Source organism: Triplophysa dalaica, chromosome 25, assembly GCF_015846415.1.
Source record: "Triplophysa dalaica isolate WHDGS20190420 chromosome 25, ASM1584641v1, whole genome shotgun sequence".
NCBI classification, from domain to species: domain Eukaryota; kingdom Metazoa; phylum Chordata; class Actinopteri; order Cypriniformes; family Nemacheilidae; genus Triplophysa; species Triplophysa dalaica.
The window spans coordinates 11909329-11981417 of NC_079566.1; the positions used below are offsets into that span (position 1 = coordinate 11909329).

The 72089-nt window shown below is 37.5% G+C and overlaps 2 protein-coding genes across 2 annotated transcripts; both read right to left on the bottom strand.

The window, feature by feature from the left end:
- Window positions 1-3966: 3966 nt before the first annotated feature.
- LOC130415855 (mRNA export factor GLE1-like) lies at window positions 3967-6983 on the bottom strand. Its single transcript, XM_056741831.1, has 3 exons — window positions 6896-6983; window positions 6715-6784; window positions 3967-6288 (listed from the first exon to the last, which is right to left on the bottom strand). The coding sequence occupies exon 3, from the start codon at window positions 6201-6203 to the stop codon at window positions 5109-5111; it is 1095 nt and encodes a 364-aa protein (XP_056597809.1). The 5' UTR covers window positions 6204-6288; window positions 6715-6784; window positions 6896-6983; the 3' UTR covers window positions 3967-5108.
- Window positions 6984-26764: 19781 nt separating this feature from the next.
- LOC130415857 (golgin subfamily A member 6-like protein 24) lies at window positions 26765-29632 on the bottom strand. Its single transcript, XM_056741833.1, has 2 exons — window positions 29537-29632; window positions 26765-29086 (listed from the first exon to the last, which is right to left on the bottom strand). The coding sequence occupies exon 2, from the start codon at window positions 28999-29001 to the stop codon at window positions 27907-27909; it is 1095 nt and encodes a 364-aa protein (XP_056597811.1). The 5' UTR covers window positions 29002-29086; window positions 29537-29632; the 3' UTR covers window positions 26765-27906.
- Window positions 29633-72089: the final 42457 nt, after the last annotated feature.

Genomic DNA, 72089 nt, shown 5'->3' on the forward strand with positions numbered 1-72089 from the left:
AGGTGACACTTTTACGTGATGGAACATTCCTTCGATATATGCAATGATTGCAACAGGTTCCTGACAAAACCTTAGGATAACTCCAATGAGGCTATTTGAGAGATCGGGGCTTTGAAGAAGCTCTTGATTTAGGAATGTATCCTGGAATTAAGATGCACAATCAAACACAACCCTAATCTTCATTCTTTTAATGTACACACCATATTGGGGTATGTGCCAAACTCTTCCAGGCTTACCAGGTAAATTATCTTGTGGCACCTTTTCAGCATGACCTTTCTCTAAAAGAAATCATAAATTTCTTATAGTCAGCAAAAAATTTATCATCCCCTTGAAATCTATTCATGAGGTTGAAAGCTCGCTGTTCAGCCACCCTTCAATTGTTAGGCAAGCAAATGTCATCTTGATGGAATGGAAGCCATTGGTGATAATGGCCATCATGTCTAACTACACCCACATGGAAAGAACCTATATGAGGATATAAGCACATATATGAAACCTATATGCAGTATATATATGCAACATATATACTCATATATATGCTGCATATATGAGTATATATGCTGCATATATGCGTATATTTGCTGCATATATGCGTATATTTGCTGCATATGTGCTGCACATATACGTATATATGCCACATATAGGCATAATTGAGATGCATATATGTGCATATACAGGCCATATAGGTCTCCTGTATTGCTTCTTTATATCCACATATAAGCCCTATATGTACATACAACATATGTCTCCTATATAGCTCATGGCAGGATCTGGTGATTTTGTAGCTTATATCCCACACGGAAAAAACCTATATAAACCTATATGTTTTAATATAGGTTTTGATATAGGTTTTTAATATATGTGACATATATAAAATTGGCCGTTTTCCTATATTATATGTACATATATGCACATATATGCGTAAATATACGCGTAAATATATGCGTACATATATGCACACATATATGTACCCATATATGTACGCATATATGCACGCATGTATGTGTATATATGTACACATATATGTAGACATATATGTACGCATATATGTGCATGTATGTACGCATATATGTGCATATATGTACATATAATATAGGAAAACGGCCAATTTTATATATGTCACATATATTAAAAACCTATATCAAAACCTATATTAAAACATATAGGTTTATATAGGTTTTTTCCGTGTGGGCAGACTCTGCTGCAATTTTTAGGAACATCTTGTCTTCAACTGAATTCTCAGACTCCTCACAGGGTCTTTCAGAAAAATCATAATTAAACTGGCACACAAGAAGATCGTTCAGACTGTTAAGTGACATCCTATTACAGAACACTCTTTGTTGGTCATTTCTGCTTATAGTGAGGCTTCCGCCTAATGGGCCATTAATATGCCATCCTAATTGAGTGAGAACTGCATAAGGTCCGTTTCCTTGACTATTAATGACCCTTCATAGTTCCATAATCTTTGGTGCATTAACTCCAATCAACACTCCAACTTCTGCTTCAATGGTGTTCAAACTGACCTCTTTTGACCAACATTTAATGTCCTCTTCGGTAGGAATGTTCTCTTCACCAACTGGTATAGAAGCCAGAGTAAAAACATCTGTCAGGGACAAGAAATTATTATTACTAGGACTGCTTACTTTTAGCACATACAGTCTGTATGTAAAAACTGGTTTCTCTTTTCCTATAGTCCTAAGAAGTACCTTTGTTCTCCTTCCACTCAAATTCAATTCTTCCATTAGGTCTTCTGTACAGAAGATAGCAGAACTTCCAGGATCAAGGAAGGTGTATGTTTTCATTACCTAACTGCTATTACAGGCTTTCACTTTTATAGGCAGGATGGCTAATGTTTGGTCTAAGGAACCGAATTCTACTTGCTCTGCGGATACCATAACAATCGTTAAAGATTTTCTCCCATCCTTTATGATACCTTCCTTGAGACCTTTATCCTTCTGAGAAATATGAAGCTCTTTAGCATTCATGTTTTCAACATGCAGAATTGTTGGATGTACAGTATTTTATGACAGATCTTACAGTCTAAAATGTTCCTGCATACTTTTCACATTTAACCTTCTCTTCATGTGACTTCAACACTATCTGATGACATGATTCCAAACCATGATTGCCAGTACAGAACAACCAGGGCAAATGCTAGGCAACACTTCTACTATCAGCACTCTATCTCATTTGTGCTTGGAAAAAATAGTGATATTGAACTAGCAAACTTTTTTATTTCCCAACATCATAAGACGAAACTCTGTCTTTGATTTAATTCCTGTTGTTGTAGACACAACAAATTGAATATTACCAAAAAGGGGGTCTTGAAGAAATATTTCCAAATAGTAGAGTCTATCTCTGCAATTATCAGTTTTATCATCTATGCCATGTTCAAAAGCTTGCATTAAGAATTTTTATGGATATCCATCAAACACTGTAATTTCTCTTGATGGAAGTGAAGTCAGTCTTTGCTGTTGAATCAAAAGTTGTGTAATATAATTTTGCTGTTGCAACACGTTAGAAAGATTCATACTTGTAAGCTCCACGTCAGTCTTGATGTTTGAATCAATTTGAGTATTTGTAGTTTATTTATGAAGTGTTTTTGACTTTGCTTGCTATTTACAAGCAGTGTTTTCCGTTCATTCATCTTTCGTGAAAACACACTCAAAGTCTCCCTCTACGCATACCACTGAGTGATACAATGCTTTGCTCAACATTTTTATTTTGAGACATTTCATGAGCCATGTTTGACAAACTATCACAATCAAAAATCCATTGGATCCTCAAGCCACAATGCTTGCACATAAGCAACAACTCTTCATATCACACACATATCCTTAATCAGATCCAACATTTGTAGCAATAGCCACAGCAGTAGCTTTGTAAAAGTTCATCCACTGGATGAATTAACGAATCGTTTTAAGTTCTCTATGTCTTTCATAGATGACTTGTCCCTTTGAGTGAAGGTCTTGTTTGGTTCTACCACAGGCATCACCTTATAGTTTTGGGAGTTTTTGACTAATGTTATGGCTTTTCTTCTGTTTTAGCCATTTCTGGTGGGAAAGTATATTTGACGCTAATAAAGACTTCATCCAAAGTAATTTATTGTGTCAAAACTGGATTCACTCCAAAACAAACTGTGATTACCTCTGTTACCCATCCCACCTGCCTTGCCACATCACTTCCTGCCTAATATGGCTACATACAGGAAATGAAAAGACTGGTGCAACTTGCGCCTCTACCACAGGGGGAGCACTATAATATGTGTCAATGAACATAAACAATGGACATAGATAGCGTGTTACATACATAAATATGGCATCTACACAGGCTTATTTGAACCATTCACAGCCACTCATTAGTTTGAAACGGCACAATTTTGGCAATTTTTATTAAATGTGCCATCTAGCAGAGTGGAGATGGGACTTTTTAATAAACAAAAATGAGGGAGCCTCAACCACTCCTTAAACCTGTTTTATTAAGGTAAAAACATATTGACTGAGCACATCTCATTGATGTGGTGAAATTATGAACTGTATATTCTTTTTGGTGTTTGAGAATTAAAAGAAATCGTTAAATATTACATTTATTTTTGGGAACAACTTAGCAGAGAAAAAGTTTTTAGCTGCCCTAAGGTTCCTCTTCCCTGCTGTACTCCTGATGAGTTGGCTCATAGGTAGCCTACAGCATTTTCTTCATGTGCTTTTCCTTGCACTATCCAGAGACTTAAAGTTAAAAGCCTCTGTAAGTCAGAAGGCGAGTGGAATTTTGATTTGAATGATACATTCCTTTTACAATCACTTTTCAAGGCAAGATTCATTACCAACCCTTATAAAAATGGTTCTATTTAGCATTGAAAAGGGTTGTGTTAATGTCACTGTAAACACTGTAGAACTTATTTGGTACCATGTGGAACCATTTTTTCACCATAAGAGTGTATGTTATAGGAAATAGAGGCAAATAAAAAAGTGTACACTGTTTGTTTTATTGGAACTTAAAACACAAACATAATTCATAACCATAGCCAGTAATTTAAAAACTTTTAAGTGCAAGGCTGCCCTCTATTGGTAGCACAATGGAATTATTTTGAAACAAAGGAAGACACTTCATTATGGACTTTTAACCTTAAAGGACTGACACCTTGCACTATGGTCCCACAATGCAACACAATAAAAAAATCAAGACATTTCTTGGAACATACAAGACTATTTTGATTATTTTACACACAATATTAAATTTCTAGTCCAACAAAATAAAAGCAACAAGGCTTATACTAAAACTATTAAAACATGTATGTTATTGAAAATCTACTGGAATATCCGCCTAAAATATTTATTAATATTAACATTAATAAATCTTAAGTAATTACTTAATATTTAACTGAAAAATAAGTTTAAATGGATACTGTAACACTACACATAGGACAGAAGGACGATGACACAACAAGACTTTGTGATGATGAAGGTTAAATAAAAATCCAAGGCAAAAAGGTATATTCCACAAGGGAAAGGTGATCCACACGGTAAACAGGAAACATCCACAAAGTAACGACATCAGCAAAAACCAGGAAACCACGAGAGAACAAAGGGTCGGAACTAGAATGGTAACAAAATACAACCAGATCTGACCGCAAACTAAATACAAGCAAGAGTACATATAGTGTCCATGGGATGAGTATCAGGTGGCGAGTACAAAGGATGATGGGAAATGTAGTTTGTGAGAGTCAAAAGTCTGGGGAAAGTGAATTGGTGATTCTGGGAGAAGGTGCTGATGGAGGGGGTTTGGCTGACAGTGGTGGAGATTTTACAGATACACTAAAATTCTTATCTGAAAAAGTAAACTAAAACTAAAAAAACAACTAAAATATTTTGATTAGGTCTAAATGACATGCCCCAGTCCCAGTCACCATTCTGAGCTGCCCTCAACATTTTACATTACATTTACATTTAGGTATTTGGCAGACACTTTTATCCAAAGCAACTTACATTGCTTTATCCTATACATTTTATACATTAATACTTAGTATTTGCAATCCTCTGGGATCGAACCCACAACCTTGCATTGTTAACGCAATGCTCTTACCACTGAGCTACAGGAAAGCTTTACTTTCATACATTTTTTATGATTCTTGTGGTCAGCAATACAGGGTAGTGATCAGTAATTTTGGACCAGTCGTGTTCTTTATTTTCTCCCTGTTCTTCCTGTCCATCCTGTTGTACATTTTCATCCTTTTCTACATGTTCATTCTCTTCTTTCTTTTCTTCCTTTTGTTTCTTTTCTTGAGGTATTACACAGTTTAGAACATATTTATAATCCCTCTTTAACATAAACACATAGTCTAGTCTAGATTTAGGACCTTTACATGAGAAAGTGTATTGGTTTTTTCTTTCTTTTTCTTCCTCCTCCTCCTCTTCCTCCTCTTCCTCCTCCTCCTGCTCCTCCTCCTCTTCTTCTTCTTCTTCTTCTTTTTCTTCTTCTTCTTCTTTTTTTTCTTTTTTTTCTTTTTTTTTTTCTCTCCAGACATCTACCAGCTTGACATCTTGGATGAATTCATTAATTTCATTTCTTCGTGTAACGTGTGTTTTGTTAGGTTTAGCTAGGTCGAGTTCAGGATCTAGTGTTGTGTTAAAATCTCCTCCAATTACAAGTATGCTCTCTGTCCATGCTTTTGGTTCCTTTCTTAGAACGCTTTGGTGAATCCTCAACATGAGATCACGTTCCTTTAAATGGTAATAAACACTTACAAATGTGTACTTCTTTTTATCAATATCAATGTAAACCCAGGCAAAATCTCCACCCTCACTATATGCCTTTAGACAATTGTGGGATTTATTGACAAGAATGGCAACACCTCTGGACTGTGAATCAGAATGTGTCTGATACAGGACAGGTCCCTGCTTGACACCAGGTTCTGAATGAGTTTTATCTTCTAAGATTATGTCTTCACAATCAAACTCACTGTTTATGTTCATAGACTTCATTGAGTTCGTCAGAGCTTCAATATCTGCCTTTTTTTTACCCAAGTGGGTTTCTTGCAGAAGAACAATATCAAAATCTCCAAAGACTTTCTTTAAATCTTTTAACTTTTGGTCATTCTTTTGTTTTGTGTGTTTTAATCCATTGACATTCCAGGAGATCACTTTTAGCTCAGTTTCATGTTTATCTGCTGCCATGGTGTCAAGTTTTGTAGTACAATTGGCCATAAATATTATTGATCAAGTATCTTTAACCTTATATAGAGATTCAAACAATTTTAAAAAATTGTTGAAATTATGGCACTTGAAAGACCTGTGAAGTGAAAAAAATAGTATATAATGTAAAATTGTATCTATCATGTACAAATATTTATACTGTATTTATATAATAATTAAAGATTTAAAACTATAATTTATATATTTCAAATTTACATCATTTACATCATTACACTTTGAAAGCTCTATATCTGTATTAAGGCTTACAAAACAAAAAATCTGTTCAAATAATTTCACTCTGATTAAGTTTTTTTGCGATGTTTTAGTCTCGGTGTCCTCATTTGACATGCAGTTTGAAAAGTTAATTTATATCATAACATAAGTATAAAAATTAAATCGCTTTGCTTTGTTTCCTCTATGTTATTCTACAACAGATCTAAATTATGATTTAAATCTCTGCTAAACCCTGTTACTTGAGACAAGAATAAACTAGAAGTAATAAAAATGATATATAGTAACCTACCTTCGTTCTCGGTATGCACAGTGTCTTTTGAACCAATGGATTCGATGAGAAACACAGCTGATCACAGATACTGTGAAAAAAGAAAATCAAGACGAGAAAGAAAAAGTATTTACAATTTAAGTAAGTATTAAGAAAAAATAAAGTATTGTACATGTAATATTAAATTAACACACCAACCTACCAATTTATGATGTTCAAACGAAGATGTTCACAGCACAGGGAGGTAACATGAAGTATTACTGCATTTTGTGCTGAGTAATTTTGAAGATTTGCGAACCTTTAATATTACACAGAATATAAGACACACCCACATGTACGTATTAACAAAACACATCCACTTAAACTTCAGGGGGTGGTTTCTTGTACAGGGTTTAAGCAGGTACTAGACTAAAGAAAATGTTAGAGCTGCTTTCCTATATCTCAGTGGTGAGAACATGGCACTATCAATTCCAAGGTCATGGGTTTGATCGCAGCGGATTGCACAAACTCCGATATAATTTATAGTATATTGCAATTATAAGTCACTTTGGATAAAAGCGACTTCCAAATGTATAAAATTTACATGTAAGCTGTCTAAATGGAAAACAACTTGCACTCACATATCCTAAAATACAGTATATCAGTGCCATTATTTTGACTCAAAATGGACACAAGTGATGTGTTTTTGGATGCCATGTTTGTAGAAACTACTTAAATGTCCTAATTGAACTAAGCCCTAGTTTTGATTTAAGATCATCACTGTGTGGGAAACCACCCCCAAAAAGAAACCTCCCAGTTTTCGATTATACTTAATTTATTAACTATTGGACTTTGGTGGCCTATCAGGTCTCATGGCCTCTTGGTAAAAAACTGACACATTTGATAGAAGCTTTCACCCAAAGCAACTTACAGTGTACTAAGCCTTTACATGTCTTTCATCAGTGTGTGTTTTTGACATTAGATCTGCTTACTGGCATGCTGTAAAGCAGGTTAAAAGTTGTCTATACAAGATTCTGTTTGTACTGTAGATCTAAATGATATAATGGCATATGCCGTAATCTTTTGCTTTTAAACCCTTGACTTGACCTTTTGACCATATTAGTATTATCTTGGTCAAAATGCCCAGCTGATGACTTATAAAAAGCACATGTCATGTTTTTACTTTTAGGTGTGAAAATTCAGCATTGCCAGCCACTGACTACTAGGTGCTACATTCTCTCTGCAACCCAGCTTTAAAAATCACAGGGTGCCATTCTCGCTACAATATCAATCCAATTTCAATTAAAAGTCCCAAAATTTATTTCACTTCCTCCCTATTATATACACATTTATAGACCTTGCACTGTAGTTGTAGCCGCAATCTTAAACAGAAAGACATTTGACGTCAGATTTGCGTATGAACACCGTGTAAAACAGGTTGGACATGGAAAAAAGATTCCATAGAAAAACTAAAATGGCATAATTGCACACAATAGATTTTTAATCTTTAGTCCTTTAATGTCATACAAGCACCTCATACATTACAAGTACATTGAACAACATTCTTACCCTATTGTTTGTTTTTCTCTTTTGTTTTTTCCATTCTAATGCTCTGAGTTTGTCTTTAGTTGCAGATTCTGTGTTTCAAAGTGTTGTCAAACTGCATTTTATGTCACCATCCCCCATTATTAATACCTAGTCAGGAAAAAGTTAAAAAATGAAAAAAAAGGCTGAGCATCATACAGCTGTAATGTTTGCTTTGTGAATATATATATATATATACTTACCAAGGCCGGACTGAAAAACACATTCAGGCCGGGATATCCCACACTCATCCAGGCCACAAACCACCAATCTATTTTTTTAAATGTAGAATGCTTTGTAATCATGCGCCATCACTGCTTAATTAAACTGACAGTGCATTGTTTATGAGCAAAACAAATACAGTTTGGCTTAAAAAGGTCCAAGGAAGCACATCTTATCAAGTGGCCAAACCACAAAAGCACGTTTAAATGATTTATACTGCAAGTATATCTTAAACAGAAGATTAATTCGATCTTTTAGGTTTTATAATTAAACAACAAAAACACATTATATGCTTAAATTGCATGTGTGAAGAGAAGCAATTGAATCGTGACTTGTTTCCCTTTAACTGCCATTGACGTTAGGAATGTGAATGGCACTTTGTTGACGGTCTCTAAATTCACAAAAATAGATTGTCCAACGTCAAGCCAACTTCAGTCTTTTATTGACAAATGTCAAGAGCACGTTATTTTACAAGAAAGTAGGTCAATATTGATGTGTGAGCACGAACGTATCCGCACGCAAGCGGATTTATCTTGCACAAAAGTGTATGCGTGGCCTATGATTCCCTGTGCATAAGCAGCACTCGTCCAGTTTTGATCGAGAGCAAAAGAAATCCGTGTGAGAGCGACGTAGGTTTGCGTGCGAGCGACATACTTTATGTACAATGACATGCTGTCAACATTTTTCTACAAAGTATGCCACAGGTGGCAGGCAGCAGGCCAAATCAGTCGACAGGTCACCGGGAACTGTCCCTGTTCTCCCGATGGACAGCCCGACCTGATATATACAAACAAACATGCACACACATAACACAGACACACAGTTTATATATTAATAACCACACTGTAAACCCTGAAAATCCAAAACAATAGGGAATGTTCTTACTCATTTGTTTGGAGGAAATTAAATAAATACAGTAAAAATGTTCATGTACTGCATGTATTGTAAGAATTTGTGCATTCGTATGGTTACCTGTCTGTATCTGTCTGTCTATGCAGCATATTGTCACTTTTAGAATTGGTTATTTCCAGTCATGAAAAAAATGATATACAGTATTCTTTACAATAGTAAATAAGATCACATATATAATAATTTACTCTAATCCACTCCTACACAAGGCATGCTGTGAAAATCACCTATAAACATTTCTGAGCGAAGTGACTTATTGGAAGTCTATTAACAGGTATTAGCACCTGTTTAGTAAAGCACCTGTTCATCTCTTGTGCTTTTTTTTTTGCTTAAATGAAAGTACATTATACAGTGAAGTACTTTTGGCATATTTTGTGCATTTCTGTTTTAAATCTGACCTTTAAAAGTATATGGACACTATATATTTGCACACTGAGCAATTTTTGTTATTTTAGCTGTTGGACATAACACATTTAAGTTCCAGTTATATAATAGAATATATGGTTACACTTTATAATACTGTTCATACTTAATATGCAGTTATGCAGGAACTAATGCAGAACAAATGGTCAGTGCTGGATTAACACTGTGATCATTACTTATAACTAAAAAGAAAGAAAGATGAACTAATCAGTAGGTAACAGCATACTGATGTTTAAAGTAAAGTAAAGAACAATTAGTTACATATTACTTTTTAAATAGATGTTAATAACAACTAAATGCTGTGTCCAGTCCATTAACTATTCACTAACAGTTGCGAACAGTTCCCCGTAAACAGCCTAATAAAGATACCTGTTGGGTATTATGATTAGTTTTTTCAATTGCTAACATCCTTTTGTCCAATCTGTAATCACATTTTCAAAACTCTAAACACAATGAACACAACATCGGTCTGTTGTGGCCATACCATTAACAAAATTCATGTTGTTTTCACACAAAATGCAATCAATTAACACGTTTCTAGAATGCCTACATTTTCTTTACATATAAGCATACCCAATACCAAAATCATGGATCTTTATAGTGTTTTTTACAAATGCTTAAACGCAGCATGCCAGAAATGAAGACCTATTGTTCCAAACCATAGATACAGTATAAAATCTCTACTTCTGCAACAATATCAGCTCCAACGTATTGAAACAAATATTTAAAAAATATATTCATACAGCTGATAAGCATTTTTACGGTAAATTACTGATAATTTGAGTAAGAAATAGCTGATTACAATCTCAATCAGAGACATAGCCAGATGTTGAAGACTTTCCATTACATGGAAATAAACAATAAAAAGGCAGTCTTTGGATTGGTTTTCTTCAAAGCAACACATAACAAAACGGAGAAAGAGAAAAAGGAAAGACAATGTCTGCACGAGTGAGAGGACTTGTTAGACGAAGGAGAGGACTAGATGGTTGAGGGAGAGGAAGAGATGGACCAGGGAGAGGACAAGATGGACCAGGGAGAGGACAAGATGGACCAGAGAGAGGACAAGATGGACCAGGGAGAGGACAAGTTGCATTTTTGTTCTTCTAAAGCGACTTCCTCGCTCTGGGGGTAGAAGAATGCTTCTCAGTGAAGACCAAGAACATGCCATTGTAGGATGGGTCATTGCTGACAATGCAATAAAACTGAGTGAAATTCAACCTGGTACTCCAAAACGTGGAAGTTGTACACGGTTCCATTTGAGAGAAACAGTGATCGGGTCAAGGAACTCTGGCACCAATACGTCCAAGTATGATGTCTATACACCATGTATGCACACTTTACTGTAAATCAAAGGCCATGTATGTTTGTCCTTGTTTCGTATTGATCACTGACAGCAATTTCATATTGCTGATAAAGTCTTCACTGCAGCAATTCTGTCGCTTACTGTTTTTTTTTCCAATTGTACATTCTATAAAGTATTGATGACTCCTTCACATTTAGATATTATGTTGTACACATCTAATGCACCATGAATTCTCACACACACACACGCACGCACACACACACACACACACACGCGCACACACACACACACACACACACACACACAGCTGAATGAATGAAAAAAAAGATTTCATACTGTATGTTCTATACAGAAAGAACTGAAACGTGACAAGTAATGCAGTTTTTGTAATGCCACCAACTGTTAGTATTTTGACAGTCATTGCGGTATGATTGACTCTGTGTTCAGGTTGGATAGAAAACGAGTGCTAAAGTTTTGACCAAATGATTCGATTTTGAAACGGGTTTGCAGTGTTTTGATAGAGTTAGTGTATATTGAAAAAGTTTTTAAGGGTTTTGAAATGTAGAGTTTGTATTCATTTAACTGGATCTGGCCAGAGAATTTCATCAACATCGCAGGCAATGTTGTCATTAGCAAGACACCTTGGAAAGAAACGTCTTGAATGACGAATCCATCCTTGCATTGCTGCTACCTCCATCTGGTCACAGGCCTCCTCCATGGCTTGGATGAGGGGTACCTCACCCTGGAGACGGAGATCATATACCTTCCATCGCCATGCCAAGAAAAATTCTTCTATAAGGTTGAGGAATGAAGAGTATGGTGGAAGATATTGGACGGTGAAATGTGGATGTTGCTGAAACCAGTTCTGAACCAGAGCAGAGCCGTGGAAAGACACATTGTCCCAGACAACAATGTATTGCATATGACCGATTTGATTTGCTGCTGTTATGTTGTGCAATTGGTCCAAGAATGTAAGTATGAGTGCTGTGATGTAAGGGCCCATATGGGCATGGCAATGGAGGACCCCCACGTAATGGCTGCACAGAGTGTTATATTACCCCCACGTTGCGCTGTGACATTGACTATAGCCCTGTGGCCAATGATGTTTTTTCCCCTCCTTTGTGTTCTCGTCAGGTTGAACCCAGCCTCATCTACGTAAATAAACTCATGCTGGAACTCCTCTCCATCCATTTGTAAAACTCCCTGAAGAACAGTGTCAGGAAAAATTGTGTAGTTCAGTGTAGATCTAGTATACATATTACAGTACAGTAAAAGATTATGAGACAGTATGCAAGATCACACTGCTAAAGTGAATACATACCTCTGTATAATCATGCCGCAGTCGTTTCACCCTTTCGGAATTGCACTCGAAAGGGACTCGATAAATTTGCTTCATTTGAATATGTTTTTTTTAGGAAGCGTGCCAGTGTTGATGTTGAGACCTGATGGTCTGATCTCATTTGTCAGATTCGGTCCTCTTTGAGCACCTTCTTGTCTTTCTCTACCTCTACCTCCAGCATGGCCTCCATCTCTTCCTCTGTTGATTCCTCCTCTGTTGATTCCTCTTCCTCTCCTTCCTCCTCCTCCTCGTTCTCCTCCTTGTTTTACTCTTTCTCTGACTCACCTGCTGCTTTTTATAGTGCTTATACACCTGATTGGTGTGTCTACAATTAAGCAAACAAGTGTTTGCACACCTGATGACTGTGTTGAACCAATTGATTGGACGGTGCTGTAATTTGATAGTCATTGCTTTGATACTGCAAGGAAGTGACTTCATGATAGTTTTTTGTGTGTAATGTATGTGTAACGGGGTGAGAGACACGACACAGGCAGAAGGGTGATACGAACAACCCCAGTGGGGCATTTATTGCACAACTCAACAATAAACAATAGAAGATGTGTCACCCAGGTTGCTCGTAGTGTAAAGTCCGTGCTCGTGCAGGTAGGTCGATCTAATTTCGTGTCTCCCTCGCTGTCCCCTCTCTCCCTCGCTGTCCCCTCTCTCCCTCGCTGTCCCCTCACTCTCTCGCGCTGGGGGTCAAACAAGGACAGCGGTGGTTGCGAATAAACCAGGACCCAGAGTGGTGTGAGCACATGGCTTTTACGCCCAGCAGCTAATCACATCGGGTGGACGCAATCAGCGTTAGCTGCCGGGCCGTTTCTAAGGCGACGCTGATCCTAGGTCGGCGCCTCGCCACAGTATGTTAAGTGTGTTTACTGTTTTGCAAATCACTGTGTGTAGAGTTTTGCAACAAGTGTGAGGTTGACAATGTGCTTATAGTTGTGCAAATATGGGCTGATGTTTTGCTTCTTGAGTGTAAGGTTTTGCTTATAGTGTACTACTTTTAATTTTAGTGTGTAAGCAATCCAAAAAAACTGTAAATAAGACAAAGCATAAAAGCAGAAGCGCAAAGCAGGGAGCGCTAGTAAATGCGTCCGATCAGTAGCAAAGCCGGAAGAAGATCTACTCTCAAGTTAGTTTTTTTTGTTGATAAAATAAGAGGGCAGTCACCTAGCCCATATTCAATTAGAGAAATGTTTACTATTCCAGTAACAGGGTTTCCCCCAGAAAATGTGTTAGTTTTGTTAGTCCTTAATTTCATGCAAGGAAAAGTACTGTTTAGTAATGGCTTTCCTTGCACTTGCCATTTATATGTTGTAGAATGTTTGGCGAACGAGGATAGATAGCGCGATCATATTCCACCAGATGCCGCTGATCGGAGAGTACACGGCGGATAACGCTCATTATATATATACTTTTTTTCTACTAAGGCTAGTTAAGGAGGCAGGCATGTGTTGTTTAGGCGGCCGCTGTAAAGTGCTGTGGGAAACCCTGCAGTAAGATATTCCAGGTGAAATAGAAACCAAATCTAACATTCACTTTGTGAATGTAAAGTCTAACCTGACGTTAGCTAGCTAGCTGGCATTAGCTAACAAGAAAAAAAGGTTGGTTTATTTTAATATTCTTGATCAACATTATCAGGAGATTAATTACATTTAAATTGCTCATAAGGTGGATTATCAACATTTTTAGTAGCCTACGTTTATTGCGTGTTATGTTAGTTACTGTCATCCAAACTATTATGTGATTGATGTTTATACTTCAGTTCCTCCAATTTTTTTTTTTTTGAGGGCCGGTAAGAGCACCCCTCAAGAGTTTTGGCATAATTCAAAATTTGGTTGAATCTGTTTATACAGGCAACCTTATTTATTTTACACATGGTATCAGTGAGTTTCTTACAATTTTCCAATACATATATTTAAATGTCTGTTTTAATGAATAACATACATTCTAATAAACAGGTTTGATTACTTCAGTCGTTTCCGTGAGTATTGTGTGTATTGAGAAGTGTCTGTTCTTAATTGTATGGCAACAGTTTGGGCAGGCCCCTTTTCTATCACAACATGACATGCCACTGTAAACAATGCAAGGTTAAAAGAGGAATGATTGACTCAATCTAATGTGGAAGAACTTGACTGGTCTGCATAGCCAGACCTGAAACCAGCTGAACTCCTTTGAGACAAACACACTTCACCAAATCCCATTTCCTGTAGCTCAGTGGTAAGAGCGTTGTGTTAGCAACGCAAGGTTGTGGGTTTGATCCCAGGGGATTGCACATACTAAGTATTAATGTAGAGGTTACTGCAATGTTAGTTGCTTTGGATAAAAGCATCTGCCAAATGCATAAATGAAAATGACTTGTACACACACATTACTTTTATCTACATAGTGTATGTGAAAAGAAATGAAGGGAAATGAATACTTTCAAATGCCACAACGCAAAAAAAAGGACAAAGCTATGAATTCTACTCTGCACTGTTTTTTTTAGCAAAACAAGAACACATAAGACATTTGACGTTAAAACTGTGTATGAACACCCTGTAAAGCAGGTTGGAGATGGAATAACTGACATTATGGAGTGTAATACATTTTACATATGCCTTCATCAAAGTCCTTTATTGTCATACAAGCACCTACAAGCATAGAGAATGTGAAAGTACATTAAAAACATTCTTGGCAAAAACATTGTTTGTGTGTCTCTTTTGTGTTTGTGTGTTATTCTAAGGCTCTGTGTTTGTCTTTAGGTTGTATGTGTCAAAGTGCATTTTGTTTGTCACCACCCTCCATTATTTATCACCAGTGAAAATAATAAACATAAAGTGCAAACTGTGTGTGACATTTTAGGCAATACAACTGAAATGCTTGATTGGAATATAACAAATAAACAATAAAACAATATAACCTGCACACATTTCAGTAAATTTAAAAACTATATCTGTTTTTTCTTGTTTTAGTATTATATCTTATTTCAAAGCTTCATAAGTCCAAATGGTGTTTCTTATTTGCTCTGTTCATTTGCCTCATTGTGTTGCTTCTCTTGTGCTTTACATTGAATGTCAACAAAATGAATGTTTAATGTGTGGGCAGTACAGCACCTGTTCCTCTGTTGTGTTTTATTTGTGTTTTTGCTTAAGTGAATGTACTTTAAAAGTGAAGTCTACTATAGTTTTTATATTATTTTTGCATTTTAAGTATTTACATAAAGTTATTTCTGCCCTGCGATGGGTTGGCACTCCATCCAGGGTGTATCGTGCCTTGATGCCCGATGACTCCTGAGATAGGCACAGGCTCCCCGTGACCCGAGGTAGTTCGGATAAGCGGTAGAAAATGGAATGGAATATAGTTATTTCTGTATTTCACATTTACATCTAACCTCAAGGGTTTGGATTTGACCTTAGGGTTTTACACAAATGAAAGTCACAACAAACTGCTTTCAGTTCTTTAAAAACTTGTGTAAGGTCATGTTCAAGTGTTTTATGCACTGAGATATGTTACACTTTTAAAGCTTTTTCCTGGCGAAATAAATCCCTATTCGGACGGGACCAGTTTTACTGGAAGAGGTTTGAGAAATATGTTTTGCAGATGTATTCTGTCATTTTAATCCCGTACAAATCTGACAAGTCTGTTTTCTCCTCACACTGCACACAATTCTACTGTTTTGGTTGAGTTGTACTCTGGGGTCTGTCGTGATTGATTAAAATATATTTTCAAAAAGTGTTTCTTTAAGTGTTTTGGCCAATGTGAACTGCCGTAAGTTCTTACTGATATAAGAATATATTTCCTGCATCCCATAAATTAAATCATATTCAATAGATGTGGATGATTTTGCAATTTTGTGAAGTACAAAAATAAAATTGAGATGAGACGAAACGAAACGAAACATGTAAACTGCTGAGACTGGCAACTGTAATATCAGTTTACTGATGTCAGTCATGAACTCCACTTTATTTGTTTTCTCAATTACGTATATGAAATGTTATTTGATGATAAAAAGAAAGTATTATATTAAATAATTGTGTTTACTTCATTTCTATGGGTTTATTATAAGCAGGCTGCTGTTGTGGGTCATAAGACTATACGAAATGCATGTATCCAGAGGTACGTGCTGCGTCCGAAATAGACACTTCCATCTCTGACATCAGAACATAAAATCACATACTTTGTGTAAGTACAGTTGTAACTCAGACGTCGTTCAGAAAACTAGTCAAGTAAGGGTTAACAAGAGTGATACCTGAGATGTATAATCTGAAGCGTGTGATTGACGTTGGCACGTGACACTTTAGTTTTTGTCTATTCATTGATTATTAAACATATACGGTATTTACATGACATCATGTCATATCTAAAGTCTTTAATTCCAAACATCAATGCAATTTAGTACAATATATACAACAAAACCAACAAGAAGCAGAAAAGACGCTTTGTCAGAAATGCCCTGAAGATAGACATTCAGTCAAATGTGTAACACTTTAGAAGCATTTAGTCTAAATAATTAAATTAATAATCTCTTTCTCCTGGAATCAACTTACAAACAATGAATAGTTGATTTAATTGGAGCTTGAACGTTGCATCCTTAGAAAACATACACTACAACATTACACAACATTCTCTCTAAAATAGATAAAATATGAATATTTAACTGAAAGAACTTTATAACAAAATGTGAAAGAAATGAAAGGGTATGAATACTTTCGCAAGCCACTGGTGAAAAGGAACAAACCATGAACTCATCTGTCAAACCAACATGAACATTATTTATTATGGATAATTGACTACTTTGTTTTGAAAAGTTAGTCTCTTACCAGTCTTATTTAACTCCGTATTTCAGAGTTAAGAGCATCTTTTATGTACTCCTTTACAAAAAAAGATTTTTGCATCATTTCACATTATCTGTAAGGCTTGTGAGGTAAACAATTATATTATATTTCAAAATACAAAGTTCATTTTGACGATTTATGAATGTCAGACAAATTTAATGAAATAATAGAGAAGTTCCAGCACTGCACATGAAACATGAATCATTCAAGAAGTGTAATAAACTCCTCCAGCACTTTATCTTTTGCGTCTTTGAACATCTCATGTTTTAAATTCTCAATTCCTTCTGTCAGGGTACTCTGCATTTTCTTCATGGATCCTGTCCATGTGAATGTTGCAGCTCCTAAAGTAATTTGTTTGGAAAATTAATATTTACTTCACGAGTTTTTGATAGACAGAACAATTCCCTCTAACAGTATTTGACCCTTAACTTTTGTGATCGTAAAAAATTGGCTTGAAGGTAATGCTAATAAAATAAATCAGTTATAAATTATAAGTGTTGGCTTACTTTCATAATAGGGAGCCATTGCATCCTTAATTGTCATTTGAATGGATAAGTAGATGTCCTTCTTTCTTTCAACAACTTGTCTTTTGAGCTTTATCTTGAGTTTGTTTTCCTTTCAGGATTCAAGTAAATTAACAGCATTTAAAAATGGCAGTTTGCATTGTTTTAGACATTTTGTATTAAGCAGTTACTTAATGTCCTTTACGCAATTCAGAGTTTCGGGAGTGACAACAACAATTAAATGCAGGAGTGAATACCATATATTATCATTCCATGTGTAGAGAGCAGTAATAAAGGTGAACAAATACCACTACCGAGTGAATTCTGATTGGTCGAAAGGGCATATCGCATTTAGGCTAAAAACAGGTACAGGATTTATAGCGTTTTGGAAAGAAACTGCGTCATGCAGTACATTTTAAGCAAGGAAATATAGCGATTTGGCATGAAACATTGATGGAGCAGTGAATAGGTTTAGTACACAGCAAAATGGCATTACAAACTCTTTTTTTTTTTATTTGGCGTTTAATGCGTTTTGGAAAAGAGCTCTTCATATCTACATGTGTCACTTTCTAATTGTTAATAACGATTTACAATTTTTCACAACAGTTGTATTCTACAACTCATGCTACCTAAAAACGCAAGTACAGATTAAATCCATTGCAGAAAGATTTATGATTTATTTACTACTTCTACATAATCTATTTTATTAAACACTGATGAAATATGAATTCATACATTAATCAGATTGCACAGACATACATTTAGTGTTGAATTAAAGAAAAAAACGAACTCCGGTGCTTTGGACTAGTCGTTTTCCAGAGCTGTGTAATTTTTGCAGGAAAAGTGTATATCTGCAACGCCTGCAGGCACTTCACGTCATCTCATGCCTTGTAACGCCCTTTGGCCGTGACTTATTCACAATACTATACAGTACAGGAAATCGTATTATGTAAGTACAGTACAGTGCCAATTTGAGCTCTCACATTCAGCAGCATCTTCATCAGAATCAGAAAGAGCTTCATTGCCAAGTATGTTTGCAAATACAATGAATTTGTTTTGGTGACAGGAGCATCGAGTACAAAAAATAAGCAACAACACAGAGACCATCAAACAATACAAAAACAGTTACACAGATGATTTAAATAAGGGCCTATGGGAATAAAAATTAAGAAATACGATACAATAAACATAAGAGTAAAGTTATGTGTGTATGTAAATATGTACAAGTAAAAAATAGAATAGACTATTTCAGTAAAAGGTATGTGTTATATACAGCAAGATGAAATATAATATACAGAAAAAGTTGTATAAAAAATAGATAGTGTATTATCTGAAGGATATTGAAGATTGCACTTTATTATTATTGCACAGAGTTAATTGCACACAAGAAGTCTTGCACGCAAGAATTTTTTTAAAAAATAAATTAACTGTTTAAGAGGTAGATGGCCTGAGGGAAGAAGCTATTTTTGTGTCTGGTTGTTTTGGTGCTCAGTGCTCTGTAGCGCCGACCAGACGGCAGCATTGAGAAGAGATGATGGCTTGGATGTGTGAGGTCCAGGGTAATTTTCTGAGCCCTTTTCCTCACTCTGGATGTATACAGTTCTTGGAGGGTGGGCAGGGGAGCACCAATGATCTTCTCAGCAGTCCGAACCGTCCTCTGTAGTCTTCTGATGCCTGACTTTGTGGCTGAGCCAAACCAGACAGTGATGGATGTGCAGAGAACAGACTCTATGACTGCTGAGTAAAACTGTTTTAATAGAGTCTGTGGTAGAGGTTGAACTTCTTCAGCTGATGTAAGAAGTACAACCTCTGCTGGGCTTTTTAGGCAATAGAGCCAATGTGATTGTCCCACTTCAGGTCCTGAGAGATGGTGGTGCCCAGGAACCTGAATGACTCCACTGCTGCCACAGTGCTGTTCATGATGGTGAGAGGGGGGAGTGCAGGGGGGTTTCTCCTGAAATCCACAATCGTCTCCACTGTTTTAAGCGTGTTCAGCTCCAAGTTGTTATGACTGCACCAGACAGACAGCTGCTCAACCTCCTGTCTGTAAGCAGACTCATCACCATCCTGGATGAGGCCAATGAGTCTGCGAACTTCAGAAGTCTTACAGAAGGGTCCTGGGCAGTGCAGTAATTTATGTACAGGGAGAAGAGCAGTGGGGAGAGAACACATCCCTGGGGGGCGCCAGTGCTGATTGTGCGAGTGCTAGATGTGAGTTTCCCCATTCTCACTAACTGTTGCCTGTCTGTCAGAAATCTGGTGATCCACTGACAGATAGAGTCAGGAACAGATAGCTGGGTTAACTTTGTCTGGAGTAGTGATGGGATGATGGTGTTGAAAGCGGAGCTGAAGTCCACAAACAGGATCCTTACATAGGTCCCTGGTCTATCCAGATGTTTCAGGACAAAATGCAGCGCCATGTTAACTGCATCCTCAACAGACCTGTTTGCTCTGTTGGCAAACTGCTGGGGGTCTTGTAAGGGTTCTGTGATGTCCTTCAGAGAAGCCAATACCAGTCTCTCGAATGACTTCATGACCACAGATGTGAGAGCGACGGGTCTGTAGTCATTCAGTCCTGTGATTTCATGAAAAGTTAAGAACCCATTTAACCAAACTGATCAATGTCATGAGTCACAATGAAATTCTGCTGGTGGCTCATGTCGTTTCTAGTCTAGATCATCAGTCACCATCATTGAAAATAATAAAGACATGTACTGTAGAGTTCATGTGTACTTTTTTAGACTGACAAAACCTGCTTGAGCATTACAAAAACAAAACCTTCCTGAGCATTACAAAAACAAAACCTGTTTCAGCATTACAAAAACAAAACCTTCTTGAGCATTACAAAAACAAAACCTGTTTGAGGATTACAAAATCAAAACCTGTTTCAGCATTACAAAACATTCAGTTACATGAATAGTGAGGGCCCTTTATGCATCTTTTTAATGAGGTCACATGTAAATTCCAAAAATGTACCTGTGGATACACAGATGGGTGTGGTAACTATTTACAATTTTTCACAACAGTTGTATTCCACAACTCTTGCTACCTGAAAACGCAAGTACAGATTTAATGCATTGCAGAAATATTTATGAGTTATATACTACTTCTACATAATCTATTTTTTAAAACACTTATGAAATATGCATTTATACATTAATGAGTTTGAATAGACACATATTTAGTGTTGTATGCTAATTTGATCTCCGGTGTTTTGTACTAGTCATTTTCCAGAGCTGTGTAATTTTTGCGGGAAAAGTGTGTCTAAATCTGTTAGGTCTACAGGTACTTCAATTTATGCCTTGTAACGCCCTTTGGCCTTGACTATAGAGTTCATGTGTGATTTTTTAGTCTGACAAAACCTGCTTGAGCATTACAAAAACAAAACCTGTTTATATTGTGCTTTTCACAATGTGCATTGTTCCAAAGCAGCTTTACAGGAGCAACTAATTTTTTTTACAGAAAGGTAAAACACAGCCCAGTGCATCGTGTTTATAAAACAAGCAAGATAATTCAAATAAATAATATCTAATATATAAATAATTAAATAAATACAGTCTCCCGGTGAGCACGCCAACACTGCCCTGTAGTGCCGAGGAACCCAAACTCCAATTTGATTAATGGATAATTAATCAATTATTTGCTCTTGATATTCACAAACTGCTCAACAGTTCGTTGTTTGTTACTTGTTGTGAACTATTTGTTTTCCTCAAGTAAAAAAACATATTTACGTGTGTTAATTTGAAGAAGATTTCTTTGTTTTCTCACCAAAGTAACATCATAGTACACTTCTAAAAGTTAAAGTGCTCAACCGTTTTAGTTTTTTGCCTTAATCAGCTTTGTTTCTTGCTCTGGTACATAGAAGAAGTCAAAGGCTGTTCACAGCAGCTTAAATGGCAATGATCCAAAGGCATTGGCAAGATCTAGAAAAAACACATGTAGGTCTTCCTTCTCCTTTTTATCCCATTTGCAACTGGTGGCAGATGATGTTAGCATGTTCCAAACATCCAGAGAAATCCCATATGCCTGCCTTCTGCAGAATTGATACCTAAGAATAATTAAAAAAGGTAAATAGTTAGTTTGTTTATAGTAAAAAGTTTGGGGCGAAAAATATACAAATATGGTCACCCCCCCTGCGCCCACCTTTCGTCTCAGATCTGAAGTCAGGCCTGATTGCAGTACATAATTATCTAATGGATAGGATAAGAAAAGACATATATCATTTAATGGACTAGACAGGTTTTTGTGTCATTCACCACAACAACAGCATGACTTGACTTTGCATATTGCATGTTTACTATTTTTGCTTCCGTGCATGGAAGTCACAAATTGATTGACTTTTGGCTATTTTGTCCTCTTTTAAATATTTTAAAGTATACAGTGACCATAAATACTGATACCCTAAAACATCACAAATACCTTTACCTAGTTAAATCAGTTTTTATAAAGACAAATTTTCACCATTAAAAAAAACCTCAACATATAATAACCAATGGAAGCTTTACTGGCTTTTACAGTGGTGGTTGACGTAGGCAGAGCAAAGTTTTCAATCAGGGACCACATATGCTGATCAAATGAATACCTTGCACTATTATTTGCTTTTGAACAAAGCATATACCAAATTCATAAGGTAAAAATAAATTTTGCTAATGGGATATTGGAGAAATTGTGTATAAGAAACCCAAACATGTCTATGACTCCGTCTGTTACTCAGAGATATAATACATTTTTAATTTCAAGGTACTTTATTGGCATGATTGCATGTTCTTACAATATTGCAAAAGACAAAAGACATACAATAAGTACAAACATTAGAGTAAAATTAAAATAAGGTGCTGAGTAAGGCATACATATAGAATTAAACAAAAAATAAAGTATATGTAAGAAAAACGTAATATGTTTACTCAAGTATATAGTAGCGTCACAATAGATAGCGCCAAAAAGGTGGACCAAAATGTGGTATTCTGTCAACGATGACCAATTTCTCCATTGGGCCACCACAGGAACCAAAGTCAACATCATGAGGTGACACTTTTACGTGATGGAACATTCCTTCGATATATGCAATGATTGCAACAGGTTCCTGACAAAACCTTAGGATAACTCCAATGAGGCTATTTGAGAGATCGGGGCTTTGAAGAAGCTCTTGATTTAGGAATGTATCCTGGAATTAAGATGCACAATCAAACACAACCCTAATCTTCATTCTTTTAATGTACACACCATATTGGGGTATGTGCCAAACTCTTCCAGGCTTACCAGGTAAATTATCTTGTGGCACCTTTTCAGCATGACCTTTCTCTAAAAGAAATCATAAATTTCTTATAGTCAGCAAAAAATTTATCATCCCCTTGAAATCTATTCATGAGGTTGAAAGCTCGCTGTTCAGCCACCCTTCAATTGTTAGGCAAGCAAATGTCATCTTGATGGAATGGAAGCCATTGGTGATAATGGCCATCATGTCTAACTACACCCACATGGAAAGAACCTATATGAGGATATAAGCACATATATGAAACCTATATGCAGTATATATATGCAACATATATACTCATATATATGCTGCATATATGAGTATATATGCTGCATATATGCGTATATTTGCTGCATATATGCGTATATTTGCTGCATATGTGCTGCACATATACGTATATATGCCACATATAGGCATAATTGAGATGCATATATGTGCATATACAGGCCATATAGGTCTCCTGTATTGCTTCTTTATATCCACATATAAGCCCTATATGTACATACAACATATGTCTCCTATATAGCTCATGGCAGGATCTGGTGATTTTGTAGCTTATATCCCACACGGAAAAAACCTATATAAACCTATATGTTTTAATATAGGTTTTGATATAGGTTTTTAATATATGTGACATATATAAAATTGGCCGTTTTCCTATATTATATGTACATATATGCACATATATGCGTAAATATACGCGTAAATATATGCGTACATATATGCACACATATATGTACCCATATATGTACGCATATATGCACGCATGTATGTGTATATATGTACACATATATGTAGACATATATGTACGCATATATGTGCATGTATGTACGCATATATGTGCATATATGTACATATAATATAGGAAAACGGCCAATTTTATATATGTCACATATATTAAAAACCTATATCAAAACCTATATTAAAACATATAGGTTTATATAGGTTTTTTCCGTGTGGGCAGACTCTGCTGCAATTTTTAGGAACATCTTGTCTTCAACTGAATTCTCAGACTCCTCACAGGGTCTTTCAGAAAAATCATAATTAAACTGGCACACAAGAAGATCGTTCAGACTGTTAAGTGACATCCTATTACAGAACACTCTTTGTTGGTCATTTCTGCTTATAGTGAGGCTTCCGCCTAATGGGCCATTAATATGCCATCCTAATTGAGTGAGAACTGCATAAGGTCCGTTTCCTTGACTATTAATGACCCTTCATAGTTCCATAATCTTTGGTGCATTAACTCCAATCAACACTCCAACTTCTGCTTCAATGGTGTTCAAACTGACCTCTTTTGACCAACATTTAATGTCCTCTTCGGTAGGAATGTTCTCTTCACCAACTGGTATAGAAGCCAGAGTAAAAACATCTGTCAGGGACAAGAAATTATTATTACTAGGACTGCTTACTTTTAGCACATACAGTCTGTATGTAAAAACTGGTTTCTCTTTTCCTATAGTCCTAAGAAGTACCTTTGTTCTCCTTCCACTCAAATTCAATTCTTCCATTAGGTCTTCTGTACAGAAGATAGCAGAACTTCCAGGATCAAGGAAGGTGTATGTTTTCATTACCTAACTGCTATTACAGGCTTTCACTTTTATAGGCAGGATGGCTAATGTTTGGTCTAAGGAACCGAATTCTACTTGCTCTGCGGATACCATAACAATCGTTAAAGATTTTCTCCCATCCTTTATGATACCTTCCTTGAGACCTTTATCCTTCTGAGAAATATGAAGCTCTTTAGCATTCATGTTTTCAACATGCAGAATTGTTGGATGTACAGTATTTTATGACAGATCTTACAGTCTAAAATGTTCCTGCATACTTTTCACATTTAACCTTCTCTTCATGTGACTTCAACACTATCTGATGACATGATTCCAAACCATGATTGCCAGTACAGAACAACCAGGGCAAATGCTAGGCAACACTTCTACTATCAGCACTCTATCTCATTTGTGCTTGGAAAAAATAGTGATATTGAACTAGCAAACTTTTTTATTTCCCAACATCATAAGACGAAACTCTGTCTTTGATTTAATTCCTGTTGTTGTAGACACAACAAATTGAATATTACCAAAAAGGGGGTCTTGAAGAAATATTTCCAAATAGTAGAGTCTATCTCTGCAATTATCAGTTTTATCATCTATGCCATGTTCAAAAGCTTGCATTAAGAATTTTTATGGATATCCATCAAACACTGTAATTTCTCTTGATGGAAGTGAAGTCAGTCTTTGCTGTTGAATCAAAAGTTGTGTAATATAATTTTGCTGTTGCAACACGTTAGAAAGATTCATACTTGTAAGCTCCACGTCAGTCTTGATGTTTGAATCAATTTGAGTATTTGTAGTTTATTTATGAAGTGTTTTTGACTTTGCTTGCTATTTACAAGCAGTGTTTTCCGTTCATTCATCTTTCGTGAAAACACACTCAAAGTCTCCCTCTACGCATACCACTGAGTGATACAATGCTTTGCTCAACATTTTTATTTTGAGACATTTCATGAGCCATGTTTGACAAACTATCACAATCAAAAATCCATTGGATCCTCAAGCCACAATGCTTGCACATAAGCAACAACTCTTCATATCACACACATATCCTTAATCAGATCCAACATTTGTAGCAATAGCCACAGCAGTAGCTTTGTAAAAGTTCATCCACTGGATGAATTAACGAATCGTTTTAAGTTCTCTATGTCTTTCATAGATGACTTGTCCCTTTGAGTGAAGGTCTTGTTTGGTTCTACCACAGGCATCACCTTATAGTTTTGGGAGTTTTTGACTAATGTTATGGCTTTTCTTCTGTTTTAGCCATTTCTGGTGGGAAAGTATATTTGACGCTAATAAAGACTTCATCCAAAGTAATTTATTGTGTCAAAACTGGATTCACTCCAAAACAAACTGTGATTACCTCTGTTACCCATCCCACCTGCCTTGCCACATCACTTCCTGCCTAATATGGCTACATACAGGAAATGAAAAGACTGGTGCAACTTGCGCCTCTACCACAGGGGGAGCACTATAATATGTGTCAATGAACATAAACAATGGACATAGATAGCGTGTTACATACATAAATATGGCATCTACACAGGCTTATTTGAACCATTCACAGCCACTCATTAGTTTGAAACGGCACAATTTTGGCAATTTTTATTAAATGTGCCATCTAGCAGAGTGGAGATGGGACTTTTTAATAAACAAAAATGAGGGAGCCTCAACCACTCCTTAAACCTGTTTTATTAAGGTAAAAACATATTGACTGAGCACATCTCATTGATGTGGTGAAATTATGAACTGTATATTCTTTTTGGTGTTTGAGAATTAAAAGAAATCGTTAAATATTACATTTATTTTTGGGAACAACTTAGCAGAGAAAAAGTTTTTAGCTGCCCTAAGGTTCCTCTTCCCTGCTGTACTCCTGATGAGTTGGCTCATAGGTAGCCTACAGCATTTTCTTCATGTGCTTTTCCTTGCACTATCCAGAGACTTAAAGTTAAAAGCCTCTGTAAGTCAGAAGGCGAGTGGAATTTTGATTTGAATGATACATTCCTTTTACAATCACTTTTCAAGGCAAGATTCATTACCAACCCTTATAAAAATGGTTCTATTTAGCATTGAAAAGGGTTGTGTTAATGTCACTGTAAACACTGTAGAACTTATTTGGTACCATGTGGAACCATTTTTTCACCATAAGAGTGTATGTTATAGGAAATAGAGGCAAATAAAAAAGTGTACACTGTTTGTTTTATTGGAACTTAAAACACAAACATAATTCATAACCATAGCCAGTAATTTAAAAACTTTTAAGTGCAAGGCTGCCCTCTATTGGTAGCACAATGGAATTATTTTGAAACAAAGGAAGACACTTCATTATGGACTTTTAACCTTAAAGGACTGACACCTTGCACTATGGTCCCACAATGCAACACAATAAAAAAATCAAGACATTTCTTGGAACATACAAGACTATTTTGATTATTTTACACACAATATTAAATTTCTAGTCCAACAAAATAAAAGCAACAAGGCTTATACTAAAACTATTAAAACATGTATGTTATTGAAAATCTACTGGAATATCCGCCTAAAATATTTATTAATATTAACATTAATAAATCTTAAGTAATTACTTAATATTTAACTGAAAAATAAGTTTAAATGGATACTGTAACACTACACATAGGACAGAAGGACGATGACACAACAAGACTTTGTGATGATGAAGGTTAAATAAAAATCCAAGGCAAAAAGGTATATTCCACAAGGGAAAGGTGATCCACACGGTAAACAGGAAACATCCACAAAGTAACGACATCAGCAAAAACCAGGAAACCACGAGAGAACAAAGGGTCGGAACTAGAATGGTAACAAAATACAACCAGATCTGACCGCAAACTAAATACAAGCAAGAGTACATATAGTGTCCATGGGATGAGTATCAGGTGGCGAGTACAAAGGATGATGGGAAATGTAGTTTGTGAGAGTCAAAAGTCTGGGGAAAGTGAATTGGTGATTCTGGGAGAAGGTGCTGATGGAGGGGGTTTGGCTGACAGTGGTGGAGATTTTACAGATACACTAAAATTCTTATCTGAAAAAGTAAACTAAAACTAAAAAAACAACTAAAATATTTTGATTAGGTCTAAATGACATGCCCCAGTCCCAGTCACCATTCTGAGCTGCCCTCAACATTTTACATTACATTTACATTTAGGTATTTGGCAGACACTTTTATCCAAAGCAACTTACATTGCTTTATCCTATACATTTTATACATTAATACTTAGTATTTGCAATCCTCTGGGATCGAACCCACAACCTTGCATTGTTAACGCAATGCTCTTACCACTGAGCTACAGGAAAGCTTTACTTTCATACATTTTTTATGATTCTTGTGGTCAGCAATACAGGGTAGTGATCAGTAATTTTGGACCAGTCGTGTTCTTTATTTTCTCCCTGTTCTTCCTGTCCATCCTGTTGTACATTTTCATCCTTTTCTACATGTTCATTCTCTTCTTTCTTTTCTTCCTTTTGTTTCTTTTCTTGAGGTATTACACAGTTTAGAACATATTTATAATCCCTCTTTAACATAAACACATAGTCTAGTCTAGATTTAGGACCTTTACATGAGAAAGTGTATTGGTTTTTTCTTTCTTTTTCTTCCTCCTCCTCCTCTTCCTCCTCTTCCTCCTCCTCCTGCTCCTCCTCCTCTTCTTCTTCTTCTTCTTCTTTTTCTTCTTCTTCTTCTTTTTTTTCTTTTTTTTCTTTTTTTTTTTCACTCCAGACATCTACCAGCTTTTCAATTCCAACAAATTTATTAATTTCATTTCTTCGTGAGATGTGTGTTTTGTTAGGTTTAGCTAGGTCGAGTTCAGGATCTAGTGTTGTGTTAAAATCTCCTCCAATTACAAGTATGCTCTCTGTCCATGCTTTTGGTTCCTTTCTTAGAACGCTTTGGTGAATCCTCAACATGAGATCACGTTCCTTTAAATGGTAATAAACACTTACAAATGTGTACTTCTTACCATCAATTTCAATGTAAACCCAGGAAAAATCTCCACCCTCACTATATGCCTTCAGACAATTGTGTTGTTTATTGACAAGAATGGCAACACCTCTGGACCTTGAATGAAAATGTGTCTGATACAGGACAGGTCCCTTCTTGACACCAGGTTCTGAATGAGTTTTATCTTTTAAGATTATGTCTTCACAATCAAACTCCCTGTTTTTCTTCATAGACTGCATTGAGGGACTCAGATCTTTCATATCTGCCTTTTTTTTACCCAAGTGGGTTTCTTGCAGAAGAACAATATCAAAATCTCCAAAGACTTTCTTTAAATCTTTTAACTTTTGGTCATTCTTTTGTTTTGTGTGTTTTAATCCATTGACATTCCAGGAGATCACTTTTAGCTCAGTTTCATGTTTATCTGCTGCCATGGTGTCAAGTTTTGTAGTACAATTGGCCATAAATATTATTGATCAAGTATCTTTAACCTTATATAGAGATTCAAACAATTTAAAAAAATTGTTGAAATTATGGCACTTGAAAGACCTGTGAAGTGAAAAAAATAGTATATAATGTAAAATTGTATCTATCATGTACAAATATTTATACTGTATTTATATAATAATTTAAGATTTAAAACTATAATATATATTTTCAAATTTACAGAATTTACATTTTCTTTTCTATTTTCAGTTTCTTTGTGAACTTTGAAAGCTCTATATCTGTATTAAGGCTTACAAAACAAAAACATCTGTTCAAATAATTTCAATCTGATTAAAATGTTTAGAGATGTTAAAGTCTCGGTGTCCTCATTTAACATGCATTTTGAAAAATTAATTTATATTATAACATAAGTATAAAAATTAAATCGCTTTGCTTTGTTTCCTCTATGCTATTCTACAACAGATCTAAATTATGATTTAAATCTCTGCTAAACCCTGTTACTTGAGACAAGAATAAACTAGAAGTAATAAAAACTGATAAACAGTTACCTACCTTCGTTCTCGGTATGCACAGTGTCTTTTGAACCAATGGATTCGATGAGAAACACAGCTGATCACAGATTCGGTGAAAAAAGAAAATCAAGACGAGAAAGAAAAATTATTTACAATTTAAGTAAGTATTAAGAAAAAATAAAGTATTTTACATGTAATATTAAATTAACTTTAATATAACACAGAACATAATACACACCCACATGTACGTATTAACAAAACACATCCACTTAAACTTCAGAGGGTGGTTTCTTGTACAGAAACCACCAATGTTAGAGCTGCTTTCCTATATCTCAGTGGTTAGAAGGTAGCGCTATCAATTCCAAGGTCATGGGTTTGATCGCAGCGGATTGCACAAACTCCGATATAATTTATAGTATATTGCAATTATAAGTCACTTTGGATAAAAGCGACTTCCAAATGTATAAAATTTACATGTAAGCTGTCTAAATGGAAAACAACTTGCATTCACATATCCTAAAATACAGTATATCAGTGCCATTATTTTGACTCAAAATGGACACAAGTGATGTGTTTTTGGATGCCATGTTTGTAGAAACTACTTAAATGTCCTAATTGAACTAAGCCCTAGTTTTGATTTAAGATCATCACTGTGTGGGAAACCACCCCCAATATGAACCTCACAGTTTTCCATTATATTTAGTTTATTAACTTTTGGACTTTGGTGGCTTATCAGGTCTCATGGCCTCTTGGTAAAAAACTGACACATTTGATAGAAGCTTTCACCCAAAGCAACTTACAGTGTACTAAGCCTTTACATGTCTTTCATCAGTGTGTGTTTTTGACATTAGATCTGCTTACTGGCATGCTGTAAAGCAGGTTAAAAGTTGTCTATACAAGATTCTGTTTGTACTGTAGATCTAAATGATATAATGGCATATGCCGTAATCTTTTGCTTTTAAACCCTTGACTTGACCTTTTGACCATATTAGTATTATCTTGGTCAAAATGCCCAGCTGATGACTTATAAAAAGCACATGTCATGTTTTTACTTTTAGGTGTGAAAATTCAGCATTGCCAGCCACTGACTACTAGGTGCTACATTCTCTCTGCAACCCAGCTCCAAAAATCACAGGGTGCCATTCTCGCTACAATATCAATCCAATTTCAATTAAAAGTCCCAAAATTTATTTCACTTCCTCCCTATTATATACACATTTATAGGCCTTGCACCGTAGTTGTAGCCGCAATCTTAAACAGAAAGACATTTGACGTCCGTGAACACCGTGTAAAACAGGTTGGACATTGAAAAAAGATTCCATAGAAAAACTAAAATGGCATAATTGCACACAATAGATTTTTAATCTTTAGTCCTTTAATGTCATACAAGCGCCTCATACATTACACGTACATGGAACAACATTCTTAACCCATTGTTTATTTTTCTCTTTTGTTTCTTACATTTTTACATTCTGAGTTTTGTCTTTAGGTGCAGATTCTGTTTTTCAAAGTGTTGTCAAACTGCATTTTATGTCACCATCCCCCATTATTAATACCTAGTCAGGAAAAAGTTAAAAAATGAAAATAAAGGCTGATCATCATACAGCTGTAATGTTTGCTTTGTGAATATATATATATATATATATATAACAAGGCCGGACTGAGAAACAAATTCAGGCATGGATATCCCACACTCATCCAGGCCACAAACCATCAATCTATTTTTTTAAATGTAGAATGCTTTGTAATCATCAAACAATGTGCCATCAGTGCTTAATGTAGGGGATCTACAAATTTGTGAATGATTATGAAGACTTTTATTTTGACAAATTGTGAAGACTTCTATTTTGACGCTTGACGGGCGCCGCCAATTTTGGTTTTGACGTATTGCGCGAAGAGAGATGGAGAGTTAGCACGTGGAGTGAGTGAAGCAGCTGTGAGCTGAGAGCGGATTGTTGAGTTCGTGAAGTCAATCCCGATCAAAAAGTTATTTTTAGACCCGTGACATCAACCAGAGATGTATAACGTTGCCGCGGAGTCTTTGTTTATGTGAAGAAGTTTGTTGAAGTGAGTTTTAAAAAAGAGTTTTCTGCCGTTTCTTTTGCGTGTGAAGCTGGGCAGAAAGGCCTGTTAGTTTCATAAAGTTTCAGTCTCGTGTAGGAGTGAATACTCTCACGTTTTCTTTGTTTAAAACAGTTTTTGTTTCATTTTTCTAAAACGAATATGAGACAGTGAATGCTGATACTGATTGAGTCGTCTGATAGGGCCGTGCGGGCGTGTGTTGTTAGTCTTCTCATTTGAGACTCCATCAGCTGGGATTGCAACCTCGTTGAATCAAGCTGCTGACGTCAGTATCGCGAGCACAATCGCTGAGAGTTAAGTGAGTGAAGAGACAACCTGCCATCCATTGGACATCATTCAGCCCCTCATCCACAAACCAAGAGTGGTGATGTACATTGTTTTTCCTGTTTTCCTACTGAATACTGCTAAGCAGAATAACATTGCCATTTTCTGTCAGTGAGTCATCTAAACTAAACGGTTCAATCGTACAGTCATTTTGATGGAGCCGTTATAAGTGAATTTTTCCTGAAAAGTGGATTCATAAACTTTCTTTTTTGTGCTCGTGAACTCAAACGGACAGAGTATAACTTTTTCATTCCTTTTTCCTGGAGTTTTGAATCGAATTTGAATCTTTGAGTCAAATTGGAGTGAACTGTTGAACTTTCAAGTGAACTGTTTCAATCTATTTACAATTGTGAATCTTTCAAGAGTGATCCTGATTCTGAATGTGTTCAAATTGAATTGAAACTGAAACAAATCAGTTTTCTTCATCTTTTATTATTTTCCACATTTTTATTTAATTTTGATTCATCTGCATTTAAAATTGTTTCATACTTCCTGTGAAAACAAAGAAAAGAGAAGCATTTTATTTAATGCAGTAAAAAATAAATGTAATTTTTTTTGTTAGTTAAGCTAAAACTGTTTGTTTATTTGTGAGTCACTTATACTAAGGAGTGGGGGCGTCTTACCTATCCTGTTAGATCCGGGGAGGGTGGGTTTTGTAGTACGCTAGGTTTAACCCCTGAGTTTTCTACACACACACTTCAGGTGGCTTCCGTGCATTGAGTAAATCCTGAAGCCCACATCGCCGACTCTTGAGCATTACACATTGCAACACGATAGAAACCACACAACTATTTTAATTAGTTGTACGTAGACTAAAAGCATTGGGTGGGGGGACTAGGATCCTGTTGCTCACTCAGTCTTCCTTAGTATAGTGCAGAACATTTCCCTCACAAGGCGGTGGCATATTTCCCCCGCCACATTAATTAAACTGACAGTAGATTGTTTATGAACAAAATAAATACAGTTTGCCTTAAAAAGGTCCAAGAAAACACATTTTATCATGTGGCCAAACCACAAAAGCATGTTTAAATTATTTATAATGCAAGTATATCTTAAACAGAAAATTAATTCGATCTTTTAGGTTTTATAATAAAACAACAAAAACACATTATATGCTTAAATTATATGTGTGAAGAGAAGAAATTGAATCGTGCTGTCAACAATCTCTCCTGCACTGCTTTATGACGTATCCGCACGCAAGCGGATTTATCTTGCACAAAAGTGTTGGCGTGGCCTATGATTCCCTGTGCATAAGCAGCACTCGTCCAGTTTTGGCCCGGTTTTTCAAAAGAAACCCACTAGGATTTTTGATAACGGATTGGATCAAATCTTGAAAATGTGTTTTTCAAAAGAAATAACGAATTACATAATCGGATTAGATCACGTAATCCAATCTTGGTTTTGATCCGGATCAAACCTTTAGTTTGGGTTTTTCAGAACTTTTTTGTAGCATTTGGATCACTTTGATCCAAAAAATCTGGATTAAACTGATCCCATCCGAAGTGTGGATTCAGCGTGGATTTCATGTCCAAAATGTAATGAAAACTTTAAAAATGTATCAAATAATACTATATTTGGATCATGTAATATCTTACAAGATATCCTTTTATTCATAAGGTTTTAATTTTATTTGTTCATCCGTCAGACTACAGTGATTAGGTAGTCTTTAACGTATTCAGCCTTTCAGTATAGGCCTACAGCAAAGTAGAAAGAGTTTGGCCTCATAAAATAATCCTCCAAACAGCTATCAAAATTGACCAAAAACAATAAATTTTATTTTGTCACTATTTGATATGTATATTCATCACAATGGAAATTATTTTTGTTTTTAGAATATTTATTAGTGATGCATGCAAGGATTACAGAATAACCAAAAAAATGCAAAGAATGGCAATCACTGATTTTTTATATCCAAAACAAATCCAAATCAGAAATAGTGTCTAACTATTTTGTCCCTTGTTGCACGTCCTGTTTGCTCGTTCTGGCAGAATAAAGGAGGTTGGTTAGGGTGTCCAAGGGGCTCAGGTGCATCATTGTCAGCACAGAGAGGGACATTGCGCTTAGTAGCGATGTAGTGCAGGACTATACAGGCAAGGGTTATGTTGCACTTTCTGTGGTTCCGCTCTCAGGTATTTAAGGCATGCAAAGCGCCTCTTAAGAACTCCATTTAAACGCTCAATTGCACATCTTGCTCTGCAATGAGCTGTGTTGAAGTGTGCCTGCGCCTGTGTATTTGCTGTTAGAAAAGGAGTCATCAGCCATGGTAGGAGTGGGTAGGCACTGTCTCCTAATATTATGCCATCCGGTCGGTTGGTTTTGAGGTCTCTATAGAGCGCTCTCCCTCAGGATGCGTGCATCATGGACAGACCCAGGCCACTTGACCTCGCAGTGGGATATGATGAGGTCAGCATCACACACAAGTTGGACATTGATGCTGTGCCTCCCCTTTCTGTTTATAAACCTCCATTCATTCTCACGAGGTGCTTGTATATGCACATGTGTGCAGTCGATTGCTCCAATAGTATGGGCATTATACAAGGCCAGACTTGAGATCCGCCTCCTAAAGGCTACGCTCAGACAAGCTGCTCTCTCCACATCAGATGAGGAAGTCTGAAATGATTGTGGAGAATTTGACATAAAGTCTTTTTTTTTAATTCAATATATCTATACTTGATACTTGTTATAAATATCCTCAATGTACGGTGTTTGTGTTGTAGGTCTCAGATGAGCGGACTGCTGGAAGAGGATAAGGTGGTTTTTTTCTTGTTTTTAGTTTTTTTTAAATGTGTGTGTTTTCATTTCAAATAAAAATAAACTTATATTGACCCCACACTGGCTATTCTACTTGTTGCTCTTCACATATCAATAGTTCTACATTGTGATTTCCTATCCTGTTTGAGCACTGGTTATCCAGCACTGGTTATCCAGATTTGGTGATCCTGAAAAGTTCCTATCCGGATCAGATTGATCCAATCTGATGTTGCTTTAAAAAACTGGCTCCAAAAGTAAACTTGGATTACGTGATCACGGATCGCAAAAAAAGGATTACTAAATCCGGATCAATTTTATCCGGATTAAACCTTTTGAAAAACCGGGCCCAGATGATTTAATTATGATTTACTTCGGATGGAATAAAACTTGTGGATAAAATTACTGACTTGAACTGAATAATAAGGAAAAATTTGGAACGTCATACAGTACAAGACGAGACCTTGTTGACAAAGTGCAAAGAAAACCTTTTTCATAATTTTTGGGAAATTGAGAATATGCTAAGAGATTAGATAGTTCGATTTATAACAAAAACATAATTTTTCACTTTATCGCTATTTCATTGTTTTGAAGAGCTTAGGAAAAAAACACATTTTGGGGAAAAAAATGTCATCTCACCAAAAGTTTGAGTGCATTGTGATGTCAGCTGTATACAGTGAGGAAAATAAGTATTTGAACACCCTGCAATTTTGCATGTTATCCCACTTAGAAATCATGGAGGGGTATGAAATTGTCATAAGAGACATAATCTAAAAAAAAATTCAGAAATCACAATGTATGATTTTTTAACTATTTATTTGTATGTTAGAGCTGCAAATAAGTATTTGAACACCTGTCTATCAGCTAGAATTCTGACCCTCAAAGACCTGTTAGTCTGCCTTTAAAATGTCCACATCCACTCCATTTATTATCCTAAATTAGATGCATCTGTTTGAGGTCGTTAGCTGCATAAAGACACCTTTCCACCCCATACAATCAGTAAGAATCCAACTACTAACATGGCTAAGACCAAAGAGCTGTCCAAAGACACTAGAGACAAAATTGTACACCTCCACAAGGCTGGAAAGGGCTCTGGGAAATTGCCAAGCAGCTTGGTGAAAAAAGGTCCACTGTTGGAGCAATCATTAGAAGATGGAAGAAGCTAAACATGACTGTCAATGTCCCTCGGACTGGGGCTCCATGCAAGATCTCACCTCGTTGGGTCTGAATGATCCTAAGAAAGGTGAGAAATCAGCCGAGAACTATACGGGAGGAGCTGGTGAATGACCTGAAAAGAGCTGGGACCACCGTTTCCAAGGTTACTGTTGGTAATACACTAAGACGTCATGGTTTAAATCATGCATGGCACGGAAGGTTGAAGCATGGGGGTGGTAACACCATGCTTTGGGGGTGTTTTTCTGCACATGGGACAGGGCGACTGCACTGTATTAAGGAGAGGATGACTGGGGCCATGTATTGCGAGATTTTGGGGAACAACCTCCTTCCCTCAGTTAGAGCATTGAAGATGGGTCGAGGCTGGGTCTTCCAACATGACAATGACCCGAAGCACACAGCCAGGATAACCAAGGAGTGGCTCTGTAAGAAGCATATCAAGGTTCTGGCGTGGCCTAGCCAGTCTCCAGACCTAAACCCAATAGTGGATCTTTGGAGGGAGCTCAAACTCAGTGTTTCTCAGCGACAGGCTAGAAACCTGACTGATCTAGAGAAGATCTGTGTGGAGGAGTGTGCTAAAATCCCTCCTGCAGTGTGTGCAAACCTGGTGAAAAACTACAGGAAACGTTTCACCTCTGTAATTGCAAACAAAGGCTACTGTACCAAATATTAACATTGATTTTCTCAGGTGTTCAAATACTTATTTGCAGCTGTGTCATACAAATAAATCGTTTAAAAAAAATCATACATTGTGATTTCTGGATTTTCGTTTTAGATTGTGTCTCTCACAGTGGACATGCACCTACGATGACAATTTCAGACCCCTCCATGATTTCTAAGTGGGAGAACATGCAAAATAGCAGGGTGTTCAAATACTTATTTTCCTCACTGTATGTGGATTTTTTTGAGGTCCTAGAGGTCTTCGTAGATACATATCCTAAATACATATAGATACTTTTCAGCAAATACATGTCATAACTATACAACAAACCATACAAAAAAGGAGGCCTGTAACACTCAAATGGGGCAACAAATAAATTCTGGGAAACGATTTCTGGAACGCCATAGCTATTTAAAATCAACACTCAAACAAACATGTCTACGCCACAACCCTTTAGTACCAGAGTTGCGTTATCTTTATGCACTCTAATGGAACTGGTTTTACAGCAATGGCGGATCGTGGCCCCTCTCAATTGTACACGGAAGTTACTGGCAGCGCTGTACTGACTCGCAGCACAGACCGGTTAGGATTAAACTTTTTAGAACATTTGAGACGTAAGAAATAAACAGGATAAGAATGTACATTATCAGCAGCCTTCATCTTAATCCAATTAACTTGCATGCATCAAAACATTTCAGTGGGCAATTTTTTCGGTAAATAAGTAGATGATTTAGGGGATGTAAGCAGATAATAAACAGCCTAAAAGACTATAACAAACATGCTATCACTTGTACATTTTGTTCTTTTAGGGATGTTTTATCCATTGTTGTGTAGTTAGAAATAATAAAAGGTATTAAACACGAGTGGTAATGCATCATATTGATATATTTTTGTGGTTATTTAGACAAAAACATATTGATATGGTGTTATTTGGCATTGAATTGCGGTAGATTATTACTTTATGTGACCCCCTGCTATTTTTGGGTCACAATGACATGAAATGATTGTATATGTGTATATATTTATTAGTTATTTTAATAGTTGTGAATATAATCATTTTACATTTCTGTCACACGCTTACAGCATTCGACCAATCACTACGCACTAGTTAACTGGCCAATCATAGCACATTTCGCTTTTCAGAGCGATCAGAACAGTGTTGTAAAAGTTACTTTCAAATTGTAATAAGTTACAGGTTACTTGTTACTGTTTTTTACAAGTAATCCCTTACCAATACAATATTACCGTCACAGATTTTTTGTATGTTACATGACTCCAGCATTACTTTTGAGCTACTTTCACCAAAAATAACTACAGAAGAAGAACTTGTCATTCTAAAAAAATGTCTTTGTATTTTCAGAATACAAAATACTTTTTGCCAATCAACCTCATTATTAAACTGCTGATTTTTTTACATAACTAGGCTGTACAAAAAGATACTGATTAAATGCATTTAAATACAAAATACTGTTGCAAATTAATAGTATTTTGTGTTTCAAATGGATGTGTTTGAAACACTGTAATCTAATAAGGAGGTTGATTAGCAAAAAGTATTTTAGTTTGAAAATACAAAAATACCGAGATTAAACACAATTAAATACAAAAATAATGCAAATATTTAAATACTACATAGTCCCATCCCATCACTGAACTCGATTATATAGAATTCTAGCAAGTCATCATGTAAACGTTAGCTTACCTTGTCATTGCTGCTGGTCACAGGGATCTTGCTATCTAGCTTCCTGAAAGCAGCCTAATGACCCCTTCAAAACCCGCCCAAAGGGAAAACTAGCTCAATTATTTAACAGTGTCAAATCTAAGTTAAGAACAGCCAAAAGACGATTCTATTGCTGTATTTGCTTATCTGAATGGTTTCTTAGGTATTTTATATATTTTTGTCAATCTGTTGAACACAAAAGATGTTTTAGGGATTTAGGAAAGCAAAACATCTGGGTCACCTTTGACTACCATTATGATATTTTCTGCTATGGTAGTCAATTATACCAAAGGATTTTTAGCTTCTAACATTCTACCAAATATATCTGTGTTCAACCGAAAAAAGACATTTAAACAGGTTTGGAACAACTAGAGGGTGAGTAATTACATTTTTGGGTTGGGTGTCCCTTTTAAAAAGATCCCATTTGTGTTCTAGGCCACGAACGGAAATGGACGAGAAACGTGTTTTCTGCTCGTAAAACATTTACATTTACATTTAGTAATTTGGCAGACGCTTTTATCCAAAGCGACTTACAGTGCACTTATTACAGGGACAATCCCCATGGAGCAACATGGAGTTAAGTGTCTTGCTCAAGGACACACTGGTGGTGGCTGCTGGGATCGAACCAGCAACCTTTGGATTTACCAGTTCAGTGGTTCAACCCAGTGGTTTAACCCACTAGACCACCAAACATCCAAAAACTTGCTTACGAAATAATCATGGTTATTTATTGCATATGTTTAATGTGTACAAGCATGTCAATGTTTTAGTTGTTCTAGACTGCGTATAGCACTGCTCAAACGTGACATTTGGCAGCCGGAAGAATCAAGTGTTGTACACTCACGTTTGATTTCTTTCATTGTGCAACGTGACATTCATCTGACGAAACATTGGTAAAAACATCATTCGGATGCATTGTCTAGTACCAACACTATATTTTTCTCTTTGTTTGAGCTGAGCTCCCGCGGTCCTCCCTGTACTGTAGCCTGTCTGTCAGACTCGTTCCCAACACTTTTGAGAACGGGCCGGTCCTGGAGTTGCCAGGTATTGATCCGAGTCTGAATACACATTAAGAATCTCATCAATTAACATTTATCCTTAGAATATAAATAAAATTTTGGCAACCTGCGACTTCATAATTTTTCCCTCAAATGCATTTTACAGCAAACCGGGCGGGGCAATATATCGGTTAATACTATCCATTGAAGCTACAGAAACTGTAGCAGTTTCCAGTAGAATTGGCTCGTGGCTTATTTCTTTAAAAATGAAACCAAATAACAACCCTATTGATGGGCCTTAAACATATCATCCCAGTTATAATATTGTTTTCAATTATTATTATTATGAAAAAATTCAATGGTTCAATATTTTTTGTGTTCAAATTCAGACGCATTGTCCTGCGGTTCAACCAGGTTATCCTTTGTTAACCAGTGTTTTTAGACAAAAAAGGTCATGTATTTGGATGGTGAGCAGCTTGCTAGACCACACTTATCAAAAAGGTAGTCCATTTTCCTACATTTTAGTATTGTTTTAAGTGACCTTTAAATGTATCAGTAAACTTTTTTTAGTACACAACAATTTTACAATTAAGTTTTCAATTGTACTACAACTGTACTCCAAGTAAACGTGTTGGTATACTGATAGTTTACTAGTTCTACCAGAAAGACTCGGAAGGCCAAAGTTGAGTATTCAACATTTATTGGACGCTGATAGACAGAATATATATGGTTATATAAAGATGCTTATTGGTTTCTTTGGAGTAGGCCCTGTCCGTGGCTCGCATCCAGAGGGCCAAGAAGTCCTTCACTTCCCGCCTTGAGATGGTAAGGCGGGGGCGTAGCCATCCCAAGAGAATGGTCGTAGGCTTACCTCTGGAGCGGGGCCTACCCCCCCAACACAAAAAAAATGATTTCTACTCACCTGCTGGTTGGAGTCTCTAGCAGTACCTGCAGAACGATATTAAATGCAATGTTAATGATATAAACAATTTACCGGTCGCTGGGCCGTCAGTAACACTGAGACGAGGCCCAGTGTTGGGGATAGGCCACAGCACTGACAAGGCCCCGATAGGCCATAACACATAGACGAGACCTTGATAGACCACAACATCGACAAGACGCGTACGGGCCACTGTTGAGACAAGGCCCCGATAGGCCACAACACTGACAAGGCCCGTACGGCCCCTTTTTGACAAGGCAGACGAGAGGCCCCAGTGACAGAAGGCCCGATAGGGCACAGCACTGAGACAAGGCCCCGATAGGGCACAACGCTGAGACTAGGCCCCGATAGGGCACAACACTGAGACAAGGCCCCGATAGGGCACAGCACTGAGACAAGGCCCAGATAGGGCACAACACTGAGACAAGGCCCCGATAGGGCACAACACTGAGACGAGGCCCCGATAGGGCACAACACTGAGACGAGGCCCCGATAGGGCACAACACTGAGACGAGGCCCCGATAGGGCACAACACTGAGACGAGGCCCCGATAGGGCACAACACTGAGACGAGGCCCCGATAGGGCACAACACTGAGACAAGGCCCCGATAGGGCACAACACTGAGACAAGGCCCCGATAGGGCACAACACTGAGACAAGGCCCCGATAGGGCACAACACTGAGACAAGGCCCCGATAGGGCACAACACTGATGAGGCCGACGAGAGGCCCCAGTGACAGAAGGCCCCGATAGGCCACAACACTGACGAGGCCAGAATGGGCCACAACACTGAAAAACGGCCCGATAGGCCACAACACTGGGACAAGGCCTTGATAGGCCACAACACTGAGGCAACGTGACTGATGAAACGAAACACCACCACTAGTAATTGCGTGATTTACCTGAATCTTGGACGGATAGGGATTGTTGAGTTGCCGTGATGGTAGAGGAGTCCAGTCTATTAAGACTCATAAGCAGAGGATGACCATCTACCTGTCCGTTTAATGGTTTCCATTGGAATTCCGCATTATAATCGAGGCATGGCTGGTTGGAAAGGTCGGGACAAGGGCTTTCCAGAGACACCCGCCTCGTCCCGCTGCGACCTCGGCGGCCGGAGCTATTAACGCTAGAAAGTACCGGACGGGACCTCGATTGGACTTAACCAGGACTGAACCCGGGACGTCCCGCTAAGGAGTCTCGTGTTTGTCCCCTGCACCACATGGACCCACGTTCAGCCCAGGTAGTGGCTGCTCCAATCCTTGATCTTGACCTGAAAGAGCTTGTTGGGCTTCCATGATGATTTTGGAGTCAGGTCTTCTGTAGGGTTTAAATGCAGACGACAAACATCTGCACACCAGCTTTATTGAAATCCTCACTCTGCAGCTTCGTAGCTGCTCTGATCCCGAAGTATTGTCTGGAATAGGAGGGGTGATAGATCGCATGTTCTTAATCAAGCTTACGTGGCAGGTGCTCCGTTAAATAAAATATAGAGTGGGAAAGAATAATGCAACCATCTTTAAAAATAGCGTCAGTGAAGTTGTGGGCCGGGACGATAGACAATGCTTGGATAGGCATGACGTGAAGATGGGACCATGATACCCGGAGCAAAAGGCTTTAGTGACTGATATTGAACGTGATCGAAGAATAATGAATGAGAAAACTAGACACCACCACCACCAGTTAATGCACGAAATACTTAAGAGGAGATAAACATAAACTAACCTGAACGTGGGTTAAGCTTCATATTACCGTGATACTTAAGTAGAAGAGTGTTTTGCAGTGTATATATGGCAATATACAACACCAGCAGTATATCCATGAAAATGTATATTGTGACTTGAGTTTGCTGAGCCTTCAGGGTTTAACTTATGCTTTCATTTTTTTTTCAAAACTCACAGGGTATTTAACCAAAGGTTTGAATTAATTCCATAAAGGAATTTCGACGCGAATGTCGCACTGAGATCCTGTCATGAGTACTTATCTTTAGGTGACGAGTGTATAGATGGGGCTAAATATACTAAAGTTCATCATGATTCTTGAATTAAGGCTGCTGGTATACGACGTCAGACATGGAATGCCCTTAATGTTTAAGGTTCGTAATCCGCTCTTGAAAGTCTTAATCGTTACTGGATCATGGCCTGGTTTGGAACTTTCTTTCCAACGAAAGACGATTGACTCTTGTCTGCGAATAAGCCATGAAAATCGATGGAATAAAACAATGTGAGACCATACAGGCTTTATGTGACAGGCGATAATGAGAAGCAATATCAGTACAGATTCCGGACTTCCCATTTTAGCGAGTACCAACTCCTGCCATCAGGAAGAGACTGAGAATACCAAGTGTAAAACAATAAGACTTAGTTTCCGTTCCTACCTAGATGAATGATGGATTTTACCTATGGAAAAGGGGGGGGCGATCTGATGATCTAACATCATGATGGATCTTAAAGGTATCCTCGATCCGCTTTGGACAGACACGATGATCTTCTTGTTGACTGTCACCTAAAACGAGAGGTGTGTTAATATCATTTTGCACCAGACCGCCCCTTGGCGTATTAGGCTGAATTGCTCTCATAGTGTTGCGTGGTCTCACGAGTGCGATACGGTTTTTCAGAGCACTAGACGGAGCAGCTTGTTTGTGAAAAGTGTGCTTGTCCTTCTGCTTCTTTGTGTGTGATGGCAACTGAAGGCACGCCACTCGTTCACTTAGGTTTCCTATTGTGATGGAAACTCGTTCCGGCTGCATGGAGTTCATATAGCCTGTGTCTAGAGCGACATGGCATGTGGAATTTCGGCACCTTGACATCAAATCATGAATACAGATTGTATTATGTCGAAACGACGATAAAGTTCGTTCTGGCTGTGTCACATCAGCCCTTTAACTTATCCCAGTCTTCGCAACGACTGAAAAAGCAGTCTACTGATTGATCAAATAACGCAAACGAGACTAAAACCGATGGATCAGCGAACGCAATCAGCGCAACTGCTGTAACCATTCTTTGCTCCTGCGACAAAATGTAAATATATTCGTTTAACCGTGAAATTACACGCTGCGCAAACATGGATTCTCTGGAAAAAGGCAACCACAGAATCTAATCACTGACCGCTCGACTTGAACCGTGAAAATACTACAACTACTACTAAATTTTATTTACAGGCGCCTTACTGACACCGTACAGCAATTAGTCACGACAGTGATCAAAATAAAACAATAATACGAGCTAGATATAAACATGGGATAGGCACACAAATAAAATCACACAAAAGCCAGCCTAAAAAAAAAAAATTGTTTAAAACGAGATTTCCAACCTTTAAATTTTGCTACTTTTCGCATCCGTATTGAGTATTGAGTTCCAAAGGTAGGGAGCTGCGTCACTGAAGCTCGAGAACGCATAGCTGTGCATGTTCGAAGAAGATAAGATTAGATGCAGAAGATGATCTGAGAGTGCTAGTGGGAGTTTGGGATTGAAGGAGTTCTAGTAGGGAGGAGCCGTGGCTGTTTAACGCTTTGTAGACAGGAAACTTTTCAATTTAATTCCAGATTTCACCGGACCCGGTGCAAGTGTTTTAATGTGGGAGTAATATGCTCGGCTGTAGAAGTCCGGCAGATGATTCATACGAGAGAGTTTTTTAACCAGCTGTAATTTATGAAGGAGCTTTGATGGCGAAAGTAGGCCTGTGGCCACTGAAGTAGACATAGTTTTCCCGTATCTTGCTATTAATCCGCCGTCATATTTAAACACCACAGTTTAATGCATGGAAGTATTTTTCAACGTGCCATGCTGACAAGGCCAAGACAATATGACATTGGAAGAGAGGTTGCGGTCTGATCGACTGTCACGATCACCATGCTGGCCATTAGCTGAACGGCTGCCAGAAAGGGAAAGCAACAGAAGCAAGAATACCTTACCTGTTTCCTGTATTAGTTGGTGAAACACGTGTTACAGATTACCTCTCCCTGCGCTGCTCAGCTGTTCCGATGTAAACATGCGCTAGATACGCCAGAACATTTGTGATGTTGTCACATCTATATTAACGCAGGATCTTGCATATAAATCCAGAGATGCCTTTGAGAGCTTCCGACGCGGTTGTTGATGAAACGCCTGCCGTGCACAGTATGAGGTTTTAATACAAGTGTATTAAACAACCAGAATTAACTGAATCCCAAACGTCTTTGGAAAGCAAGTGGCTGTATGAGCTGAAAGAATCGCAGCAGAGTAGCTTAGCATGAATGAGCAATAGCCGTGTACACATAAATTCGTGTGTAACATCCTTGGTAAAGGCTGAACGAGCGTGCGAATCACTGTTGCTTCGACTGCAGACGTAGAAAGGGGTAGTGGCGATCTTCTATGGTCCATGTTGGAAGGTGATTGGTTGGGTGTTGAATGGTAATTAGTGATGCAGGATTGAGTCTTCCTGGCAGAACTAGCGCTGAAGCTATATTTCAATACTTTTAGCACATGTTTAGTCTGTGAAAGCACACTTTAAAGTTTTCTCCAAGTAATCTATTCGTTAAGTAGTTTTCAAACAGCAACTATACGTATGAACTACGAGCACACCTACTAGTAAACTTCTAGTAAACCTAATGAAAACATCTAGTTCATTACTTGTAACACATTTGTCCTTTATAAAAGTACTCTTGAAAATTTACTCTCATGAAGGTAACTTTTAGGTAACCCTGCATATATACTGATAGTTACCTATCAATACTTGTTGTACATTTGTAAGTACAGTACATCTTAAGGGGTATTGTTAGTAAACTACTATTTTCATAATTTTAATGAACATATTAATTAGATAATATGTTTGCAACTGAACTAAACCTCTAACTATCAATTGAAAAATTGTTTACTCATGTCATTCCAAACCTGTTTTACTTTCTTTTCTGTAGAGCACCCTGTCCATGAATAACACATAAAGCAGGTTTGAAATATAACAATATGTCATTTATGGATCAACTGTAAGTGGCACAATAGCCATAGACTTTACAGACACATTCTACAATATTTTGAGAGAGAGAGAGAGAGAGAGAGAGAGAGAGAGAGAGAGTATATTATATATCACAAGCTGTGAAAAAGTTTACCTACAGCACAGAATTTCAACTCCAATTCCAATGAAAACTTTACATTGTAAATTTATTAAGGTCAACTAGTAGTAATGTATTTGATTCACATGTTTTGTTAAATTTGCATTTAAATTTACATTTACATTTATTAATTTAGCAGACACTTTTTTCACACCGTTGTAACTAAAGAACAGAATTTAAATGCTATCCCTTTTACCAGCTGCATATTTTGTCTACACTCTTAAAATGAAAGTAGTACAAAAGGTTCTTAGCAGTGAAGATTGATTTTTGAAAAAAAACGTTTATTTAAATTTCCTCCTTTTTACAGTCTTCACCTTTTGTAAACTTAAGGTTCCTTAAATAATCATACAGCCAAACATTATTCTTTGTCATCATGTAGCACGTGTATTTAAGTGTGCAGGGGAGTGATTATACATTGTTTCACTCACATTAATTCTTTACGTTACTGTTTCAAGCCTTTAATTATTACAAATATTTGAATATATTTAACTCAAATTAGAAATTATGAGAAAGTAAAAAAGTTTTTTTGTCTTTGTTATGCTTATTTGTCAAATGTTTGCGAGTATGCAACATCACCTACAAGCTGTGTGCATAACCACACCTTATACACTCCCCTAACTGACACTATCTCTCACAAAAATAACCAAACAAAAACCAGTGGCTGTTCTTGCCAAATTTCTCAGGGGGGGCAACTTTTGCGATTATGGCTAAGATGATCCATTCAATGGGACAAATAGTAATAAATCAAAGTCAGATAGCTAACTTGACAGTGTTACACTCCATTGTTTAATTTGTTTTTCCTGTTCAACCACTAGATGGCAACACCAGACATGAATTATACATACTGTACAGTATTTTTGTAAAGCTTTTTTCAATTGTAATGTCTCAAATACAATAAATTTGCTTCCACAATAAAACACTTCCACCGTGGCCATCAACAGATACATTGTCATCTGTTTGTTAAATCACTGTAAGCACAGTATACAATTAAAAGCAACCATGGATGCCATAGCGATAAACAGATCAAAACATATTATACTATCATCAAAACTGAAATTAATCAAATATTTTCAGAACATATTCAGTATATATTTGGCTGGCAATCAGCAATCAATACAACTATTTACAATTCAACATTTGGAGAGTACAACATAACAAAACTAACCATTTAATAACACTCACTCATCCCTTCTATTGAAATTTTGAACGTTAATTCCCTCAATGAAATAATGGAGTTGCTTTTGCTATGTCGGTCTTTACTGTCACTACGCCTTCGCTCGCTGTGAGTGATGTCCGAGCAGGCATCAGTGCGTATGTCGAAATCACGCCCATAGAAATGCATTGTGTGGTCCAAAATTTGAAAATAATAATCTCAACATGTAAATCTATGATAGCTCCTGGGGCGATCCTGGGGCGATTTTCAATCTGACTGAAATCGCCCCAAGGGGGCAGGACTACTGGTTGGGGAGTAATATTCAGGCTGATGATTGGACAATAATTACGACCTTTATAAAGTCTATGATTAAGACTAACATTGGCAAAATAAATTATTTTTTCTCCTCTTTTTTCCTGTGGCTGAAAGAGGGCAATGCACTTTCGCCCACTATGGGCCAGCCGCCCATGACGAAAACTTAAATCAACATTTTAAAAATAATCAGTTGTTTGGTGCTTCCTCTTTGCACCCTAAATATTTGCTAATAACACAACTTTAAAATGACATAGACATTGCATATCATTTCTCAACCGGAAGCCCTTCATCAGGCAATACAGGTTGCACAGACAATTCCAGAATTGTACAGTCAGTGTAGTGCCCTTTCAAGCCCTCTAATAAATCTACAGGAAGGTCAACTTCACGAGAGAATCTAACAATAACATTCTCTCTAGAAATATGGATGGATGCTTTATGGTCTTGCACATTTTCTACCATTTCATTACCAACATGTTTCAGATACAGTGTCATTAGCACTGGAGTAAGAGGACAACCCCAGTGAAGTAACTTGTGTTTACCACTGGGGCTATTTGTCAGCATCTTGTGAAGAACAGCAGTCTTAAAATGATCAAGTAAAGGTGGTTCTGTCACATGTTTATCTTGTTCATTATCCAGTATATGACTTAAGACAGACCACTTAACCCTAAGTAGTGCCCTTTTGAAAGCAAATAACACTGTTGTCTTATTGTCACCAACAGTGTTGTCTGTTGAATGGGCCTGCAGATGGTCATAAAGCCATCTGGCCATGACGGTTGCTAAAATCAGATAGTCTACATTAAATATGTAGTGGATTACTTATTGAAATTCCCTTGGATGTCTGTTGGTTTCTCAAGTATTTTGTGGTAAAAATATGGAAAGGGAACATGTAAGTTACTCTTATAAAAGGAGAGTGGCACACCATCTGGACGTTCAACATTGTTGACTACCAAAGACTGAATTGCCCGTTCAACCTCAGCATCACTAATCATCAGCGATGTTGGAATTACAGACAAATCAAGGTTTAGCCAGTTTTTATGTATAACACGAAAACGTTCATCATGTGGCCTTGAAAAAGAATTCCTATTCTTTCAGATTTTTTTGTCCTTACACCTATTCATATCAAAAACGTTAATTTTTTGTTAGTTGTGGTTTTCATTAGAAATACTAATCTCAAACACATTGGGATAATGATCAGAGCAATATTTTTCTGGTAAAATTTCACATTTTTTAATGTATGGCATTGACTCCTCTGGAATAAAAATGAAGTCCAGTCTTGATTTCTTGGTTTGGATTGTTTTCTCTTTCCTTTTGCTCGAAGGTATATTGCCTGTCTTTTGGGTGAAGTCTTCTCCACACATCAACAAGATGAAAATCTGTCAGCAATACATCCACAACTGGTTTGAGAAGTGAGTGGATTGTATTCTCTGTTTTAGATGTTCTGTCCAGATATGGATTCAGAGGAACATTAACATCTCCTCCAATCAGTAGGATGCCCTCAGCATGCGTCTCAAGAACTCTTCCGAGTTTTATTAAGGGTTTAGTTCCAGAACTGTATACACTCACAAGAGTGAAAAGTTGTCCATTTAGGGTACATATAACAACAATTTAGCTGCCATCAGTATCATACATTTCCTCAACTATTTTTTCAAATATGTAAGTTTTTATTAAAATGGCCACTTGTGTTTTACCAGATGTTGGTTTGTGGTAGAATAATTTGTAACCCCCCAGCATGTCCAAAACTTCACTACCACGTGAATGTGTCTCTTGAAGGAAAACAACATCACATTTTTCTGTCTAGATTACACTTTTCACTTTCTCTCAATTTTTTTTGATCCCTCTTGAATTCCATGACATGAAACGCAGTGTCCTCAAAGAACTCATGACGGCAGTGGTCCTTGTGACAGAAATCCATGAATTAAATTGAAATCTAGAATTAAAAATAGGAACATTGTTTTTGTTTGCAGTATAAAATAATATCATTTTGTTTTACAAGAAGATCATCCCTTTTATTTTTGTTTAACATTCCAGTACAAACATCAATACAGGCATCTAAGTAAAAGCCCATTCAATGTGTGGACAAAATGCATTTACATGTGTTGAACTGTTATTTTACAAATGAAACTTATCTAAACACATTGTATCTGACTCAAAAGTATTAATTTAAGAATTTTTTTAAGAATTTTTAATTGTATGTTCCTTTTCAGTCGGTCTAACATTGTTGTGTCGAGCTGATGGGGTTTGATCTTGAAAACCTATGACTTCTGATTGTACTTTTAAAAGACCAATGAAAATTGCCGAATGTCGTGACCCAGTCATTCACCTTTTGCTCTTCGGAACCTGGATACAGGATCATCTTTATGTTTAAGCTATTATCGCTCTGGTTATATCCTACTGGATCTATGACTCTCCTCCTGTGAACGACTCCATCGGGGAACTGGGGTTTCATCTGTAACCAAGATGTTTAAAATAGCTAATTTCATGGATGTGATCTTGATAGATCTGGTGGAGAATCGTATTTGGTCTGGTAAAATCACTATTTTAACAGCAGCTGAAACTACTCCAGTATCTTTTAGAATTTAGTTTAGAATTAACGTAACATTATCGTCTGCTGGTGTGGATGCAAATATAGGTATAAATATTGTAGCATTTATTTATTTGTTTTAATGTTATATGTTTGCACAACTCTAATGGGCCAGCTTCAATGAAATCCAGGGCTGATTTTTTGTCTCACTCCAGCCCTGCCTTAATCCTTGACTGACAGCATAGCTGTTTCGGTTGTTTCCTAGCACAAAGAATCCCATTGCGTGCTGCTCTTTTAAAATCCAATAATCCAAAAAGGCAGCGTGGTGCGCCTCGCATTTTCAAACATGAAAAACAGGTTGAGTGTAATCGACTTCTTTGAATATGATGTGTCATTTGTTGTTTTGACCGATTGCGTCATGATCACGCTTGAATGAGATCTGACTGCAAGTTATGCAAAGTTATCCAACCTGATCTCACGGAAATTCGTAACTAAGTTTCTATGTGACTCATTCGTGTGAATCTGTACATTGTGAATCATACAAAAACATGAGATTATTAGAAAAAAGCAATTCTGAGACCATAACGTCACTGGGACGAAAGCAAATCATGTCAAAATGCACGAATGAGATTGTATGAATCTTAGCCACATCGTAAAATAATAAAGTTTTTGCCATGATATTATGTTGAGTTATCTTATGTCTTCAGTTCAGAAGGTTTGCAAAGTGAATTGTAATACTTTTATACTGTTATTATTCAATTTATGCAATTAATACCCGTGACTATACTTTCACTTGTGTTTTGCATTGCTGAGAAGTGGTTAGGTTCATGGTAGTATGCCTGTGGCATGGGGGACCCAGTCATGATCCCTGCACTTTAGTTATAGGAAAAATTGCCTGCGATATTCGCCAAGTAAAACTTCCGACTAACAGTATCATCTTCATCGTAATTCAACTTAACAATCATGGACAGAATAAATAAACTCTTAAACCATGTTAAGCTTTAAACCTTGTATTTCAGAAATCTTTTAGCGACAAGTGGAAAATGTATTACGTAGCCTTTGTAGCCTATTTCTCGTTGACAGTGAACAGTCAGTACATCTGATAGTGTCAAGGGGGTCCTAAACAGGCAGGGAATTAAGCAGTCTTAAATATGCCTGTCTCATCTGCTATGCAGGTTTCTTGTCTGCCTGGCATAATCAGGCACAATCTGCCTGTCACTCTTTCATGAAACATAGATTGTCAAAATATCAATTGACTTTACTGACACTGACAAACACGAAAGGAGAGAACATGGTAGTAGTAAATATGATACACCGTGTGTCAAAAATTGTGATTTATTACCCTAATTTATGGCCCCCTGCTGTGTTTTATGATTATGACCCCCTTTGATCGTGCAACGTGTGTACATTTATGACCTTTGTTGATGATCATAAAAGATGTTTGTAATGTCCAGACCTCGTTGTCACACACCCCCCCTTCACAGCGGAAGAGATAAGGAATTGGTTTGGTCAATGAGCTCCTGTGAATGAGAGCAATTAAAAGTTAAAGAATACAAGAAGCACTGATGTTTAATAAAATAGATATATAGTGATCAAATAAATAAGACAAAATAGTCAGGTTGAGATTTTTAAGCTTAAATATAACTTTTTTAAAACATTATGAACTTTTTTTCAGAATGAATGGTCTTTGACCATAATCTCTATGGATGAAATGACACAAAATGAGTTAAAGAATTAAGAAGAACTGATGATAGATAAATAGCATTTAACTGAAATAAGATTAAATATTTTGAAAATCAGGTTTTAAGTTTAAAAATAACTTGATTGTGTTAAAGTGTGATGCATGCAGTCAGTTGATAAAATTGAAGTTCCAGCTATGCTCGAGGATTCTCTGTCCCCCTTCCTACCCACACAAACACACACACACATACACACACACACACACACACACACACACAGACCTCCCACCCCCAGAACAAGACGATGCTTTCAGACATGTATCCCAACACCTGTGTGAAGTCTATCTGATGTGGGTGATTAGTATATGAGGGGAGAGATAAATGAAATGTTAATGCGTGTGATGTTTCTTCTAAGATCAAGTAAAAAAGTTTATAAAAGTCTTGCTCTGGTTCCTGGGTCTGGCACCCCACACCACCTGGCAAAATGTTGGTCCCATCCTACAGGACTTACAGCGGGTGTCTGTCTCGTAACCCAACATGACACTAGGGGTCTGTCTTTCTTATCAAGATGTCCCAAACAAAGGTCATATAGGTTCATTTTTATGACTTGGTAAAGAAAGGTTTAGTTGAGTATGAGAAATAACTTGCCTGTGTTGAAAGCTGTTGCACGCAGTCAGGTGCATCCATCTTGCATTTATGACACCCTTTTTGTTGTTCAGGATTTTTGTGTATGTAATTTCCAGACCTTGTTGTTTCCCACCCCCCTTCTTTGTAGAAGAGATGAGGATGTGGTTTCAGAATGCTTGGTCTTTAGCCGTAATGTCTGTGAATGAACCATTACAAGATGAGTTAAAGAAACAAGAAGCACTGATGTAAAATAAAATTGATATAAAATGAAATACGATAAAATAATATTTTAAAGTCGGGTTTTCAGTTTAAAAGAACTTGCCTGTGTTGAAGTGTGATGCATACAGTTAAATGGTCAAATGAAATGAAGTTCTATCTATATTGGAGAATCCTCTCCCCCCCTCCTTCCTCCCCCCACAAACCCCTCCACCCCAAACCAAGAGCTAGCTGTGACCCTGGCGGTCTTTTTACCTGGTAACATGATGTGCTGTGGGTGATTTGTAAATTCGAAAGAGATAAATTTAATGTGAAAGTGGGTGACGTTTTTTCTAAGAGCGAGTTGGTTTTGACTTTTATGTGACAAATGATGAAAAGTGTTTGAGGTTTTGTCTTCTTATCAACGGGTTCCAAACAAAGGTAATGTTTGTGTGTTTTAACAACCTGGTAATTAACGTTTTGGTTTGTGTTTTTATGACCTGTTGTTGTGTCCCCACTGTCACTGCTAAGGTTCTACCCCCATTCCAGTTGGTAAAAGGTGGTTCCAGCCTGTCAGCAGGGATGTCTGTCTCCAAAGACAGAGTGAAACCTGTCTGTTGGGGTTGTGTTTATAATATAGGGAGATAGATGAAATGTTTATGTTTGTGACGTTTTCATTTAAGAATCTGTTGGTTCCATGTTTAAGTCTTTTACCTGCCAAATGATGAAAGTGTTTGAGACTTTGGAGGTCTGCCTTCTTATCAATGTGCCATGAACGATCTTTTAATTAAAGGAAATGACCCGACATGTTCTTCCTGGTCATAGAGTGTGGGTCCGAATGTGAGTTTTTGTTAGACTAAACAAGGTGCTCTGACAAAGGTTTAGTGTGCAAGGGTTACGTCAAAGATTCAATTAGAAAAATATGTGTTTTTCATCATGCCTGATTTTCTTCTTTCTGTGGAAGATGTCGGAGGGTGTCTGCTAGGCATGTAGAGCAAGTATATTACTGGTATGCATTCTTAACAACGCTCGTCAATTAGCTTTTGATTAATGCACGTGCCCGACATGTTCTCTCTGCCTGTGCAAAGAAGGCAATCCACATGCCTTAACACCTCTAAACTTTCAGTTAAACACAACTATAGACTTTAGGAGTTAAGTCAAGGACTTAACAATGTTGTGAGGTTCTGTCCTGGCTGACTTTCTTCTGCCTGAAGAGGCCACGGGCCTACCAACCACGGGGGTGGATGAAATTCCGGCAACTTAGGCAGATAAAGGATCTCTTTTGAACCTCACATTAAAAACCAAACATGTCAAAATCTGGTTTAGGGTTAAACTTTTAAACCTGAACTTATAGGAAAAACATATATCTACATCTCCATTTTGTTTAGTTCTACATTGTTTTATTTAATGAATGTTCAGTTTAAGATGATATTAAAAGATCTCAAATAAGGATAGTCCCCTAGTTTAGTTCTAACCATAGGTTAAAATATAAATGTTTAGCATTCTTTTCAAAATTCAAGAATGATATCTATTTTTATTTTTTAAAGAATAAGGTTTAGTCTAATAATTTATTTGTATCCTGTTGAGTACAGACAGTGTCACAATGTTTTCTTTATGTTTATAGCCTCTGTTAAATAAGTTGAAGCTAAGGATTCAAAACTCTTTGTAAGTCGCTTTGGATAAAGCGGCTGCTAAATGTCTAAATGTAAGGATGTGTTTATGTTAATAGGTAAAGAGTTTTTATTTTGAGGGGCAACCCTGCAACCCCTCAACACTCCCACATCCACTTTTTCACAGCTTAACTGACAACTTATTGTCACGATAGACTGCTGTGAGACTAGAGTTTCTTTTTAGTTCCAAACCTCTACATTGACAAATTGTGTGTTGTATATCCGATCTAGCAAGGAAATCAAAGCAGTCCACACAGTAAGTGTTTCTGTTTTACATTATTTTAAGGGCATTAAAATGTAAGGGTTTAACAAATGGTTAAATGTTTTTCATGGTTTGCTACAGATCTAAAACTTCTGAACCGGGGCAGGTTTTATTTAACTGTCAGCATTTTCTTAAATCGCATGCTTCTCACTCAAAAAACATGTCTTGAATGTACATAACTTACTAAATAAACACATGCCGACTGGACATATCAAAATAGCAAGAGAAATACATTACGAAATACATATTAAGTTTTTAAGGACCCCTATATTTTCTCTATGTGTAAAGTGCTTTTTATGTTTTTTCCAGACAGATCTGACAGATTGTGTTCTAGATTGGGAATTACACGTAAATGGTAAAACTGGTTTACATTTAAAATAATTTTTTACATGTAAAATCTAGACTTAAAATTTAAATAAATGTACAAATAATCAAAAAATGGCTTTAACATGCAGGGAATTGTGCAACTTCTGCAGACAATGTGTCTTGTGAAACGCTGTTATTGGTGTTTTAAATGTTTCAAAAACACAAAGAGCCACCACGATAGATGTGCTCTAGTTTCGGCTCTTAGAAAGTTCTTCATTTAAAAGATTGTACGTTACCTCTAGTTTCCGCCTTTGGTCTTCTCATCTTTTTTTTTCTTGATTGCTCTATAAGTACTGGCAAACATGCATATCAGTAGAATTTAAATTGACCTATGACTTATGTCTCTCAGCGGTGTAGACCTGCTCCAACAAATGGTACATTCATGTGCATTACACAATCCAAAACTTAATTTAAAATAATTTCAATAAACTTTTAATTCAAATATTCCCCATATAATTGTTTGAAATTGTTAAAGCTATTATCAATTTATTGGGGAATATTTGAATTAAAAGTTTATTGAAATTATTTTAAACATTTACAGTATTTCAAATTGATAGTTTAACACAAATGTATGACAACAGACAATAAATTAATGTATTAATGTGTTCTATAATTAATATAATTGGTTTCTTGACATTTTTATATCATTATACCATTAAGGTGATGTGATATGGCATTATGACAGAGAACCATTGTTAATATCAACACATTACATTGACCTCTAGTTAAGCAACAACTAAGGCTTAGTCTGACAGATAGCCTGGCCCGGTCCAGACGAATTTCCCCTATTTTAAATTGGCTTTATGAAACCGATTCGACTGATTTAACAAATTAAGCCTGGCTTATTTCATAATCTTGTTATATGGAACAGCCCTCTGATCATAGAAACACACAAACATATAGCGGTACTATCTTGTATCTCACCAGTGCTTGTCTGAAACTTATTAACCCTTAACAAAGTCACTGTTCACTTTTGTTAAGAGATACACAGACACACACACACACAAACAATATTATTAGACATTGACATATTGATGTTGATTACTATAAAGCGGCATGTTATTATTTGATGTAAAAAAAGTGACAACTCATGCAAACAGAGACATGGTGCTAACGGGGGAACTTCATGATTTGAGTTTTATATTTGTTTTGATTGTGTTGAAGAAATGATGTCTAGATCATGCTAGTTAAGCATTATTAGTTTAGTGTATCAATTTTCCCTTTTTTGCATATTTGTTTTTTATTTGGATGTGATTGTACTTGATTTATATGATTTTGGATCAATGAAGTCTGCAAATATCAGCCTTTGTTTTTGTTTGGTTGAATAAACTACAATATTATAGTATAATTACCTAGGTCTGTTCCAGAAATTCCTGCACAGTTTACCATATTTAAATCTGAACAGAGGCATGAAAAATGCATAGTACATTATTGTAAAAGTTACTTAGAACAAATAAATATATTTCATTTTACTTGCTGTTATAATTGCCATTTTAAAAACAGCTTAAACAGACTACTTACATAGAACAATAAATATTCAGAATTTCATTGAAAATGTGAAACAACACAAACTTTGTGTTGACACAAAGGACAACAGATTGTGCTCTTGTAACCAGATTACATTTAGTTGTTTGTACGTGGGTACGTTCCAAGCACTTTTCAAACCAACACTTCTGGGTAAGACTTTTAAATGTAAAACATTTTTATGATTCAATGTAAATTTTAGAACCTTAACAGGTTATTTTTTTGCAGGGCAGACACTATAAACAACTTTCCTTCCTACTTTCAAGGAAAAACTAACCTAAATCGATCTGTTTTTAGATGCTTTGTTTAGTAAAATACAACTGAGCTACAAGATAGCACCCTCTTTTTTCAGCCCATAGGGACTGCATGCATATTTAGGGCCAAATATTGATGGTAATGTATAAGAATAAACATTACATACACAATAGCAAATTACTAGAAGAGTCATAAAATGAATAGAGACATTAAGATGAAGAAGGTTTTGGATGTAAATACGTTTTTTTTTAATTAAATGAAGGCAATCATACGGTACATCAAATGGCTCGAACAGTGAGAAACATCTGAACAACTGATTCTGAGACATTTTGGATAAATCAGTGAGGATCATGAGACCCAAAAACAGTGAACTGGTTCAAACTTAAGAATTAGATTTTTGAAAAAAGAACTATTTAAAACCTGCACAGTTATAACTAAAAACGTCAAAGAAAAAAAACTTCCAGCTAATTATAAATCAGTAAAGTAAGGAAATATAGATGGCAGAACTCATGAATAAGTTCAAATTAACATCTTTTCAAAAACTAAAATAAATAAATAGAAATCATGTTTGTGTTATAGCTCTCTGTAGATTATTTCAGAAAATGAAAAAGCTGTCCTACATTTACTGGCAAAGCAGTTGAAACGAGGCTCATTGTTTAATTCTTTAGGTTTAGTAAAACTATGAAACTAACAAAAGATCACTGGCACATCACATTAAGTTACTCTAAACACAAATCACATGGCCTCTTTTAATATTTACAAAACAGTGAGAACCAAAACAAAACTACTTCTATGTAATGCAAGTGTAAAACGTTGTACTGACTAAACGCAGGTGTTAAAACTATACTCATGTTTACCAGGAGCATGATTTAGGATAAGGGAAAATGTTTTGACACTCACATGGGGATGCTACTAACTCCTGTAGTAAACAAACCAGTTTGTGTGTCAAAAACTGTTGTTAGTGAGAGATCCATTTTGCTTTCATGTTGTGTATTTTAGGTTATAGGCCTAGTAGGATTAAATAATTTGCTCTTCTTTTAAAGCATTTCTATTTATTGAGACAACATGGTTACACAAGACACGTATTCATCGTTCAAGTATTTCTCTCTTTTTTTTTCAACAGATGCATTAACAAAATCACATCTTTATAGAGTACATGCATTGTAGTGTATATATGACATTAGTCCATACCTAAAGTAACAGGCGAGTTTTGGATTGTGTAATGCACATGAATGTACCATTTGTTGGAGCAGGTCTACACCGCCGAGAGACATAAGTCATAGGTCAATTTAAATTCTACTGATATGCATGTTTGCCAGTACTTATAGAGCAATCAAGAAAAACAGATGAGAAGACCAAAGGCTGAAACTAGAGGTAACGTACAATCTTTTAAATGAAGAACTTTCTAAGAGCCGAAACTAGAGCACATCTATCGTGGTGGCTCTTTGTGTTTTTTGAAACATTTAAAACACCAATAACAGCGTTTCACAAGACACATTGTCTGCAGAAGTTGCACAATTCCCTGCATGTTAAAGCCATTTTTTGATTATTTGTACATTTATTTAAATTTTAAGTCTAGATTTTACATGTAAAAAATCATTTTAAATGTAAACCAGTTTTACCATTTACGTGTAATTCCCAATCTAGAACACAATCTGTCAGATCTGTCTGGAAAAAACATAAAAAGCACTTTACACATAGAGAAAATATAGGGGTCCTTAAAAACTTAATATGTATTTCGTAATGTATTTCTCTTGCTATTTTGATATGTCCAGTCGGCATGTGTTTATTTAGTAAGTTATGTACATTCAAGACATGTTTTTTGAGTGAGAAGCATGCGATTTAAGAAAATGCTGACAATTAAATAAAACCTGCCCCGGTTCAGAAGTTTTAGATCTGTAGCAAACCATGAAAAACATTTAACCATTTGTTTAACCCTTACATTTGAAATGCCCTTAAAATAATGAAAAACAGAAACACTTACTGTGTGGACTGCTTTGATTTCCTTGCTAGATCGGATATACAACACACAATTTGTCAATGTAGAGGTTTGTAACTAAAAAGAAACTCTAGTCTCACAGCAGTCTATCGTGACAATAAGTTGTCAGTTAAGCTGTGAAAAAGTGGATGTGGGAGTGTTGAGGGGTTGCAGGGTTGCCCCTCAAAATAAAAACTCTTTACCTATTAACATAAACACATCCTTACATTTAGACATTTAGCAGCCGCTTAATCCAAAGCGACTTACAAAGAGTTTTGAATCCTTAGCTTCAACTTATTTAACAGAGGCTATAAACATAAAGAAAACATTGTGACACTGTCTGTACTCAACAGGATACAAATAAATTATTAGACTAAACCTTATTCTTTAAAAAATAAAAATAGATATCATTCTTGAATTTTGAAAAGAATGCTAAACATTTATATTTTAACCTATGGTTAGAACTAAACTAGGGGACTATCCTTATTTTAGATCTTTTAATATCATCTTAAACTGAACATTCATTAAATAAAACAATGTAGAACTAAACAAAATGGAGATGTAGATATATGTTTTTCCTATAAGTTCAGGTTTAAAAGTTTAACCCTAAACCAGATTTTGACATGTTTGGTTTTTAATGTGAGGTTCAAAAGAGATCCTTTATCTGCCTAAGTTGCCGGAATTTCATCCACCCCCGTGGTTGGTAGGCCCGTGGCCTCTTCAGGCAGAAGAAAGTCAGCCAGGACAGAACCTCACAACATTGTTAAGTCCTTGACTTAACTCCTAAAGTCTATAGTTGTGTTTAACTGAAAGTTTAGAGGTGTTAAGGCATGTGGATTGCCTTCTTTGCACAGGCAGAGAGAACATGTCGGGCACATGCATTAATCAAAAGCTAATTGACGAGCGTTGTTAAGAATGCATACCAGTAATATACTTGCTCTACATGCCTAGCAGACACCCTCCGACATCTTCCACAGACAGAAGAAAATCAGGCATGATGAAAAACACATATTTTTCTAATTGAATCTTTGACGTAACCCTTGCACACTAAACCTTTGTCAGAGCACCTTGTTTAGTCTAACAAAAACTCACATTCGGACCCACACTCTATGACCAGGAAGAACATGTCGGGTCATTTCCTTTAATTAAAAGATCGTTCATGGCACATTGATAAGAAGGCAGACCTCCAAAGTCTCAAACACTTTCATCATTTGGCAGGTAAAAGACTTAAACATGGAACCAACAGATTCTTAAATGAAAACGTCACAAACATAAACATTTCATCTATCTCCCTATATTATAAACACAACCCCAACAGACAGGTTTCACTCTGTCTTTGGAGACAGACATCCCTGCTGACAGGCTGGAACCACCTTTTACCAACTGGAATGGGGAGTTTGTGGGGGGAGGAAGGAGGGGGGGAGAGGATTCTCCAATATAGATAGAACTTCATTTCATTTGACTATTTAACTGTATGCATCACACTTCAACACAGGCAAGTTCTTTTAAACTGAAAACCCGACTTTAAAATATTATTTTATCGTATTTCATTTTATATCAATTTTATTTTACATCAGTGCTTCTTGTTTCTTTAACTCATCTTGTAATGCTTCATTCACAGACATTACGGCTAAAGACCAAGCATTCTGAAACCACATCCTCATCTCTTCTACAAAGAAGGGGGGTGGGAAACAACAAGGTCTGGAAATTACACACACAAAAATCCTGAACAACAAAAAGGGTGTCATAAATGCAAGATGGATGCACCTGACTGCGTGCAACAGCTTTCAACACAGGCAAGTTATTTCTCATACTCAACTAAACCTTTCTTTACCAAGTCATAAAAATGAACCAATATAAACTTTGTTTGGGACATCTTGATAAGAAAGACAGACCCCTAGTGTCATGTTGGGTTACGAGACAGACACCCGCTGTAAGTCCTGTAGGATGGGACCAACATTTTGCCAGGTGGTGTGGGGTGTCAGACCCAGGAACCAGAGCAAGACTTTTATAAACTTTTTTACTTGATCTTAGAAGAAACATCACACGCATTAACATTTCATTTATCTCTCCTCTCATATACTAATCACCCACATCAGATAGACTTCACACAGGTGTTGGGAGACATGTCTGAAAGCATCGTCTTGTTCTGGGGGTGGGAGGTCTGTGTGTGTGTGTGTGTGTGTGTGTGTGTATGTGTGTGTGTGTTTGTGTGGGTAGGAAGGGGGACAGAGAATCCTCGAGCATAGCTGGAACTTCAATTTTATCAACTGACTGCATGCATCACACTTTAACACAATCAAGTTATTTTTAAACTTGAAACCTGATTTTCAAAATATTTAATCTTATTTCAGTTAAACGCTATTTATCTATCATCAGTTCTTCTTAATTCTTTAACTCATTTTGTGTCATTTCATCCATAGAGATTATGGTCAAAGACCATTCATTCTGAAAAAAAGTTCATAACGTATTTTTAAGCTTAAAAATCTCAACCTGACTATTTTATCTTATTTATTTGATAACTATATATCTATTTTATTAAACATCAGTGCTTCTTGTATTCTTTAACTTTTAATTGCTCTCATTCACAGGAGGTCATTGACCAAACCAATTCCTTATCTCTTCCGCTGTGAAGGGGGGGTGTGTGACAGCGAGGTCTGGACATTACAAACATCTTTTATGATCATCAACAAAGGTCATAAATGTACACACGTTGCACGATCAAAGGGGGTCATAATCATAAAACACAGCAGGGGGCCATAAATTAGGGGGTCAAACGAGGTCATAATCATAAAAACACAGCAGGGGGCCATAAATTAGGGGGTCAAACGAGGTCATAATCATAAAAACACAGCAGGGGGCCATAAATTTGGGTAATAAATCACAATTTTTGACACACGGTGTATCATATTTACTACTCATGGTTTAAGCTATTGTTTTCTTTTTGCACTCCAAATGCATTGATTTGCTTCTGTGAAATTACGCAAAAAGGATGAATGAATGGATTTTTATATAATTTGACAATCAATATTGATGTCTTGCCAATGTTAGTTGATATTACATGAATTTCATTAAAATGCAGGTTTAGAAAATCTTTTTTTTTTAATAATCCAGCGAAGTACTGAAAACTCTGATGTTACACACCCCGCAGTACCGTAGGTGGCGATATACAACTTAACATGTTGGTTGCGACCTACTATTAAAAGAAAAGAAGGAGAAGAACATTCTTTGATCGTTATTTACTGTTCGTTACCAGTAAAACGTCATACAGAGGAAATGGACAACAATGCTTTTGGGGTTTTACTCCTCAAAAGCCAGTAGCTGGAATTGGTTTATACACGATGGAGGTACATATATATTAGTTTAACGTTGTGCTTGCATTAAACGTTAAAACAGCATCAGTCTGCAAGGAGTATAGGGATGCTGAGATAAAATTACCAGAGTTAAAGATCGAACATCGGAAAACTAAGCGACGCCATTTTTGAAAGTTTGAAGAAAATACATTAAAATCCACTTTGAACTTTAAAATCCAAGACTTATTCACAATACAGTACAGTAAAGTAAACCATATTTTGTAAGTACTTGACCATAACAGTTCAATTTTGAGCTCTCATGCGCATCTTCTTTAAATTTCAGTTTAGAACTTGTTTGACCAAACTGGTCAATGTCACGAGCCACAATGAAATTCTGCAGATGACTCACATAATTTCCAGTCCAGATCATCAGTTACCATCAATGTAAAGAATAAAGACATTGACTATAGAGTTCATGTGTGCTTTTTTAGACTGATTAAACCAGTATGATCATTACAGAAACAAAACCTGTTTGAGGGTGACAGAAACAAAACCTGTTTGAGCATGACAAAGCATTCAGTTTCATGAATAGTGACGGCCCTTTATGCATTATTTTAATGAGGTCACATATAAATCCCAAAATGTACCTTTGGGTGTGGATTAAATAACAAGAACGAAAGCAAAGGGACATGTCAACTGAAGCTACAGAAATTGTAGTTGTTTCGGTAGGACTTGGCTCACGGTTTACTTACAAAAATAAACTGATTAACAATACTTTTGATGGGCCTTAAACATATCACCCAGGTAATAATATTGTTATTAATTATTATTATTATTACTATTATGAAAAATCAGTTCAATATTATTCTCAAATTCAGACACATTGTATTGATGTTCCACCAAGATATCCTTGGGTGACCAGTGTTTTTAGTCAAACTACTGTACAGTTTAACTTGCTAAACCAGCAGCAAACCAGAAAAAATTAGCTTGGCTTGCAGTGGCATGCTGGGTAAACTGCGACCATTTTACTTCTCTGTGTCTTTTGGTGTTTCAGTATTGAGCTGAGGAAATACTATGTAAATTCTCTTTTGCATCTTTCCTTCCACACCTTGTTTCTTTGGTCCTTGAGTGAGATTCCACAAGTGCTGTTGGTCTAAAAAGGTATCCTGCTGGTTGATAAAACATGTTTACTATATATTTATAGAATGGAAAATTTTCATCTTTAAAGATTGTGGAGATTTAGCGGCATATAGTGAGGTTGCGAATTGCAACCAATGACTCACTCAACACCCCCCCCCCTTTAAGGGACTAAGGTGGCTGACAAAAATGGTGTTTTAAAACTAAAACGATCCTCGTTTATACTGGAATTTCCACACTGTCACAGCAAAGCCTGCAGGATAGTTAGTCAATATGTTACTCAAGATGTGAAAATCTCATTACATACGAATGTCTACCATGAATATGCAAGATATGTTTTTTTTTACTTTTATGGGCTGCTAAGGACTTTTATTATGGTGCCCCTACCCATAAGAGGGATAAGGCGGCCATTTTGAATAGAAGTATATTTGATGAGGTGGCATGCTCTTGTTACCTGAACTCCAGAGCAATGGGCCAAGGGAGTTTCTCTTATAAACACGGTGTATTAGACTTATGAGCGGTCTATACAAGTGCCCGCTCTGGTCTGGGATAAGTATTTTGATTATATTCTGAGGATCTTGGAGGATTATTGCTTTTCTCTTTTTAGGGACATTTAATTTATTTGACCTTTTTTTCATTTGGATTTTTGGTTTGCTGTCCACCCCGCAGCAGAAATGGACAGAGTCAATAGACTGATAAATACTATCATTAACTTTTTTTTATCATTTCCTATGGAAAAATGAACTAATGTGTTGCAGCCTACAAGCTTATTGAAGGACTTTCATGCTTTGAACTATTATGTTTGAGTTGTGCAGTTTTGGTTGTGTTTGATATCACAGTTAAACAAACAAGTACAAGGGATACAATTTAGTCAAACTCTCCCTGTGATAATAATTCAACCCTTTTGTAAAGAGTTGCAGTTGTTATAACATGACCATTCAGACACGCTAGGCGTGTGCATATAAATGTAAACAGTTGTGTGGGCATACATTAGTTGGTTGTTGAAAACCATAGGTTAAAGTCACAGACCGACCAGTACAAAATGAACACGGTGGCGAGGAAAAGCAAGGACAGCTTCATGTGGATAACATTAGATGAGGTAATCCATGTTATTAGGCTCGTTTGATTTCATTCCACACAGACCGATTGACGGATGACTTTGCAGTACTGAGTGAGCTATTTAAAGGCATACGGCTCTCAATTCTCTCTCGCGTTTCTTTAATGTCACCGTGTCGACCGTGTCGATCCGTGTAAGCAAGGCAGCTTCAAGTTAAACATGCCTGTTGTAACACGGTCCCTGCGAGGCTGGTCATTGTCGCCTTCATGTTGTGTAATGGCTCAGATGACAGAGGCTTAACGAATTAGGAAAGCAAATGCAATGATACTGACAGGGCTGGGAAGGCTTCTTTTAAAATGTATTTCATTACAGATAACCAAATATACCTTAAAAAGTAATCTGTATTTGTATTTGTATACATCAGTAAAAATATATTTTATTAGATAACACAACATTGTAACCTAATCTAAATACTTTAGAATACTTTGAAATAATAGCTTTCCTGTAGCTTCCTGGGTAGCGTGCAATCCAATACACAACAAATGTATAGTATCATCAAGTAAGTCACTTTGGACGAAGGCTGTTTAATGTAAAAGGTCACAATTACCTTAAAAATTACTTAAACAAGATTCTCACAAACAACTATCTTAAACATGAAAACAGTGGTTGATCATTCAGGTAACGAGACAAAATAAAGATTCAAGACTATTGTCACGGGCCGAGACGAGCCCCTATCGAACGTACCACCTCGAGGAGTTACCCAAAGACACCACAGATGGACAACAAGGTAAGTAATTAAAAGTTCAGTTTTATTGCAGTAAAATCCCTATGACTAAAACGCGTAGTGGAAGAGCTCCAACTGTGATCTCCCCTGTCCAGCAGCGCTGGGAGCTCTTGGCGCCACAGTCCCAATCCAGCGGGTGGCGGAACGGAGGATCGGCTCAATCGTTCCTCTTCAGAGCAGGCCACAGCGACCAATGGGACAGAAGGTGGTAAGAGACTTTCTCACAGTGGCTTACAGCGACTTTCCTTCAGAGCAGACAGCGGCAGCCCATAGAACAGAATGTGGTAAGAGACTTTCTCACAGCGGCTTCCAGCGACTTTCCTTCAGAACAGGTAGTGGCAGACCATGGGACAGACGGTATTAAGGGATCTACTCACAGCGGCTTCCCTTCAGAGCAGGTAGCGGCAGACAATGAAACAATATGTAGTAAGAGAAGCTCTGCCCACTGGGCCAACGGGTGGAAGTAGGATTACACACCCTCACTTGTGCACACAGCAAATCACTTCAAAAGGTCACACGTGTTCACTTCATACAAAGCACTGCAGTCCACAGCAAAACTCACAGTGAATAAGGCTCCCATTCGAGGTCCCAGCTGGCATCCTCTCCCTGTAATAGGTCTGTATATCCAACACGGGGGTATCTGCTGTATAGATTATATGGATACTCAGCCACTCTAATCCCTCTCGCTTTCACTTCGTAGTTTCCTCCATCCAGTTCCCCAAGAATGAAGTTCCGCCTTGCGCCTCTTTGATCCTTCCTGCTCCGTACCCCTGCCCCCCCGTCTGTCTGTCTGTCTGCCCCCCGTCTGTCTGTCTGTCTGCCCCCACGTCTGTCTGTCTGCCCCCCGTCTGTCTGCCCCCTGTCTCTCTGTCTGTCCCCCGTCTGTCTGTCTGTCTCCCCCCCGTCTGTCTGTCTGTCTGCCCCCCGTCTGTCTGTCTGTCTGCCCCCCTTCTGTCTGTCTGTCTGCCCCCTTCTGTCTGTCTGCCCCCTTCTGTCTGTCTGCCCCCCGTCTGTCTGTCTATCCCCCGTCTGTCTGTCTGCCCCCCGTCTGTCTGTCTGTCCCCCGTCTGTCTGTCTGCCTCCCCCCGTCTGTCTGTCTGCCTGCCTTCTCTTCACGCCAGAATGCACCTTTTACAATCCCCATCATGGATACGTGTCCCAATCACAGCTCACTCCCGTCCTCCCACACAGCTGACGCTTGTCCGTCCATTTAGTTAAAAAAAACCCGGAACCATCTTGGTGTTACACTATAACTGGCCCCACCCGGAAACATTTCCCGGGATAATAGTTCCTCCTTGTCCATCACCTTTTGACACTATGTACACATTTTTTGATCTATCAGTATAAATTTTGTCAGTTTGTCTTCTGATTAGGCTATATGTAAACTTTTATTGTGTGAAATAGCCTATTCGGGAGGGTACTTAATTAAATAAACCTGAAATTTGCATTTTTGGTAAGGGGTATGAAGCTTGTGGGCAAACCTGTAGTTTAAGATGCTTTTGCAGATAGTCAGAGAATCGCTGATTGCTGTTTACATTAATTGTCTGTTACATTTTATATGAATGTTTTAATGTCAAGTCACATTAAAATTCTAAGTAATCACTTTGGTAAGCTAAAATACTTTTTGGATGTAAATAATTTGATCACCACCCATTTAAAAGTAACTGTAATGAATAATTACTCCAATTTTGTATTTTAATACATAACTAAGTTACATTTAATTAGTTACCCCCCAGCCCTGGATACTGATGACCCAATCAGTTAGTGAATGTGGGCAACCACGCCTGCATATTTTGAAGTCAACGTTTTCATCCGCGTTTACACCAGGGGTATCCAATGTAGATCCTGAAGGGCCACAGTACTGCAGAGTTTATGTCATGATTCCACCTCACCTTGTCAGGTATTTCTTGGTCTAGAGGTGGAATCATACAGAATCCTCTGTTTCATGTGGGAGAGAGACGATTTCTTCTCTCTCCGTGTCTCGTCTCTGGCCCCGCCCCTCTCTCTTCTCGTCAGCTTTCCCTGAGTGCTAATCCCCAGCACCTGTTGCTCGTTACCATCCTCTGTTTGTTGCCCCTATAAAGAGTCCTCATGTTTCTTTGTCTCGTTGCTCGTGCATTGTAAGCTGTACCTGTATTTGTATGCTGTGTGTATACCTGGTCCTCGTCTGAGTTGTTCTAAGTAAGTGTCAGTTCAGTTTATATCAAGTGTTTGTTTTTGTACCCAGCTTTAGTGAGTCAGTGTTCTTGGTTAAGTTTATTATTTACCCTGTTTTCCCCATTGTGGGTTTTGTTTTGCCTTTTTTGTCTTGTTTGTATAAATAAAGTCCCTGTTATTCCCCTAACCTCTGAGTCTGCCTGCACTTGGGTTCTACCTTCCCCAATCCCTGACAGAATGCACGAGCCAGAAATTAACCCAGCAGGCAGCAACTCGTCCCAGGCTTGGTGGCAGTCAGCCATCTATGATGTGCAGAAAGGCAATGGCCCTTTTCCTCCCCAGGGTGACCGGACCCTGGAAAATTATGCACAGGGGTCGTTGGCTAGGCGGGGCTTTCTCCCAGAGGTTCTGCTGAACTCCTATTTCCTGGCTGGCCTGGTCAGTCCTCCTCCGCTGGAGGAACGGGAGAGGATTATCCAGGGGTCTTTCCAGGACCTGGTAAAGAATCTCTCGAGCAGTGGCCCCCAGGACTCCACCCACTTCCACCTGGATTCCGTCCCGGAGGACCGGGTGCTGACCACTGGGATGGTGAGGTTCGCCGGTCCATCCCACTCACCTCCCGTCTGCATCCAGGGGAGACGCCCACGGAGGCAGTCGTGGGACTCCCCGTCCGACTCATCCTGCACGGAGCTAGCCGTGTCTCCCACCGCCTCTCTTCGGTCGGCCACAGTCCCTGTGGGCCGCTCCCGGAAGAGGAAGCCCAAGAGGGGAAAGCGTTCGAGTACTGCCCAGCATCCGGTGTTCCCGAGGCTGGCTTTCAAGCCGGTCCAGCAGCCGGCACCAAGCGCTGCCCAGCCACCGGAGAGCGCTGCCCAGCCGCCATTCCAGCTGGTCCCGTCTGGCCTTCCCGGGTCTCTTCAGCCGACCCGTCCGGTCTTCCCGGGTCTCTACAGCCGGTCTCGTCCGGCCTTCGAGGGCCTCTCCAGCCGGTCCCGTCCGGCACTCCCGGGCCTCTCCAGCCGGTCCCGTCCGGCACTCCCGGGCCTCTCCAGCCGGTCCCGTCCGGCACTCCCGGGCCTCTCCAGCCATGGTCCGTTCCGGCAGTCCAGCAGGGGACTAGGACAGTTCCTCCAAGGACTTCCCCTGTTAAGCCCTCTGGGGCTCCGTGCTCTGGCGCGCCCCCACGGGCTAGGACTTCCCCACCCAGCCCTACCCTTTCTGGACTTCCCCCTATGTTCTCTGGTTTGCCAACACCCCCCCTCCCTTGTTTGTTATTTTTATTGTCACACCCGAGTCCACTCGTTGTCATGTCATGTATGCCCCTTATCTTGTTGACCGTGTCTGTCTGGTTCTTGTCTTTGTCTAAGTCTGTCTTGTCTTGTTTGTGCCTTTGAGGAGCATCAGGATGCTGCTCCTTAAGGCGGGGGTTCTGTCATGATTCCACCTCACCTTGTCAGGTATTTCTTGGTCTAGAGGTGGAATCATACAGAATCCTCTGTTTCATGTGGGAGAGAGACGATTTCTTCTCTCTCCGTGTCTCGTCTCTGGCCCCGCCCCTCTCTCTTCTCGTCAGCTTTCCCTGAGTGCTAATCCCCAGCACCTGTTGCTCGTTACCATCCTCTGTTTGTTGCCCCTATAAAGAGTCCTCATGTTTCTTTGTCTCGTTGCTCGTGCATTGTAAGCTGTACCTGTATTTGTATGCTGTGTGTATACCTGGTCCTCGTCTGAGTTGTTCTAAGTAAGTGTCAGTTCAGTTTATATCAAGTGTTTGTTTTTGTACCCAGCTTTAGTGAGTCAGTGTTCTTGGTTAAGTTTATTATTTACCCTGTTTTCCCCATTGTGGGTTTTGTTTTGCCTTTTTTGTCTTGTTTGTATAAATAAAGTCCCTGTTATTCCCCTAACCTCTGAGTCTGCCTGCACTTGGGTTCTACCTTCCCCAATCCCTGACAGTTTAGCTCTAACTTTGTTTAACACGCCTGTTTTGAAGATTTTAGTCTGCTTTGTGAGACCTTGATTAGCTGTTTGGGTTGAAGCTTAACTTTGCAGGACACAGGCCCTCCAGGACTGACCTTGGACACCCCTGGTTTACACAGACACATGGTCAGGCCCTGCTCCACAGGGGGGAGCACCCTGCCTCAACCCAGCCGTTGAGAGAGAGGGACATGTGAACCGCTGTTGCTGTGAAAAAAACTGTTCCATTGCAGTGAACGGACTTGGCGCGACTCTTTCTCTCACCGACTTTGTGTCAGAATCCGGCACTGGTCCTGTTTGATAGACCCGCAGTAAATACAAGAACACCAATGCGACAGCAGCACTAATATAATTCTGTACCCGACCCTACCAGTTGGACAAAAATGCAGCGACCTAAACTGCACCCGCATCACATCTACACAATGTAGATAAAGCCATTTACGAAGTAAAAACAACTGCAAAAATTAGGAATTCATGGGTAGGCCTAATGCATTTTTAGACATTTGTAAACAAAATATATTTTTCTGTAAAACTATACCAGAAGCTAAAGGCTAAGCTGCCATCAAGGCTAAATAAAGCTTTATGCAGAATAGAGACCAGGAGCATGATGAGCTAAGACATTTATTTAAATGTGATAAGAGTATCGAGACCTCATAGTTGTCCATCAGTTGCACGCGATTGGCTACAATGATCAACGCTGCAATTAGAAATAAGCTCTCAAGACAGAGCTTGAACACAAATAAGCACAGGACCGTGTAAAGAACAGCTTTGCACATTAGCAGAGGTGAGTCGAAAAAGTATTGGCTACTGGATCTCCGTTCCGCCCGCGCTTCTTATTTCTCGACCGGCACCCGAACCCCAAATGACACATTATTCCACCCGTTACATGTCAGCGGTTATGGTTTTGAAACCATTACGCTGAACAATGCTTCACGATTTTTGATTTTCTTTTTACTTCTAGCTCATGAAAAAGCAATAACACATGGACTTTCAAATGAGGAAAATGTTAAAGCTGTGTATACTATAGTGATTTAAATAGCTAATTTTTTCGGTCTCATCAAATATTAAGTTACTAAATCATAAAATGTAAAATACATGTAAACGTAAAAAAAGTAAATGTATCCATAACAATGTGAAAATAACAATGTTATACAATATTAATACTAAACGTAAGAATAATTCAAAAGGCGAAAGTTATTTTGTAAATAGTTTGTTTATAGTAAATAGTTTGGGGTTAAAATATATAGTTACCCCCCTCCGCCCACCTAGAAAATCACTTGGCCCACCTTTCATCTCAAATCTGGAGCCGGTCCTGCACACGACCCCGGAGTTTTCAAACTAAAACGGGGTCTGAAGCATGCCCGAGCTGATTTTGCCAAGTGGTTGATCACCTCAGGGCGTCATATTTCGTTGACCCAAGGACAATTTTTTATAAATAAACCTACACTAAACCCTAACCATAACTTACCCCTAAAATCATAGGGAAATGATAAGTGAAAAGCAATGGTCTAGAAGCACCTAATCCTGGTTGTAAGACTAATCTTAACATAAACACTAAACTTATTTCTGAAATCTGATTGGTTGATGTAAATGTTGTCCCAGAGTCAACATGATGTTTCCAAATGTCACAAGTTTCGGGGGTCAAAAACACCAGATCAGAGTAAATGCCAGATGTAACATTAGCAAAAGGTATGATTTTTTATGATTCTAAGTGTATTCTGCAATGTAAAAATAGTCAGTGTTGTCCCCAGAATGTGTCTGTAAACTTTCAGCTCAAAATTCATCATGTCTTTCATACAAGATGTCGAACATGACCATTTGTGTCTGCAATGGAATTTTTGTGTGTCTCTTTAATGCAATTGAGCTTCAGTTCCCCTCCCTGTATGCAAAACCGAGGATAAAGCACTTATGAAACCGGATCTACCTGCACAGCTCTCAGTGGGTCTCAAACTAGGTCTGTCCAGCATAGGAGTCAGGCGCTCTAACAAGGGGACTAGAGCGTCGCGAGGTTAAGAGAAACCTCGAACAACATATGCTGAGCATTTAATGTATGAGATGTTTGCCATTTGATGATTAAACATGTGCATGCATATTACTAACAGACATAAACACGGATATAGGCATATACATGCATTCAGAGTACTTGTATATGACAGACAGTTATGTAAAGGTCAGCAACCAGTTTTTTTTTTTCACACACCAATGGCAATGCAGTTTCACTGCGTTATTGGAAAAAGCTTCAGTCATCTGAGAAAAAAGAAGTCCTCCCCATAGCGTCCTGCTACGCAGGACTCATTCCCGTATCTCATGGAACCGAGGTTCCGTAAGTAACCGAGTACAATCTTTGATTTTTCATTATGTATTTTCTTATTAAAATAGCCACCCCTCTATCTTATGTGCTATACTTTGGATAAAAGCGTCTGCCAAATGCCTAAATGTAAATATAAATGTATACTTTGTAAAAACTAATTTCCACTTGTCAAGTCCCATAAAAACATATCTGTCAGTTGACCTAATAGATGTTTTCTGAATGAAGGCAATATGGGACTTGTGTTTTCTAATTCTGTTATCACCTTCTTAATCTTAGATTTGAGGCCATGTGCCTCCATGTCATAAAAAACAACTGTGAAGTATTTGATATTGAAGTTGCTGGAAATGTTATCTCATAAACAGTATGTTTTATTTTATTGATCTGACCAGTTTTTAGTTTTGAAAGTGGATATTGACCTCAGTCCATGATTTTTTTTTTTTAAACACAAAAATGCCTATATATTTACATTTATTCAAAATTATGTTTTTTAAATTATATTTAAAATCGTTGTTTTAAAGTTACTTCAATGTTCCACCTATAAATAATAACATAAAAATACTTACATTCATTGAGTTCTTTGGTTGTGTGAACGAGAGCTTGTCGGCTTGTTGTGAGTGATAGTCGTCTTTGCAGTTTTCTAAATACTGTAAATAGGATGGGCTTAACAGGGTTTGCCTTTATTTTACATAATTTACATTCTTTTTTCTTTACTTGTTGATCTAATGTGAACAATTTAATGTAAAATAAACAAATCTTACCTTCCATGTTTTACACGTTTTTTTCAACATCAGTTTATGGCATTTTGCTTAAATCACTCCCTTTCCCACCCCTGCGTAGTTCTTCAAAATATATTGTTACTTTTCATTTTCATGACAAACAATCAAACAAGTATTTATCAATATACAGAACCTGTAGCTGAAAGCAACTGTCAATCCAAGTTTAGTGTCCAGCGCTCAGCTGTTCATTTTTTATTTAGTTTTTAGACAAAACTGATACATTTATTCACAAATATGTTATTGATAATTAGTGAAATGTTCAGTAACTGACTGTGTTCATGTGTAAATAGGCTTTTGGCCTTTATATCTATCAAGACAAAAATAATGTTTTCAGATAAAAACATTTAATGTTTCTTTTATGCCATTTTTGATGTCTGTGTGAATAAGGACGTAGCCTACAATTTGTCATCTGTCAAAACATTTTTTTTTTTTTAGCAAAACAATAAGACTTCTTACATTTTAATGTTAAACAAAAAGGCATTTGACGTTAGATGAACACCCTGTAAAACAAGGTAGATATGGAAAAAATATTCCAAGACTTACTCATATGGCATAATGGCACACAATACATTTTGTAGATGCTTTCATCAATGTCCTTTAATGTCATACGTACATGCACCTTATACAAGTACGCAAATTGTTTGCTTTCCTCTATTGTGTCTTACATTCCAAGGCTCTGAGTTTGTCTTCAGGTAGAGATTCTGTGTTTTAAAGTCTTATCAAACTGCAATATTTGTCACCATCCCCCATAAACCCTGAAGATGTTTAAATGTATGCAATGTACTAGCGCAAACTTATTTATATCCCAGTATTCTTTATAATCTTATATAAGA

What these genes read in the sequence shown, in the direction of transcription:
- LOC130415855 (XM_056741831.1), bottom strand. Translation starts at nt 6,203, where the DNA reads ATGGCCAATTGTACTACAAAACTTGACACCATGGCAGCAGATAAACAT.
- LOC130415857 (XM_056741833.1), bottom strand. Translation starts at nt 29,001, where the DNA reads ATGGCCAATTGTACTACAAAACTTGACACCATGGCAGCAGATAAACAT.